The sequence below is a fragment of the Astatotilapia calliptera genome, chromosome 7 (assembly GCF_900246225.1).
Source record: "Astatotilapia calliptera chromosome 7, fAstCal1.2, whole genome shotgun sequence".
Taxonomy (NCBI): domain Eukaryota; kingdom Metazoa; phylum Chordata; class Actinopteri; order Cichliformes; family Cichlidae; genus Astatotilapia; species Astatotilapia calliptera.
In genome coordinates, this window is record NC_039308.1 from 48,285,131 (window position 1) to 48,355,029 (window position 69,899).

The 69,899-nt window shown below is 39.0% G+C and overlaps 7 protein-coding genes, 1 long non-coding RNA gene and 1 other non-coding gene across 11 annotated transcripts; 7 read left to right on the plus strand and 2 right to left on the minus strand.

The window, feature by feature from the left end:
* The first annotated feature begins 8,986 nt into the window (after nt 1-8,986).
* Nucleotides 8,987-15,620, plus strand: LOC113026443 (collectin-11-like). The gene is made up of 5 exons (XM_026175250.1): nt 8,987-9,028; nt 9,186-9,366; nt 10,985-11,089; nt 13,970-14,035; nt 14,958-15,620. Exons 2-5 carry the CDS (start codon nt 9,201-9,203, stop codon nt 15,338-15,340), a joined length of 720 nt encoding a protein of 239 aa, XP_026031035.1. The 5' UTR covers nt 8,987-9,028; nt 9,186-9,200; the 3' UTR covers nt 15,341-15,620.
* A 5,855-nt stretch (nt 15,621-21,475) lies between these two features.
* LOC113026445 (mannose-binding protein C-like) lies at nt 21,476-23,751 on the plus strand. Its single transcript, XM_026175252.1, has 5 exons — nt 21,476-21,598; nt 21,848-22,046; nt 22,183-22,239; nt 22,431-22,496; nt 22,947-23,751. Exons 2-5 carry the CDS (start codon nt 21,863-21,865, stop codon nt 23,327-23,329), a joined length of 690 nt encoding a protein of 229 aa, XP_026031037.1. The 5' UTR covers nt 21,476-21,598; nt 21,848-21,862; the 3' UTR covers nt 23,330-23,751.
* A 1,553-nt stretch (nt 23,752-25,304) lies between these two features.
* LOC113026448 (mannose-binding protein C-like) lies at nt 25,305-27,943 on the plus strand. The gene is made up of 5 exons (XM_026175256.1): nt 25,305-25,390; nt 25,642-25,831; nt 25,995-26,048; nt 26,821-26,886; nt 27,139-27,943. The coding sequence occupies exons 2-5, from the start codon at nt 25,657-25,659 to the stop codon at nt 27,519-27,521; spliced, it is 678 nt and encodes a 225-aa protein (XP_026031041.1). The 5' UTR covers nt 25,305-25,390; nt 25,642-25,656; the 3' UTR covers nt 27,522-27,943.
* A 1,568-nt stretch (nt 27,944-29,511) lies between these two features.
* LOC113026446 (mannose-binding protein C-like) lies at nt 29,512-32,150 on the plus strand. Its single transcript, XM_026175253.1, has 5 exons — nt 29,512-29,597; nt 29,849-30,038; nt 30,202-30,255; nt 31,028-31,093; nt 31,346-32,150. The coding sequence occupies exons 2-5, from the start codon at nt 29,864-29,866 to the stop codon at nt 31,726-31,728; spliced, it is 678 nt and encodes a 225-aa protein (XP_026031038.1). The 5' UTR covers nt 29,512-29,597; nt 29,849-29,863; the 3' UTR covers nt 31,729-32,150.
* A 1,555-nt stretch (nt 32,151-33,705) lies between these two features.
* On the plus strand, nt 33,706-36,241 carry LOC113026447 (mannose-binding protein C-like). The gene is made up of 5 exons (XM_026175255.1): nt 33,706-33,791; nt 34,043-34,232; nt 34,396-34,449; nt 35,222-35,287; nt 35,540-36,241. Exons 2-5 carry the CDS (start codon nt 34,058-34,060, stop codon nt 35,920-35,922), a joined length of 678 nt encoding a protein of 225 aa, XP_026031040.1. The 5' UTR covers nt 33,706-33,791; nt 34,043-34,057; the 3' UTR covers nt 35,923-36,241.
* A 399-nt stretch (nt 36,242-36,640) lies between these two features.
* trnam-cau (transfer RNA methionine (anticodon CAU)) lies at nt 36,641-36,712 on the minus strand. Its single transcript has one exon. It is a non-coding gene; the product is annotated as a tRNA-Met (tRNA).
* A 4,443-nt stretch (nt 36,713-41,155) lies between these two features.
* On the plus strand, nt 41,156-44,526 carry LOC113026451 (interferon-induced transmembrane protein 5). The gene is made up of 2 exons (XM_026175259.1): nt 41,156-41,854; nt 43,522-44,526. Exons 1-2 carry the CDS (start codon nt 41,648-41,650, stop codon nt 43,741-43,743), a joined length of 429 nt encoding a protein of 142 aa, XP_026031044.1. The 5' UTR covers nt 41,156-41,647; the 3' UTR covers nt 43,744-44,526.
* A 4,776-nt stretch (nt 44,527-49,302) lies between these two features.
* Nucleotides 49,303-57,123, plus strand: LOC113026440 (uncharacterized oxidoreductase YjmC-like). Its single transcript, XM_026175245.1, has 11 exons — nt 49,303-49,513; nt 52,077-52,225; nt 52,411-52,599; nt 53,361-53,422; nt 53,662-53,715; nt 53,837-53,935; nt 54,088-54,223; nt 54,499-54,617; nt 55,107-55,202; nt 55,394-55,504; nt 56,624-57,123. Exons 1-11 carry the CDS (start codon nt 49,506-49,508, stop codon nt 56,687-56,689), a joined length of 1,089 nt encoding a protein of 362 aa, XP_026031030.1. The 5' UTR covers nt 49,303-49,505; the 3' UTR covers nt 56,690-57,123.
* A 5,951-nt stretch (nt 57,124-63,074) lies between these two features.
* LOC113026453 (uncharacterized) lies at nt 63,075-69,175 on the minus strand. Of its 3 annotated transcripts, none has more exons than XR_003272916.1 (5): nt 69,044-69,175; nt 67,990-68,138; nt 67,124-67,288; nt 66,922-67,046; nt 63,075-63,808 (listed from the first exon to the last, which is right to left on the minus strand). It is a non-coding gene; the product is annotated as an uncharacterized LOC113026453 (long non-coding RNA). The 3 variants fall into 3 exon arrangements; XR_003272917.1 differs by lacking the exon at nt 69,044-69,175 and adding an exon at nt 68,261-68,553; XR_003272915.1 differs by lacking the exon at nt 69,044-69,175 and having other exon boundaries at nt 67,990-68,553.
* Between the last annotated feature and the right edge of the window lie 724 nt (nt 69,176-69,899).

A 69,899-nucleotide genomic window follows, 5' to 3' on the forward strand; every position in this document is an offset into this window, starting at 1 on the left:
TCAATCAATCGATTTTATTTATATAGCACTTTTAAAAACAACAACTGTTGACCAAAGTACTTTACAATAAAATAATCAGATACAATTTAAAAGGAAAGTAAAATGAAAGATAAGAAAATAATAAGAATAAAATAATGACAGACTCATACAGAATTAAAAGCCAAAGAGTAAAAATGGGTCTTTAAACAAATTTTAAAAGTATCCAGTGTTGGAGAGGTCCTGATATGTAAAGGCAGTTTATTCCACAGTTTCAGAGCAGTCACAGCAAAAGCCCGATCTCCTCTGTGTTTTAATCTAGACCTAGGGACAACTGAAAGCATTTGGTCTGCAGACCTCAACGATCTCGCCGGAGTACACCAATTTAAAAGATCAGAAAGATATATAGGAGTTAGTCCATGCAATGCTTTAAAAACAAGTGTCAAGATCTTAAAATCAATTCGAAAATTTACTGGCAGCCAGTGTAGCGAGGCAAGTATAGGGGATATGTGCTCTCGCTTCCGCTTGCCAGTCAGAAGCCTTGCCGCAGCATTTTGAACCAGCTGTAGTTGGCCAATAGATGACGAAGTAAAACCAGAGTAGAGGCTGTTGCAGAAGTCGAGGTGAGATGAAATAAAGACATGCTTTCTTAAAGTCTCTGAAGGCTTCACCTTTGCAAGTAAGCGGAGGTGAAAGAAGCTGGTCTTGATCACATTATTTATCTGTTTATCGAATGTCAAATTACTATCAAAAATCACACCTAAATTTCTTGCAAACAGTTTTTTTTATAATTTTCTAAGGGGCGAAGGTTGTAATGGTCACTAGGGCTGAAGACAATGATCTCAGTTTTCTGTTCATTTAGATTGAGAAAATTTAAAGCTATCCATGCCTTAACGTCTTCCAGACAATCGATCAGTGTCTTCAGAGGGTTAGCAGATTTGCGTTTCAGTGGGAGGTAGATCTGTAAATCATCTGCATAACAGTGAAAGGAGATACCATATTTTTCAGAAATAGCGCCCAAAGGAAGCATGCAAATTGAGAAGAGAACCGGGCCAAGAATAGATCTCTGAGGGACCCCACAAAAGTGCGAGGTCCTTGGGGATAATGTGTCAGAGAAGGATCAATTAGATAGGTAAGATTTAAACCATTGCAATGTAGTCCCTTTAATACCAGCATATTGTTCCAGTCGAGAGATAAGAATCCTATGATCCACTGTATCAAAAGCAGCACTGAGATCTAGTAATATTAAAATGGCAGAATCCCCCAAGTCTGTAAAAGTTCAAAGGTCATTAGAAACTTTTAAAAGAGCAGTTTCAGTGCTATGATGCGTTTTAAAACCAGACTGGAATACTTCACCAATGCCGTGATAATCTAAAAAGGTCTGGAGCTGGAGGAGGACAACTTTCTCCAGAACTTTTGACGGAAAAGGCAATTTGGAGATTGGTCTATAATTTGATAGAACAGTTGGGTCCAGGTTCTGCTTTTTAAGGATAGGTTCCACCACTGCATGTTTAAAGTCAGGGGGAACAGACCCAGACTGAAGACTGCTGTTTACAATGGAATGCAAACACATACCAACCGTGTCAAACACATCTTTTAGCAATCTAGGTGGAATGATATCCAAGGAACATTTTGAGGGTTTCAAGTTATTAACTATTTCATTAAGTAATGAAAAGGACACTGGCTGAAAATAATCAAAAGAGGCAAAAGTTGGAGAGTGAATATATGGGTCAAAAGTAGGAAGAATAATGTGAGACCTGATATCTACAATTTTGTTAACGAAGAATTTCAGAAGATTTTCGCTGCCAAATAAAATATGAGGTTGATGATAATTATTGGACACAATCTTAGAAAAATACATTGTTTTTGCTGCTTTAACGGCTTTCTGGTAATTTGACAAGGATTCTCTGAGTCTCAAATGATACCTGTAATCAGTGTTTTTTCCACGTTCGTTCTGTTTTCCTGCAGACTTGTCTATGTTTTCTTGTATCATTATTCAACTATGGTTGAGTTTTGGGTTTTAGATACCTAGTGGTGAAAGGAGCAATAGAATCAAGTACTTCCAAACAAGTTGGGTTAAAAAGCGAGAGTAGGCTGTCAATAGTTAAATGGGTGGGCCTATTTGCAAGTAATGCAAGTAATGAAAATATTATATAATTCCCCAACAGCTTGTGTCAGAACAAATGACCAGACATCCTCCAGCTTCTGTCTCTTGAGGGGCACCAGGCAGGGATGCCCACTCTCCCCTTCGCTGTTTGCAATTTTTATTGAACCACTAGCAGCAGCAATTAGACAGAATTCAGTAATTAAGGGCATAAAATGCAAGAACGTGGAACATAAAATCAGCCTTTATGCGGATGATGTGTTAATCTTTCTCGAAAATTCACAAACCAATATCTCTGGGGTGATTGAATTGATAGACTCTTTTGCAAGACTATCAGATTACTCAATTAACTGGTCCAAATCTACAGTCCTACCGATTAATTGCTCCTTCCATAATTCCTCTTCTACACCACTGCAATCGGGAAATATAAAATATTTAGGTATTAATGTTTCTCCCAAGCTTGCAGCTCTAACTAAATTAAACCATATCCCACTTTTAAAGAAGGTAGAAGATGATCTGGCTAGGTGGAAATGTCTACCCATATCACTCATGGGAAGGGTTGCCGCTATAAAAATGATGGTCTTACCAAAAATAAATTATTTATTCTCAATGATCCCAACTAAACCGCCACAAGATTGGTTCAGATCTCTAGATTCATGTATGTCCAAATTCCTTTGGAAAAATAAACCCCCACGTATAAGCTTAAAAACACTACAAAAGACCAAAGATAGAGGAGGATTAGAACTACCTAACTTTCAGCACTACTTCTTAGCCAACAGGCTTCAGTTTATCTCAGGATGGCTAAAACATACCCTCTTAGATGAACCTTGGCTAGATGTAGAACAAGCACTTTGCAATAATCTAGAGATCTCAGACCTACCATTTATCAGCTCAAACATCCAACGACATGAATGCTTTATTACATAGAGTGCACTATACAGGTCATCAGATGTTCAAGATGGGCTTTACGTCTACCAACAACTGCTCACACTGCCAAACCAATTCACCAGACAATTATATCCACGCTCTTTGGTTCTGTCCACCAGTTCAGAAGTTTTGGCGCGAGATGTGTGAAGACTTATCAAAGTGTCTGAAATGTAACATTCCAACTTCCCCCTTAGTGTGTTTGTTGGGCAGCTTAGATAATGTCACTTCAGAAAAGAATATAGTCCATATGGTTTTCACTGCCCTATGCATAGCCAAGAAAACAGTCCTCATGAACTGGAAAAATAAAAATAATCTTAATTCTAACCAATATAGAAATTATCTATTAGATTACATTAGTCTTGATACAGCCTCTGCCACCACACCAGATCAATTGCTCTGGGCTCCTTTGATCAGCTCCATCACCTAGTGGGGGTGGGGGGTCATAGTTTGGTCCCGCCTTCACTGTTGTGATTGGTGTGGGGGTAGGGACAGGCCTAGGGCGTCGGGGGGTTCCCCAGAGGCATCTTCCTTGGGGGGCTCAATCCGGGGTAGCAGTCATGTCCGGTTAGGGGCTCTGTTGGCTCTCAGGTGACTGTTTCCTCGTGGCTGCGTGCAGCGGGGCTAGGGGAGGGTCTGTGCTGACGGACGTGGGTTACTGACCTGGTAGCCTGGCTGCCCCTGGGTGGGTCCGGGATGGGCGTGAGGTTCTGGGGGCGCTCCGTCTCTGGGCTGGGGCCCTGGCCGGGCCTCAGGGGCTTGGGTCCTGGTTGGTGTGTTGCCGGGGTTGTGGGCGGGTGGGTGCATGGGGGCCCAGCCCTGGCGCAGGGCGCCGGTGCGTCGAGCCACCTGGGGGGCTCTTCAACTGGTGGGGGAGATTGTCACATCTTGCAGGAGCTTTCCGCTCTTCAGGAACTCTCTCTGCAGGAGGGGGAGATACAGGAGAGGTGGAGGAAGATCTCAGCCTGGGCATCTATTGTCTTATGTAGTCTGGAAGATGAGTGGATGGTGGGGTGGGTGCAGTTTTCTCTGTGGTGGGGTTGGGTGGACTGTCCCGGGCTCTGTGGGGCCCGGAGGTGCTGCTGCACTGGGCCCCGGTCTGGATGGGCCTGGGCCCCCTTTCCCTGGCGGGTCGCGGAGTATGGGGGTGCCTACTGGGGTCAGCGGGGGAGCTGGCCCCAGGGAGGGGTCACTTGCCCCTCCCTTCTTTCCCTCCCCATCTCCAGCTGCCTCCCTCTTCCCGCTCCACCACAACCACCCACACATGCAGGGCCTTGGAGTAGGGGTATGTCACCAGGGTGCAGAGGAGGCTACCCCCCCCCCCCCCCCCCCCCCTCTGTCCCCTTCTGGCTGCCTCTGCCTCAATTTTATCCCACAACTTAGACATTCACATTGCTCACACTCTCATTACACATACATATAGGATCTTGGGGGTGGGCACGACACACGGAATCCAAATTACCATCAGGGTGTACACCTCACCCCTGGCGTCGTTGCCCACCTCTCAATTTTAAATACACGTAGACATGGAGGGCTAGCAGGAGGGACTATGCGCTTACCTGCTGCTCTCTGGCAGGTAGCTCCATGCCCTCCTGGGTTTTAAATGCACCTTAGAACACACATGCATCAACACTACAATGAGCGGGTGGAGGGAGGTTTGGAGTCTTCTCTCACCCCCGTTCTCTGCGGCCCGCTGGAGCAGGGGGGCTAGGAGGAGGAGATGGCCGTCCGGCTGCGGTCTGGGGTGTGGGGCCTCCCTGCTGCTGCGGAGTCGGGGCGGTCTGGCTCTCCCCACCGCAGGGAAAAGGGTAACACCACCTGGGTCTGGGTGCAGTTCCCCCCTCCAGGGGCAAGGGTACCTAGACCTGGTTCGTAGAGTACGCTTGGGGAGTGTGATCGTGTGTACAGCGTCTCTTTATGTCTGTCTCCACGTTGGTTGAGTGTGGAGCAAGTGCATATGAGAGCATGAGGGTGGGAATGGATGTTTTTATCTGTGTGTGCCTGTATGTCTGTGTCTATATGTCAGGTTGGGTATCAGACGCCACCTCTCTGGGGACATCTCAGGCCCTCCAAGGTTTAGAGGCCTATCTCCACCTACCACCACTTCCCCTGCCAGTGGCGGACTCCCTCAGACATCGGTGCGTTGGTGGTTCTTTGTGTCTGGGGGTGGGCGTCCAGGTACACACCGGCTCACTCCTTGGCGGCCGCTTGTCGGGGCCTGGAGCCTGGGGCTCGCTCAGGCCACTTCGGAGGTGGGGTGCTCGGTCACTCAGGCACAGCTGGCTGCCAGCGGAGCTCACGGGCGCGTCACTGCAACTCCCCCTGGCTTCTGCTCCGCGGCTGCTGAGTGAGCCCTCATCCGGGACTCTCCTCAGCTCTTTCTGGGACAGTGGCGCAGCTGCCCCTCTGTTGGTCTTCCTTGGTTTCTTGTGTTCTGAGGGCCTCTGGATGTCTGGAGTTTTGATCTCCTCCATACCTGCTTCATGCCCTGGGGGACGGGGCTGTGGCCCCCCCACACCCTCTAGCAGATCATTACATGAAGGAACCTTTTAAAAAAACAAGCGCGTCCATGCTCACAGGTGTACACACGGGTGCTCACACACACAAACTACACCCTTTATGGCTCCTACCTCAAAGCACACTGTGTTCTGTTGATCTTATGTGCTGCACAATAATGTTTAATATTTAGTATTTACTGTTATATTCCCATATATCATTGTGATGTTGTTTATTCTATTACTCTTGTTCTCTTCTGCTTGTTTTCCTTTTTCTTTCTCAACAGGTGATCCAGGTGATCGATATATGCATTTTCTTTTTCTTTTTTCTGCCCGTTCTGTTGGTTTTTGTTTTTTGCTCTTCTCCCCCGTCCCTCTTCTCAGCTGTTTCTCTTTCCCTCTTTCTTTCTCCCCTTCTTTCCCCCAGTCAAGTCTGTCCCGTATTCAGCAAGTGAAAATAAAATAAACAATAAAAGGTGAATCAAATAGACCATTATGGCAAGGCTGGGATGGTCAATTTGGTAAAGTAAATCCGTTGGGCATCTTTCTTTGCCTTTAGACAATAATTCTGATGGAAAAAGAGCCAAACGGGACAGGCAAAAAAAAAAAAAAAAAAAAAAAAAAAAGTAATGCAAGATTTAAATTTTTATACAAACAAGCCAAGCGATCTGAAGTATTTGAGTTAATCATATGAGATCTGTATTTAGGCACATCTGATTTGATGGGCTGACCTAAGAGAGGAAACTCAAATACTACAGGTATGTGGTCAGAAAAAATTATGTGACAGATTTCAATGTCAAGACGTGACAGGCCACAAGATAGGACCAAATCCAAAGTATGACCACGTTCACATGTTGGGCCGTTAACTGACTGAACAAGATTAAAAGAATCTATCTGATTAAAAAAGTCATTGGCCAGTGGAGTGTTTGGGCAGCAAACGTGAATGTTAAAATCCCCCACAATTAAAATACTGTCATAACTTGGAAAAATTCTTGTCAAGAATTCAGAATAGTCTTGTATGAAGTCCTTATTATATTTCGGAGGTCGATACACTAGCGCCCATGGCACAAGAATAGACAAACAAATTTCAAATAACTGCAGTTTAAAGCTGCTGTAGGCGTCTGCTGGTAACTGACAACAGTTGAAACAGTTTTTATAAACAGTGGCTAATATGCCGCCCCGGCCCGTGGTTCGGGGTGAATTGAGGTAGTAGCAGAAAGTTCAGAAAACGAGCTAAAGTCACCCAAGGTGAGCCACGTTTCAGTCACCAGGAGAAAGTCCAAATTGCGAGCGGTGAAAAAGTCATTCAGGATGACTTTTTAGCCAACGACCTGGCGTTAACCAGGGCCAGTTTAGCTAATGTAGTATTCACCGTGGGCTCGAATGATCGATCCAGAGGGTGAAGATTCTGGTAATCCACTTCACCCCTGCGAAGACGTGGGGAAGGATACCGTGGAAGCTGGATATTTTCCCTGGAATGCTGGATATCTTCTCTGGAATGCTCCCTGGAATCGGGAACGGGTGCCGATTCCAGGAGATGAACAACTTGATGTCCGAGGCTGCCGTGTAAGTAGCGACGCAGTTTCTGAGTTTTACCAGTATTCCACCCCGTTTCCCTCGCCTTCTGTAGGATTTCTTCCTGAGGGGAAGGCTAGGTGGATAACGGCAGAGAAACAGTGGTACGGTTTCTACCACAGGTGGGACTCGGTAATCCTCACCTCCTGGGGCCATATGATACTGCCCATCAACAGTGGCTCGGATGGTTAATAGCGATTGGAAATCATACACCAAAAGAGTAAAGACATTGTTGAGAAAAACAGATATAAGCAGGGTTAGTAGAATCAAAACAGGTAACAGCTGATGGCAAGCCACACACACAGACACCATCTTGAATCCCCACTGGGATCTACTTAATCACCCAGTGGTATCTCGCTCTCCAGTCTTTTCATTTCAAGGTGGTCATGGCTGATTTCCTCTCCCTCTCGTGGGTGGTAGGGTATGTGGCAGGGGTGTGGTCTGCAGCTCTGCTGCAAAGGACTGGTAGGGCAGTGTGTCCGGTGAGCAGTGCCAGAAGGGTGGCAGACCAGCTAGGACTGGTTGGTGTGATCAGTCGTGCTATTTCAGTTACCAGCTGCGACAGGAGAGAAAAAGGCTGCACCATGAACATGTCAGCTGAAAGCTGATCAGAATTATTTAAAAAGTTGCAAATAAAATGTAACCAGCCTGTTAACAGTGTGTACTTCCGGGTCCTTTGTGTCACAGGCACCAACTGTCTATCATCTATAATCCAGTTTTGAGATCCCTTCTCAGGTGCCTTAATGCCCACTCACATCTTGTGTCAGTTGATCTCAGTAAGTCACATGATAGGGTGAGGCAAGGTTTCACAGTGGTTTCAACTGAAAACTCTGGTAATAATGACCCACACTCTTTTTCAAACCTTGGCACACGTGATGAGGAACATGATCAATAATGGCTCAACAACCTTCTTGAAGGAAAACTCCCACTAGCGCTTAAAATCCTGGGAGTCTCCACCATTTGGTCTCAGACTTAATGAAGCTTCTTGGATGAGAGACAAAATGTCTTCAAGAAATTTAAAACAGTCGTATGGTTTTTCTTTCCAAGCTCCTCAGATTACCATGACCTGAACCTATACAGTTATGTAAAATACATGTTTCATCAAAGATAAGTCTGTGTTCTTTGTGGTTTAATATAATAAAATAGTAAAGTTTGAACTACAATTTGTTTTATGATACACATATTTGTCTTTCTCAGAGTGTTTTAGCTAAAAAGAGGCAGGCTTTGGGCCTCATGCTCCCCCTCTTTTCTGTGTCCAACACAGAATACACACAAAATACTCACCTGGTTTTTATTTCCTCTCCAAAGAGTGTCAGATATTTTTGACTTTGGGTTCTGAAATTGTTTTAAAGCTGTACATGAAGCAGCACAACTAGACGATAACTACTTACGTATAATGGTGAGTTTCTATTTTATTTTCATTTTAATACAATTTGACACTAACATAACTGAATAACTTTGCAATTTACATTTATAAAAATTCAGTTTAAAAAAATTACATCATCTGCATCTGGCTATCCTTTCTAATAACTGTGAAATTACTGCTTGATCATATTTACTAAATGTCAATTGGAATTATGATCAGAACACTAACATAAACTGTAAATAAGAAAATCTTTCACCAATACCGAACCAACATTACTGATCAGATTCTATTTATCTTTAATCTAAACCCTGCTATATTTCAGATCTAGGAATGCAGGCCTTTTGATTATTCATGTTTGACTGATCACAGTGGTTTGCCTTTTGTGAGTGGAAGGAAAAGCTTTTAAAAGGCATCGGTTGTAAGTGAACTCTCGATTATGACACCAGAGGCAGACTCTGTTTTTTTTCACCTGTCTCTCATTATAGCTGGGCTGGATGTCTTATATATCTGACTTTGACTTTTTTCTTTGCCACTTCTGTTTGGAAGCTGCAAAGAAGGATCACATCCATATCATTCGTCATTTAAACTGTGAGTATTTGTCTCTAAAAAGTACAGTTTTTTCTATTCAGCTGACAACCTGCAACCAAACAAACTGTTATTTTTCTTTGATTTCATTTATTTAAATTATCATAAAAATTGAAGAAGATTTTCATTAGAAAATAATTTCCAATATGTCACATTTCAGAGTTGCATAAAGAAGATGAAGCCATTTGTTTTTGTCATAACCTTCTGCCTCATGGTTCCTGTGGGCTACAGTCAGCTTTTTGGTCCTCCTGGTCCTAAAGGCCCACCTGGGTCACCTGGAGAACCCGGGGCATATGGAGAACCTGGAAAACAAGGACAGAAAGGCTTGAAAGGAGAACCTGGTGAGTGTGATAAACATCCCCCCAAATACACTCTCAGGGAGGGTTATTTTTAACCCCATAATGCCAAGTGTATTGTACAGGACTTTTTATAGGTTTTTAAAAATTTTACATTATCAGTATGATTCTTTTCCACCAAAAAACCTAAATAAACTGCACAATACATTTTCAAGCAATGATCTGTTTTTTTTTTTTGGTTTTTTTTTTAATTCCAAATGCAGTAAGTTGCGGTAAGCAGTAGTTCAACAAATACTTCAATTAAAAAACAAACAGATTTTCCTGGAAATTACTTCATGGTCTAACATATTTGTGCCTCACATGGTTCTGGGTATTTGACCCAGTGCTTTTTTGATTTTGGACTGTTGAATGTTGTTTTGAGGTTTATGTGATTTCTTTATAGTTCTACATTGTTTAGTCTTTTGTGTCTAGTATTTCCCAGTGCTTCCTATTTTAATTATTTATGCGTTTAGTTCTTAGTTCTTTGTTCGCTTTTGAGCCCAGGTTTTCTTAGTCTAGCATCTGTGTGTCTTCCCTAGTGTCCCGTGTATGTTGTCGGTCTTGCTTCCATGTTTATTCACCTTCTTTCTCCACAGTTGAGTGCCCGTGTCTCTTTGGTCCCTCTGTGCCCTGTCTCTGTAGTTTGCCTTGTTTACCCTGTCAGTCATGTCTCCATGTAATTTTCCCTTGTCTACGTCAAGTTTGTGTGTCTCAGTCTCCATGTCAGTGTTAGTTTCCTAGTTTATTGCTATAGTCACTTGTGTTGTGTATGTTATGTATGTAGGTTTCTTTCAGTTAGATTCTGTTGTCATGTGTGCCCCAGGTGTGTTCGAACTGGAGATAAGATAATGTGGACTCAAACGCAGACACAGATGCAAGAGAACTTTTAAACTGAAAGCCAGCCTTTATTAGAGGCTCTACAAAAGACTGCAAAACAACTAATGAAGGGAAGAACTAAAAATGCTATAAAAACCTAAACTGGGTGAAGCTAAATATAATAACATGGGAAGCCTCAAAAACATTACAAAAAACAGACTTCTAATAATAAACAACACAAAACACTGGGTCACCGAGCCAGGACCGTGACAGTAAGTGGTGATGTGTTCGGATTTGAATTTGGCCCACGTTCTGGATCAATATATCTACAATATATTTGGGAAAAAGTAAGCCCTCATAACTTCCTTAGCGTAAGAGCTACACTGGTTTGAAAAAGTGTTTGCCGCGTTCCTGATTTCATATTTTTTTTGTATGTTTGTCACACTTAAATGTTCCTGATCATCAAACAAATTTGAATATTAGACAAAGATAAAACAAGTAAATACAAAATGCAGTTTCTTAATAAAGGGGTTTATTATTAAGGGGGAAAAAATCCTTGTAACGTTTGATCACATAGTTTGAATCAAGACTTACAAATTTAAGTACAATATTGGCAACATTTAACAATTTGACTCCAACATGGATTTTTTCACATTGTTGTGTTGTGTACATGATCATTTTCCCCACCTTATATGGACGACATTTATAAACAACAACAGGGTAAAGTTTTTTTCTCTGGAAAACCAGAAACTGGAAACATTGGTATGAACTTCACATCTTATTTGATGTGTTTATATCTTCACTTTAGGGGCTAGAGGGCCTCTAGGACCACGTGGATTTCCAGGACCTAATGGACCAATGGGAAAACCTGGACTGCCTGGCCTACCTGGAACTATTATAATGTGTGGACGAGGTTAGAACATAAGAATAACTTTATTGATCCCAGAGGGAACTTCACAGACACACACTTTAATAGTGGCTCTATGGTGTTGTGGTTTATACATTTACCTAACAAGTCATATCTGAATTCAATCCTGTGAAACTTAAAACCCTTTGGGGTTGTGTCAGGGAGGGCATCTAAGGCAAAAACATGCAGGGCTACCTACTGTGTTGACAACTTGTGAATAAGGGAACAACTAATAGCAGTTTAACCATAAATATACAACACACGAAAACTACATTCCCATAAAATATGCTCTTTTAAGTTTCTAGTGAAAACCAAAAATCTTAAAAACAAAGAAGGTTGGTGGTGTTTGTCTTGACTCCATTTTGAGACCATTTTTTCTCCTTATATTTGATCTTTCTTTTGTTTTAGTTTTAATTTTACTTTCTCAGTTTTTCTCTAGGTTTGGTCTCTAAACTTAATTGGTTAGGTTTCTGAAAGGATAATGGTTTTGGGAGTTGAATCACAATTCACTATGGTTTAGCTTATTAGGGAAGTCAAGGTCCCATCTAATTAGGGATGGGTATCGAAAACCGGTTCTTGTTGAGAACCGGTTCCCACTGTTTCAATTCCTTGGAATCGTTTGCCATTTTTGCAAACGATTCCCTTATCGATTCCAGTCGCCCCGAATGACGTCACCACGTTGCGGAGCGTCATTTACCTGGCAGGAAACATGGCGCCTAAGCGGCTCAAACGCTCAAAAGTTTGATTATACTTTATGAGAACCGATGACAACAGGGCAACTTGCAAAGTAGATATTTCATTTAAGGGAGGAAACACTACGAATATGCAAAAGCATTTGCTCACAAAACACGCGATGACACGCGTTTTTAATTCCGCTCCGGACTCGTGACTCTCAACCCAGCAGCAGCGCTAACGTTTGCACGTCCTCTCCCGTTAATGCGGCAGGTAAATAATCAACTAACAGTGCATATTATGTTAGCGCAATCTGCCTTATTACAAGACCTGCCATTACTGTACATGTAGGTGACCATGATGAGAGAGACAGAGTCTGGCTGGCGCTCGCTGGCAGTTCTCGCTGCAGTCTACCGGTAGCGTCTCCTTTCAGGCCAGGATAGACTAATGTCACCGAGCAGTGTCTAAGTTTGTGGTCAAAGGCTTGCACCCATTTGCCACAGCAGATGCCCCCGATTTTTGGTAAGTGAATGTGTTTAATTGTAGGCAGGGACATTACTGGATATTCTTGTGTAATTGCCACAGAACAATTTATGTTATACTTTGTTATTGCTACAGAAGAATGTTGCAGCTTTAAGGCAGGGATGACTCCTGGAGTTGCTTTCTCACTGCATATGCTTTATTTCACAATCAGATCGATTTGATAACAAAAACATACAGCAGCTCCTCTCCTACTCCTAGCCCTTCGCTGCGGTGGAAAAAAGAACGACTTCAATCCCCTTCAAGGAACATACGTACAAAATAGTTTTCCTGATACACCAATGGGGCGTTCAATGCCATCTTGTAAATATGAGTACTCTGGCAGAGTAACAGTTCAAATGAAAAATACACCAGAACAAACAAGCAAACAAAAAAAGAAGTGTGGGGTACCTTTGAACCAATGAACAAAGTATAACAATTTATACTTTTTAACATAACCCGACCCCGTCAATATGTGATATGTCTCACAAGAATATTTATTTTATTATTTTACATTTACAATTTTTTTTTCCTGGGGACCCTGTGACACCCTATTGAAGAGCCGTAGGCTGGATCTCTCAAGATCTCACTGTTGGGTTTGTAAGGCCATGTTACTCCTAAATTTCTATCTTGTTCAAAGAGAAGATATAAAACAAAGCTCTGAGCTAATTGACCTTAGTGTTCTCCTTTTTTTTAAAAAAAAAAAGAATCGATAAGAGAATCGATAAAGAATCGAATCGTTAAACAGAATCGAAAATGGAATCGGAATCGTTAAAATCTTATCAATACCCATCCCTACATCTAATACAAAGTATGTCTGGTAAACCTGTCAGGGCTGCAGCTCCCACACATCCCACAAAGAGGACTCAAAATGCAGGCACTTACTGAGTTGTGAGGGAGGTTTATTGCAAAAGGCAAACACAAAGACGGCATTACAAAAACAGAACTAAGGGTAATCTAAGTGTGAAGTGCCAGTGTGTGAATGTGTGTGTGAATGGATGAATGACTGAATGTAGTGTGAAGCGCTTTGGGGTCCTTAGGGACTAGAAAAGCGCTATACAAATGCAGGCCATTTACCATAAACTGGGAGAAACGTAATTTAACAGCAATCCTGAACACGAAGGGGGACAGCAGGGAGAGGACACAGTGGATTCACAGACAGTTTTCCAGGAGACGAACACAGACGGACCAGTCATGAGTACATGAGTTTACACAACATAAAAACACACAGAGGGACACTGGGAAATCACACATACACAGGTGGGAGACACAGCTGGACCTGATTAACCTGACGAGACAGAGGAAAGACTAACACCAGGGACCAACAGAGGGAGCACCAACCCAGAATCCCAGCACCAGAACACAAATAATCCCAAAGCTAGAAGATCACAAATGATAATAATAATAATAATAATAATAATAATAATAATAATAATAATAATAATAATAATAATAATAATAATAATACACCAAACCCAAAATCACTGAGTCCCGGGACTCCATGACAAAACCTTTATGCAGACAAAACTTTTAGTATATACTGAACCAGGTTTAGCACCAGATGCATTGTATTGTGAGATGTCCCTTATGTTTTCATAATTATTTTACAGTTTTGAGAGACGTGGAAAAAGACAGATAACTAAATATGCAAATGAATAAATACACACTTTGTTAACTCTAATGTGTTTTGTCCAGATCCTATTGGCTCTTTTCAAAGCGACACTGAAAAGCTAATGAAGAGAATTGCCAAGTTTAAACTTGGTAAGTATCTTATCCATATTCATTTGTTTCAAATACATAACTGCTATTTTATAGCATAACAGACAGCTGTTATTTCTTTCTGCTGTATTTTAAATTTGATGGTATATCTCTGTTCTGGGGAGTTTGGCATCACTATTACATACACAAGACTCTTCAATGGAGAAAACTGTATTAAGACCACCCCCACCTACAATTTAAAGCAAACCAGACATAAGTAACAATAGTCAAGATGTTGTTGTCAGCCACAGAAGGGACTGGTGTGGTAGTGGGTTGCAAAGTAGCTTGCAGATGACCAGCAGCTGTAGTCAGGACTCAAATTGATGCCTATTTGTATTATTTTGTTCAGATTAACGCAAAGATTTGCTGTCACTGAATGAAGCTAAGAGGTCACATCACTATTGTAATCAATAATAGTATAATAAACAGCATTCTTTAAATTGATAAAGAAAAGACTACATAGTCAGTTTTTAATTTTATTTTATTAAAATACCACCAGTTTGCAACAATAATAACCTGAAGTCAACACTGTAAAAACTATATTGATAAACAGTAACAAAATAATTTTCCAATGCCAATGCAGTAGCTGTAAAGAACATATTATTGATTAACATTAATAAAATTCTCATATTTAGAGGTTTTACTTCAAAATCCAAGTTTCTTTTTTGAGACAATTCATGGTATATTAGTAAAATAAAATTTAACTGAATAAGAATCTTTAGATAAGCTTTAGAAAAGGCAACAATTATTTTGCCAGAAAACATATCCTTAAGATTGCCTACAAGTAATTGGTTTAAATGGTTTAAAATGGAGCACTGTAACAAAAAATAATTTCCCCCAGGGATCAATAAAGTATTCTGATTCTGATTCTGATTCTGAAGTAAATGTCTTTTTTCTAATTTTACTTTTCTGTGCTTTTTTTCAGCTGTAAACTATGATTTTGTCCAAATAGTTGATCAAAAATACTTTGTCTCCAACAAGCACAGAGGCAGTTTCTCAGAGGCTGTAGTGTTTTGCAGCCAACGTGGTTTAGAGCTGGCGTTGCCACAGAACGCGGAGGAGAACAACGCACTGACTCAAGTTCATGGCAAATTCAGAGCCAAAGCCTGGATCAATGTGAACAATAAAAAAGCTGAGGGGGAGTTTAAAACTGACATGAAAAATCAACCTTTGACCTTTAAAAATTGGGGAGAAGGGCAGCCAGACAAATCCATTGAGGATACAGGCTGCACAATGCTGTCAGAAAACGGTTCCTGGCAAGTGACACATGAATGTTCTCTCAATGTCCACATCATTTGTCAGTTATAGAAATGTCTCATGAGAAGAACTGCAAAAAACTCCCAAAACAAACAAACATAAATCCCACATTTATGTGTATATGTGTATTTTCAGCTTTGCATGCTTAATCTAACTCTGTTTCAGCCTTCTTGTGTGTGATGGCAACTAAAGATTATGTAATGCCAAAAGTGAGAAAGCAATGAAAAAAGATCAAAATGATCCTTATGTTCCTTATTCAGACATGATACCTTTTATGTTTAATTTACATCAGTTCATCTAAATCATCTGTTAATTACGGAAGAGGATTAGGGCCACTGGAAAAAAAAAAAACAATTCTGACTTTAATCTCAGAATTCTGAGATTAAAGTCAGAATTCTGACTTTTTTCTCAGAATTCTGACTTTAATCTCAGAATTCTGACTTTTTTCTCAGAATTCTGAAAAAAGTCAGAATTCTGACTTTTTTCTCAGAATTCTGACTTTAATCTCAGAATTCTGACTTTTTTTTCAGAATTCTGACTTCAAAGTCAGAATTCTTTCCTTTTTTTTTTCCAGTGGCCCTAATCCTCTTCCGTAGTTAATGCAGGGTGTCTTTACATTAGAAAAACTACTTCATGGGCTAAATTTTTCAGCTTTTGTTTTACAAAATATTTCCTTTTGCCTAAGCATATTCATAAATGCACTACATTGCTAAAAGTATTCCGTCACCCATCCAAATCACTGGATCAATCACTTCCATGGCAACAAGTGTATAAAGTCAGACAGCTAGGCTGTAGACTGCTTATACAAACAATTATGAAAGAATGGGTTGCTCTCAGGAGCTCAGTGACTTCCGGTGAGGTATCATGATAGAATATTACCTAACTAAATATTCCACAGTCAACTGTTAATGGTATTGTAACAAAGAAGAAGTATTTGCAATGACAGCAACTCAGAGTCAATTGCTACAGACCTCCAAACTTCATGTGGCCTTCAGATTAGCTCAAGATCAGTATGTAGAGAGCTTCATGGAATGGGTTTCCATGGCTGAGCAGCGCATCCTTACATCACCAAGCACAATGCAAAGTGTCGGATGCTGTTGTGTAAAGCCTGCTGCTACTGGACTGTAGAGCAGTGGAGACATTTTCTCTAGAGTGACAAATCATGCTTCTCCATCTGATGGGTGGGAGAGTCTGGGTTTGGCAGATGCCAAGACAATGGCATTTGTCTGACTGCATTGTGCAAAGTGGAAATTTGGTGGAGGAGGGATTACAGTGCAAGGTCGTTTTTTAGGAGATGTACTCGGACCCATGGGTATGCCCAATGACAGAATGCAACTTTTACAGGGAGTGCAGAATTATTAGGCAAGTTGTATTTTTGAGGAATGATTTTATTATTGAACAACAACCATGTTCTCAATGAACCCAAAAAACTCATTAATATCAAAGCTGAATGTTTTTGGAAGTAGTTTTTAGTTTGTTTTTAGTTTTAGCTATTTTAGGGGGATATCTGTGTGTGCAGGTGACTATTACTGTGCATAATTCTTAGGCAACTTAACAAAAAACAAATATATACCCATTTCAATTATTTATTTTTACCAGTGAAACCAATATAACATCTCCACATTCACAAATATACATTTCTGACATTCAAAAACAAAACAAAAACAAATCAGCGACCAATATAGCCACCTTTCTTTGCAAGGACACTCAAAAGCCTGCCATCCATGGATTCTGTCAGTGTTTTGATCTGTTCACCATCAACATTGCGTGCAGCAGCAACCACAGCCTCCCAGACACTGTTCAGAGAGGTGTACTGTTTTCCCTCCTTGTAAATCTCACATTTGATGATGGACCACAGGTTCTCAATGGGGTTCAGATCAGGTGAACAAGGAGGCCATGTCATTAGTTTTTCTTCTTTTATACCCTTTCTTGCCAGCCACGCTGTGGAGTACTTGGACGCGTGTGATGGAGCATTGTCCTGCATGAAAATCATGTTTTTCTTGAAGGATGCAGACTTCTTCCTGTACCACTGCTTGAAGAAGGTGTCTTCCAGAAACTGGCAGTAGGACTGGGAGTTGAGCTTGACTCCATCCTCAACCCAAAAAGGCCCCACAAGCTCATCTTTGATAATACCAGCCCAAACCAGTACTCCACCTCCACCTTGCTGGCGTCTGAGTCGGACTGGAGCTCTCTGCCCTTTACCAATCCAGCCACGGGCCCATCCATCTGGCCCATCAAGACTCACTCTCATTTCATCAGTCCATAAAACCTTAGAAAAACCAGTCTTGAGATATTTCTTGGCCCAGTCTTGACGTTTCAGCTTGTGTGTCTTGTTCAGTGGTGGTCGTCTTTCAGCCTTTCTTACCTTGGCCATGTCTCTGAGTATTGCACACCTTGTGCTTTTGGGCACTCCAGTGATGTTGCAGCTCTGAAATATGGCCAAACTGGTGGCAAGTGGCATCTTGGCAGCTGCACGCTTGACTTTTCTCAGTTCATGGGCAGTTATTTTGCGCCTTGGTTTTTCCACACGCTTCTTGCGACCCTGTTGACTATTTTGAATGAAACGCTTGATTGTTCGATGATCACGCTTCAGAAGCTTTGCAATTTTGAGACTGCTGCATCCCTCTGCAAGATATCTCACTATTTTTGACCTTTCTGAGCCTGTCAAGTCCTTCTTTTGACCCATTTTGCCAAAGGAAAAGAAGTTGCTTAATAATTATGCACACCTGATATAGGGTGTTGATGTCATTAGACCACACCCCTTCTCATTACAGAGATGCACATCACCTAATATGCTTAATTTGTAGTAGGCTTTCGAGCCTATACAGCTTGGAGTAAGACAACATGCATGAAGAGGATGATGTGGACAAAATACTCATTTGCCTAATAATTCTGCACTCCCTGTATATATTTTTGTGTCATGCTGTTTTTTTCCTTCGACTTTACTATGTTTATGCCACCACTTTGAAATGGTCCATATTATTTTCACTTTTGACTCAAGAAACTTTACACAGAACTCAGAGGAACATATACAGTTTGTTTTTTGGTATATGGGAGCAAGTCACCAAGACCACTATTTAAGCTATGAAGTAGCCACATTCACATAAGTGAATGGGGCTGCTCCCTTGGTCACATAAAAGGGTAATTTCAGGCGCCATGTGACTTTTCTTCCGCACAATATGTTTTGTCCACTGTTAGGGATGAAAAAGATTAAATAAAGCAGTTTTTACAAACACGTCACAGAGCTGACTTTGCACAAGAATGAGGAAGAGAACACCATACTAAATCAAGTTTTTGGATATATTTACAAAAAGGCCTGGATCAACTTGAGAAACAAAAAAGTGTCTGTTCGTGTGTGTGAGTCTAAAAAATGACAAATGCACAGAAATGATAAATTTGCTTAATAAATTGTTCTTAAATTTGGTTCATTGTTTGATTTCTTTTTTCTTCAGCTACAAGCTACAAGTTTGTCCAAAGAGTTGGTCAGAAATACTCTTGCAAGGATAGAGTTTCCTTCGCCTTGTAGTCCAGAAATAAGAACTCTGCATGCATCAACACTTGAGCTGGCTGTGTCCCAGAGTGAGCAGGAGAACAGCGCATTGACCAAAGGGTGTGGGGGATGTTTGCACAGCAGCTTAAATCAATGTCAGAAATAACATTACAGAAGGGAATTTTGAGGTTAACATGAAAAACCAACCTCTGACCTTTGCCAAATGGGGAGATACAGGCTGCACCATGCTGTCAGAAAATAGCACCTGGCAAGTTACACTGAAATGCCTCCTTGAGTGCATTTGTCAGTTATAGCAGAGATATTATTATTATTGTTATTGCAGGGAAGCTAACTGTGAGACACCAATTAATTTCCTCTTTCATAAAGTGGAAAACACTTCTGCATCATATCTGCACCTTGCTCTTTAAAACACAAGCTGCAGAAAACTAATTAGTAGATGTTTATAGTTTTACAAATACTGACATCCCATTAGTTCGTTATTTTTTGTTTTTAACACAAACACTTAATCATTCAGTCATCAATATATAAAGATGGAGACAGTGATTACAATGGAGATTTATAATCCACTCAGAATAAAATCTATAGCCTCCATTTTTCTAACTGGAAATTAAGTTGTCAGACTGTCAGTCAGTCAGACTTTTCAGCACACTAATCAATAATCACCCATTTGTCCTGTTGTAATTTGTCACACTGATAGAAAAAATGTCTCCTAAAGTTGGATCTTGGAGATGATGTTAATAGTTGTTCACAGATTGATATTTAGTCACATAATAATGTCAAAGATTCTGTGAGGTACAATGTCTGAAGTTGAAATTCTAAACCCTAACATATTTGGAACCAAATACTCTTGTGAATAGCCGTGTGAAGCAGGCAGGAATAGACCCAAATGGAGACTCATTTGGGTGAAAAGGAAGTCAAAAAAGGCAGCTGAACTAAACTAAACAATACAAAAACCAAACTGAGAAATGTGTGACCTAAGCAAGTGTGTGGAACACATGGTGGGGAATGAGGGCGATCACAAGAACGGACGGAGGTAAACAGAGGATTTAAATACACATTTATTATTAAAATAGACATAACATAAAAAAAAAATAAAATTCATGTCCGAAGCACCATATCATCCCGTTATCAGACAGAACTATCACATGATCAAACAGAAGCTGTCAGTTCAGCTGTAAAGTGGTCAATCATAATAAAGCTGTTCATTACAAATTGTAGATTCAAGCTGCTCTTTTGGCCACCAGATGTCACCAGAGATAACTGTGTTGAAAAGCTTTGAGTAATGAACCGTTTTGCAGTACTTCAATGCTTCAGAAAGCTTAATTTGCCCATCCCTAGGAAGTGATACTCTACCGCAGAGAGCACGGACACACATAGGAGTGCTTGTGTAAATCACCCTTTTGCCATTTTTATCCTGACTCAACAGGTCTGTTTAGCAAGTAGTCAGATCAGATTGATTTTAGCGAGCAGAATTCAGCTTTGAGATCAGAACTAACTGTGACAGCATGAATCAGCTGGAGCGCTGTTGGACACTTTCAAAGAATTTAATTGTGCAAGTGGGAATGAATGCCTGTGCCAGTGAAATTAAATTTTAGTGATGTTTTCTCTCATATGCCACTTTTAACCAATATATAATTCCGTACTCAAGTCATTATTAAAAGATTCCAATGGAATCGGAAGCAACCCTGCTTCCCAAGAGAATAGCCAGCTGTGACCATAAGTTAGCAGTAATTTAAAAGGTGTTGCAAACATGCAATGAGACAAAAGTGTAATTTTAAAGAATGTCAAAGAATAGTCTGGACACACAAAAAAAGGCTATAAGTAGAAGACTTTTGGACTCCAGAAGCAACAAAATTTTGACTCTAACGGGGTCTCAAAAACAGTTACTTAACCAAAGATATTTTCAAAACTTCAATAAAGCAATAATTATTACTAACAGTTAAATGGATGCATTAAGAGCTGCTTTTTTCTGCCTCTTGTGCCTGTCACAAATTTTGACACAAGTAAAGATTTTACTGTTTATCTGGATTCATAATGTCTCCCTGTGCATAATTACTATACATGGATTTGGATTTGCTGTCTGTGCAACAATTCTCAGGGACCACCTTGGAGATGCAATTCACTTTAGAAACATATTATCGTAGACATTTTTCATGCACTGATAAAGAAATTATGAAACAAATGAGCAATTAAAACACAACAATCCTATTTGTCTTAACAACGAGTTAAGTTAATTGTTCGCAACAAGTTGACGACTGTTGCATTGTTTCCAAAACTGGAAATCTGAAGCTCATTTAGTAATCTTTATCATCAACTTGGCCCCATATGTCTCTGTCAATGTCTTTGCTACACTAAGTTCAACATGTTTGAAGTTTTAAATGTTCAAAACAGACCCAAGCCAAGTATTTATACTTTTCAGAAACATACATTTTGTGAGTGTGGTATTTCTATTGCATGAAAACTATGCTCTGTGTCACCATACTTTGTTTCACACTGAAGTTCGTCTGTGCACAAATACCTGAAGAAAGACTGTTTTTTGTCTTAAACCATGCTTTATTTGTGGTGGGGAAATAAAGAGTGCTGAAAAAATATCAATCTGGAAAGTAGGTTGTGCTTCAGCACAAGAGGGAGGATTCTACATTCTGACATTTTTTTCTATCCCAAATGGGATTTTGTAGCTGTTGTTTACTTTGGAGAGAACGATCCATCTTACATTAGTTCTACCTAATATCTCAGTTATTTTGTTGGGACATTAGCAGTGAGGCAGTACACCCAACAGACTGCTCTTCATTTATATTGTAAGTACTTTCCTGCTTACTGCTTTATTCTACTAAATTTAATGTTATCATGCGAGTTACATATTGTTTGAAGTATTGCTTGACATTCTAAACATATACCTAGAAAATCCCTCGGAGCTACAATCACAATATTTAATACAATCTCTGTTTTGAAAGATCAGATTTCATTTTTGTTACACATTGAATCAGTTAAACCAAGGTAAATCTGGGAAAAACGTACATTACATATATTTTTAATTATCATTTCAGTTCTTCACTGAGAAGATGAGCCCACTTCTTTTTTTGTGCATCTTGTGCCTGTCGGCCCGCATCACCTACACTCAGTTTCCAGGTCCTCCTGGTCTTAAAGGTGAGAAAGGAGATCCAGGGGTTTCTGGGACACAAGGAGTGCCTGGACTACGTGGGCGAACTGGAATTCCTGGACTGCCTGGACTGCGTGGACATCCTGGTGAAAAAAGTCTAAAATATTATGAGTTCACCACAAGAATGTTGTAAAGAATATAACTTCTTATCATCGTTTGATTTTGACACATATTTATGTACTTTGACTTTAGAAGGCTTTATGTCTGTTTCTTTGCTTTCAGGGGATGTAGGAATATATGGGCTTCCTGGGCACCCTGGAGAAACAGTGTGCACTGAAGGTAAAGATAAGATACAATAAGATGAGAAGATCCCATGTAGCATACTGATATTAGTCCAATCTGTGTCAGACAGCACAAGATCAGTTTGATGACAGATTGCACAGTGAATTAGTTGATGCTCTGTAATTTAAAAGAAAAATAGACCACACAGCTCCTTTCATTCCTGTTGTACGCTCACAATTTAATTTCAGCTACAGTTGAATCCAGTTGCCCAGATGTTGAAACCTTAAAAAGCAGACTTGCTGAGTTAGAACTGGGTAAGTATCATCATCAAGGCATTATTAATTATGTTTATTTAAAACTCTTTCAAAGACCATCCGTTAATAATTTGTTGTTGCAATTTACAATAAATCCAGTGTTTTTGCCTGATGTTACAACTTGATCAACATTGAAAAAGTTAGTTGATTGACAGTTAGCAGCAATAAAAAACAGCTGATCAGAACATCAAAGCTAAAAACATTTGAAGATGACTGATGAATTGGCATATTCATTTAGAAGCCTCCAGAGATTTTGGGTATGGTGTGTGATCTTGTTCCTACAAGCTCTGTGTTTTTAAAATTTGATTTTACTTGCCTTTCTTGTATCTAACTATGACAAATGCACCATGGAGATGAAGCTTTTTTCATTGTTTCCTAATTGCTTATTTACCTTTGTTGATAATGATTTATGAGTCACAGTTTGTTCCCTGACATTTTTCTGTTCTCTAGCCATTAACTATCATTTTGTCCGGAGAGTTGGTCAGAAATACTTTGTGTCCAACAAGGAGAGAGGCTCTTTCTCCAGGGCTGTCGAATTCTGCTCCCAACAACACATAGAGTTGGCTTTGCCCCAGAACGAGGAGGAGAACAACGCACTGACTCAAGTGTTTGGCGATGTTTACAAGGCAGCTTGGATCAGTGTCAACAACAAAAAGGCAGAGGGAAATTTTGAGGTGGATATGAAAAACCAACGTCTGACATTTACCAAGTGGGGAGAAGGTCAGCCAGACAAATCCATCCAAGATACAGGCTGCACCATGCTGTCAGAAAACGGCATCTGGCAAGTTACACCAGAATGTTCCATGAACGCTTACATCATTTGTCAGTTATAGAAAAATCCCGGTTCCTTGCGAATCTTGCTTTTGGCAATTTCCCCCCACTATCATGTTTATCTCAACATTTTTATTGCATTTTTATTTCTTATATTACATGTAGAGAAATGTTCTCATTTACCCCAATGGAAGAAAAAAATCTAAGCTTGCAGTTGTTTATGAATTATGGGTAAAGCATCGGGGCTGCATTTTGTAGAAGAAAGAAAACTTTGTAGTATTAAAAATGAGACCAACGATTCTCAGTTGACCAACTGAAGTGAAACTCCCAATGGCAATGAATTCATGAATGCATTGTAATAGGAATAACTATTATCTCACAGACCTAAGTTTAAGTCAGTTATTCTGATGCTTGACTGATGTATTGTCAATAAATCATTTAAGCTAACTCTTCATGGTTTCAAATAAATGCTTTTGCATCACTATTGTGCTTTCTGCTATATGTCAGTGTCTTTATGTTAGACAAAAGCCTTTTTCTGTCTCCATCTTCATAATTCTATAAATATAATAATAAATGTATAAAGAATTAAACATTGAACTGCAATAGAAACAAATTTTGTAAGTGTGGCATTCTAATCATGAACTAGTGAAAGTAGGTATTAAAGTATTATTCACATGGTTATAATGCAGTCCCAGACAATGCCATTTGAAGATATTGTTTAATTTTTTCCAAAGGGTGCTTTGAACACTTATGTAGTGTTTTCCTATAAAAACATCACATATTGTGCATTTCTACATAAAAGCCTTTTCAGCTGATTGGTGTTTGCTTTTTGCGAACGCAATACTGTACTTGTGGCTGAAAAACTGGAAAGAAATATTAACATACTTAGGAATAAAATTGAGGTGTCATCATAACTTCATAATATCAGAGATCAAAAAAGAGGTTGTGAAATCTTTATATAAATAAAGGTATGTGCTGTTATATTTGTTGTTAAAAATCCCCCCCCCCCCCCCCCCCCCACACACACACACACACACACACTAATCCAACTCCCAGTTCCCATATGAGAGTATGCAGCTGTTGTTTATATGGAGGTCTGTCTAATATCTCAGCGATTTTTCTGTGGAATGAGCAAAAAGGAGGTCCACCCAACATAGCAATGCTTATTTGTATTTTGACTTCTTCCCTAGAGTCTTTTAAGCACATCCCTAATGCTTCCATGGGAGTTGAGAGGACAAATAGCAGCCATATGCTGCTAATCAAATGTACCAAAATTCCTCTACAATTATGAGAGAGCCTGATGAAATCATACAGAGGATGCTTTGTTCAAATTATTGCTGCTAAAGGTGATTCTGCAAAAGTCTGATTCACAGTGTTTGTAGTTTTTCAGCCCTGCAACAGACTGGCGACCTGTCCAGGGTGTACCCTGCCTCTCGCCCTATGACAGCTGGGATGGGCTCCAGCGCCCCCCGCGACCCTGAAAAGGATAAGCGGAAGCGAATGGATGGATGGATGTAGTTTTTCACTAAGAAGTGAACGTAATGAAATATTTACATTGCACACAACCTCTGCAACATCTCAGTGTACTATTTTAAACATTAAACTACTGTTAAATTTCCTTTAAATATGTGTTTCAAACAATTCAGCGTCAACTGATTTATTAATCTTAAATGTTGAACTTCGTCTTTTTAAGTCTGTCAATTTTAAGAGAGCTTTAAAACAATAATGCACTCATGTTTTAATCTTATAGTGATGATTGTGTGGTCAAAATGTGCACAATTCTTTTTGAAATTGAGTTTTGTACAGGGAGTTGCCTTTTATGTTAAGTGGCAGAAACTGTCTGTGCCTCATAAAGTCAAACGTTATCATTTCTGCATTCACCCATAACTACGTCAAATCCGTATTCTCATGTTTAGATTCATAGAGTCTTTAAGGTATCACAACACAGTGGCCTTTTTTTGGTTTGAAAGGAGGGAGGTTAATGGACAATCCCTAATGAGATGTTCCAGCTGCTTACTGTGGACTGAATCCCTCCCACATTACTTCTAGCAAATATCTCAGTTCTTTTTCTGTGGAAGCAGCAAAGAAGCAGTATGCCCAGCACATCACTTCTCGTTGGTGGGGTGAGTTCTCTCCTGTTTATCTCTGTATTGTACTAAATTTTGTGCTACCAAATGGTTTTAACTCTTGAAAACACTTTAAAACAACAAAGATAAAGAAGTACAACACACTAGCTAGAAAAAATTAATTAAATTTAGCAATTTCTGCATAAAGAATGTCTATAATTGGAAAATTTATCATTCTTCCATTTGAGGGTTAGGGCTACATGGCTTTTATATGGAAAACTTAATACTATATTTAACCAAAATTTCAGTTCTGAACTACGAAGATGAGACTGCTTCTTTTATTCTCCGTCATCTGCTTGATGGCCACTGTCAGCTTCAGTCAGCCTCCTGGTCCTCCAGGTCAAAAAGGTGAAAAAGGAGATCCCGGATATCCTGGGTTTGCTGGGATGATAGGACCACCTGGACGAGATGGTGTTCCTGGATTACCGGGGATTAAAGGTCAAAATAACCGATGCTATTACTTCATTCCAGCAGTATTTTAAAGGATGTAATTTCGAACTAAATTTAGATCATTTATTTTTTATTTGGACAGACAAATATATTTGATTTTGAAGCCACAAGCACCTTTAGCTGGCTCACTACCTGTTTATCTATTCTGCAGGGGACCGAGGATTTCCTGGGATACCTGGATATCCTGGCGTTCGTGGAACATGCTGTAAAGTTTACACTTAAACACCTTTTTTTTGCAATGATTGCTTTAGATCATGTACACCTCAGTTATCTGGCATGTTTTCTAAAGATAAAGGCTATGTGTCCCCTGATGTGCCTTGAAATCTATGCATATGGTGACACAATTAGGCAGGCGCAGGATTAGAAATAAGTCTACTGTATTTATAGTCTGTAAAGTCTAAAGGGAAGCTTGACTGTAGACTGTCGTTCTCTCTGTAACATTTGTAGTCACACAAATTTCTCACAAGGCCTCAGTTGTTTTGGTTGGTTACATTTACTCAAAGCTGGAGTATATAAAACAATTTATGCCTGCACGCATTTTGTATTTTCTCATGTTATCTTCTGATTTGTTGATCATAAGTGCCCACAACATAATTCACATGGGGGTAATTTGATCACTGTCTAAATTTACATGCTGGTTAGCAGCATGTCAACGATGATGGATGAGCTAGAAAAACAGTTTACAAATGGTAACCACTTGTTTTTTCCATATTTCTCTCATGACTGAACAAAACATCCTGAAACAGTTTAAAGAGCCCGTAAGCTTAACAGAGTGATTATCTAATCATTTCAGAAATCAGAAAAACAACAACAATTCCTCCCATGTCATAAATAAATAAAAGTTTGGAAAAGAAAATCTGTCAGTGGTTAAAAGTGAGGCATAAAACGAAGAAACTTTAAATGGCCATTTGTAGGTACAGCAGAGCTGTAAGTGTGGCCTCTGTGTAAAGTTCACTAACTTGATCTGTTTGATCCAGCTGCTACTGAGACGAGCTGCCCAGACCTCAGAGCTTTGAAGGACAGACTTGCCAAGCTAGAGCTCGGTGAGTGTCACAATCATGTGTTTTTAATTCAAATTCAAACACAACTCAGTTACAAAGAACTGTTTTTGTCAAATACACAGGACATCTAAAAAATGCAACTTTAAGTCTAATTTTCAGACATGATTGATAAGTCATCATATTCATCATCATATTTCTGTGTGACAGTTTTCCATGTCTCTACAACATTAGATTGATTTTAAATAAAAAGCCTAAGAGTAACAGTTTGCTTTATTACATTTTTCTGTTCTCTAGCCATTAACTATCATTTTGTCCGGAGAGTTGGTCAGAAATACTTTGTGTCCAACAAGGAGAGAGGCTCTTTCTCCAGGGCTGTCGAATTCTGCTCCCAACAACACATAGAGTTGGCTTTGCCCCAGAACGAGGAGGAGAACAACGCACTGACTCAAGTGTTTGGCGATGTTTACAAGGCAGCTTGGATCAGTGTCAACAACAAAAAGGCAGAGGGAAATTTTGAGGTGGATATGAAAAACCAACGTCTGACATTTACCAAGTGGGGAGAAGGTCAGCCAGACAAATCCATCCAAGATACAGGCTGCACCATGCTGTCAGAAAACGGCATCTGGCAAGTTACACCAGAATGTTCCATGAACGCTTACATCATTTGTCAGTTATAGAAAAATCCCGGTTCCTTGCGAATCTTGCTTTTGGCAATTTCCCCCCACTATCATGTTTATCTCAACATTTTTATTGCATTTTTATTTCTTATATTACATGTAGAGAAATGTTCTCATTTACCCCAATGGAAGAAAAAAATCTAAGCTTGCAGTTGTTTATGAATTATGGGTAAAGCATCGGGGCTGCATTTTGTAGAAGAAAGAAAACTTTGTAGTATTAAAAATGAGACCAACGATTCTCAGTTGACCAACTGAAGTGAAACTCCCAATGGCAATGAATTCATGAATGCATTGTAATAGGAATAACTATTATCTCACAGACCTAAGTTTAAGTCAGTTATTCTGATGCTTGACTGATGTATTGTCAATAAATCATTTAAGCTAACTCTTCATGGTTTCAAATAAATGCTTTTGCATCACTATTGTGCTTTCTGCTATATGTCAGTGTCTTTATGTTAGACAAAAGCCTTTTTCTGTCTCCATCTTCATAATTCTATAAATATAATAATAAATGTATAAAGAATTAAACATTGAACTGCAATAGAAACAAATTTTGTAAGTGTGGCATTCTAATCATGAACTAGTGAAAGTAGGTATTAAAGTATTATTCACATGGTTATAATGCAGTCCCAGACAATGCCATTTGAAGATATTGTTTAATTTTTTCCAAAGGGTGCTTTGAACACTTATGTAGTGTTTTCCTATAAAAACATCACATATTGTGCATTTCTACATAAAAGCCTTTTCAGCTGATTGGTGTTTGCTTTTTGCGAACGCAATACTGTACTTGTGGCTGAAAAACTGGAAAGAAATATTAACATACTTAGGAATAGAATTGAGGTGTCATCATAACTTCATAATATCAGAGATCAAAAAAGAGGTTGTGAAATCTTTATATAAATAAAGGTATGTGCTGTTATATTTGTTGTTAAAAATCCCCCCCCCCACACACACACACACACACACACACACACACACACACACACACACACACTAATCCAACTCCCAGTTCCCATATGAGAGTATGCAGCTGTTGTTTATATGGAGGTCTGTCTAATATCTCAGCGATTTTTCTGTGGAATGAGCAAAAAGGAGGTCCACCCAACATAGCAATGCTTATTTGTATTTTGACTTCTTCCCTAGAGTCTTTTAAGCACATCCCTAATGCTTCCATGGGAGTTGAGAGGACAAGTAGCAGCCATATGCTGCTAATCAAATGTACCAAAATTCCTCTACAATTATGAGAGAGCCTGATGAAATCATACAGAGGATGCTTTGTTCAAATTATTGCTGCTAAAGGTGATTCTGCAAAAGTCTGATTCACAGTGTTTGTAGTTTTTCAGCCCTGCAACAGACTGGCGACCTGTCCAGGGTGTACCCTGCCTCTCGCCCTATGACAGCTGGGATGGGCTCCAGCGCCCCCCGCGACCCTGAAAAGGATAAGCGGAAGCGAATGGATGGATGGATGTAGTTTTTCACTAAGAAGTGAACGTAATGAAATATTTACATTGCACACAACCTCTGCAACATCTCAGTGTACTATTTTAAACATTAAACTACTGTTAAATTTCCTTTAAATATGTGTTTCAAACAATTCAGCGTCAACTGATTTATTAATCTTAAATGTTGAACTTCGTCTTTTTAAGTCTGTCAATTTTAAGAGAGCTTTAAAACAATAATGCACTCATGTTTTAATCTTATAGTGATGATTGTGTGGTCAAAATGTGCACAATTCTTTTTGAAATTGAGTTTTGTACAGGGAGTTGCCTTTTATGTTAAGTGGCAGAAACTGTTTGTGCCTCATAAAGTCAAACGTTATCATTTCTGCATTCACCCATAACTACGTCAAATCCGTATTCTCATGTTTAGATTCACAGAGTCTTTAAGGTCTCACAACACAGTGGCCTTTTTTTGGTTTGAAAGGAGGGAGGTTAATGGACAATCCCTAATGAGATGTTCCAGCTGCTTACTGTGGACTGAATCCCTCCCACATTACTTCTAGCAAATATCTCAGTTCTTTTTCTGTGGAAGCAGCAAAGAAGCAGTATGCCCAGCACATCACTTCTCGTTGGTGGGGTGAGTTCTCTCCTGTTTATCTCTGTATTGTACTAAATTTTGTGCTTCCAAATGGTTTTAACTCTTGAAAACACTTTAAAACAACAAAGATAAAGAATTACAACACACTAGCTAGAAAAAATTAATTAAATTTAGCAATTTCTGCATAAAGAATGTCTATAATTGGAAAATTTATCATTCTTCCATTTGAGGGTTAGGGCTACATGGCTTTTATATGGAAAACTTAATACTATATTTAACCAAAATTTCAGTTCTGAACTACGAAGATGAGACTGCTTCTTTTATTCTCCGTCATCTGCTTGATGGCCACTGTCAGCTTCAGTCAGCCTCCTGGTCCTCCAGGTCAAAAAGGTGAAAAAGGAGATCCCGGATATCCTGGGTTTCCTGGGATGATAGGACGACCTGGACGAGATGGTGTTCCTGGATCACCGGGGATTAAAGGTCAAAATAACCGATGTTATTACTTCATTCCAGCAGTATTTTAAAGGATGTAATTTCGAACTAAATTTAGGTCATTTATTTTTTATTTGGACAGACAAATATATTTGATTTTGAAGCCACAAGCACCTTTAGCTGGCTCACTACCTGTTTATCTATTCTGCAGGGGACCGAGGATTTCCTGGGATACCTGGATATCCTGGCGTTCGTGGAACATGCTGTAAAGTTTACACTTAAACACCTTTTTTTTGCAATGATTGCTTTAGATCATGTACACCTCAGTTATCTGGCATGTTTTCTAAAGATAAAGGCTATGTGTCCCCTGATGTGCCTTGAAATCTATGCATATGGTGACACAATTAGGCAGGCGCAGGATTAGAAATAAGTCTACTGTATTTATAGTCTGTAAAGTCTAAAGGGAAGCTTGACTGTAGACTGTCGTTCTCTCTGTAACATTTGTAGTCACACAAATTTCTCACAAGGCCTCAGTTGTTTTGGTTGGTTACATTTACTCAAAGCTGGAGTATATAAAACAATTTATGCCTGCACGCATTTTGTATTTTCTCATGTTATCTTCTGATTTGTTGATCATAAGTGCCCACAACATAATTCACATGGGGGTAATTTGATCACTGTCTAAATTTACATGCTGGTTAGCAGCATGTCAACGATGATGGATGAGCTAGAAAAACAGTTTACAAATGGTAACCACTTGTTTTTTCCATATTTCTCTCATGACTGAACAAAACATCCTGAAACAGTTTAAAGAGCCCGTAAGCTTAACAGAGTGATTATCTAATCATTTCAGAAATCAGAAAAACAACAACAATTCCTCCCATGTCATAAATAAATAAAAGTTTGGAAAAGAAAATCTGTCAGTGGTTAAAAGTGAGGCATAAAACGAAGAAACTTTAAATGGCCATTTGTAGGTACAGCAGAGCTGTAAGTGTGGCCTCTGTGTAAAGTTCACTAACTTGATCTGTTTGATCCAGCTGCTACTGAGACGAGCTGCCCAGACCTCAGAGCTTTGAAGGACAGACTTGCCAAGCTAGAGCTCGGTGAGTGTCACAATCATGTGTTTTTAATTCAAATTCAAACACAACTCAGTTACAAAGAACTGTTTTTGTCAAATACACAGGACATCTAAAAAATGCAACTTTAAGTCTAATTTTCAGACATGATTGATAAGTCATCATATTCATCATCATATTTCTGTGTGACAGTTTTCCATGTCTCTACAACATTAGATTGATTTTAAATAAAAAGCCTAAGAGTAACAGTTTGCTTTATTACATTTTTCTGTTCTCTAGCCATTAACTATCATTTTGTCCGGAGAGTTGGTCAGAAATACTTTGTGTCCAACAAGGAGAGAGGCTCTTTCTCCAGGGCTGTCGAATTCTGCTCCCAACAACACATAGAGTTGGCTTTGCCCCAGAACGAGGAGGAGAACAACGCACTGACTCAAGTGTTTGGCGATGTTTACAAGGCAGCTTGGATCAGTGTCAACAACAAAAAGGCAGAGGGAAATTTTGAGGTGGATATGAAAAACCAACGTCTGACATTTACCAAGTGGGGAGAAGGTCAGCCAGACAAATCCATCCAAGATACAGGCTGCACCATGCTGTCAGAAAACGGCATCTGGCAAGTTACACCAGAATGTTCCATGAACGCTTACATCATTTGTCAGTTATAGAAAAATCCCGGTTCCTTGCGAATCTTGCTTTTGGCAATTTCCCCCCACTATCATGTTTATCTCAACATTTTTATTGCATTTTTATTTCTTATATTACATGTAGAGAAATGTTCTCATTTACCCCAATGGAAGAAAAAAATCTAAGCTTGCAGTTGTTTATGAATTATGGGTAAAGCATCGGGGCTGCATTTTGTAGAAGAAAGAAAACTTTGTAGTATTAAAAATGAGACCAACGATTCTCAGTTGACCAACTGAAGTGAAACTCCCAATGGCAATGAATTCATGAATGCATTGTAATAGGAATAACTATTATCTCACAGACCTAAGTTTAAGTCAGTTATTCTGATGCTTGACTGATGTATTGTCAATAAATCATTTAAGCTAACTCTTCATGGTTTCAAATAAATGCTTTTGCATCACTATTGTGCTTTCTGCTATATGTCAGTGTCTTTATGTTAGACAAAAGCCTTTTTCTGTCTCCATCTTCATAATTCTATAAATATAATAATAAATGTATAAAGAATTAAACATTGAACTGCAATAGAAACAAATTTTGTAAGTGTGGCATTCTAATCATGAACTAGTGAAAGTAGGTATTAAAGTATTATTCACATGGTTATAATGCAGTCCCAGACAATGCCATTTGAAGATATTGTTTAATTTTTTCCAAAGGGTGCTTTGAACACTTATGTAGTGTTTTCCTATAAAAACATCACATATTGTGCATTTCTACATAAAAGCCTTTTCAGCTGATTGGTGTTTGCTTTTTGCGAACGCAATACTGTACTTGTGGCTGAAAAACTGGAAAGAAATATTAACATACTTAGGAATAAAATTGAGGTGTCATCATAACTTCATAATATCAGAGATCAAAAAAGAGGTTGTGAAATCTTTATATAAATAAAGGTATGTGCTGTTATATTTGTTGTTAAAAATCCCCCCCCCCCCCCCACACACACACACACACACACACACACACACTAATCCAACTCCCAGTTCCCATATGAGAGTATGCAGCTGTTGTTTATATGGAGGTCTGTCTAATATCTCAGCGATTTTTCTGTGGAATGAGCAAAAAGGAGGTCCACCCAACATAGCAATGCTTATTTGTATTTTGACTTCTTCCCTAGAGTCTTTTAAGCACATCCCTAATGCTTCCATGGGAGTTGAGAGGACAAGTAGCAGCCATATGCTGCTAATCAAATGTACCAAAATTCCTCTACAATTATGAGAGAGCCTGATGAAATCATACAGAGGATGCTTTGTTCAAATTATTGCTGCTAAAGGTGATTCTGCAAAAGTCTGATTCACAGTGTTTGTAGTTTTTCAGCCCTGCAACAGACTGGCGACCTGTCCAGGGTGTACCCTGCCTCTCGCCCTATGACAGCTGGGATGGGCTCCAGCGCCCCCCGCGACCCTGAAAAGGATAAGCGGAAGCGAATGGATGGATGGATGTAGTTTTTCACTAAGAAGTGAACGTAATGAAATATTTACATTGCACACAACCTCTGCAACATCTCAGTGTACTATTTTAAACATTAAACTACTGTTAAATTTCCTTTAAATATGTGTTTCAAACAATTCAGCGTCAACTGATTTATTAATCTTAAATGTTGAACTTCGTCTTTTTAAGTCTGTCAATTTTAAGAGAGCTTTAAAACAATAATGCACTCATGTTTTAATCTTATAGTGATGATTGTGTGGTCAAAATGTGCACAATTCTTTTTGAAATTGAGTTTTGTACAGGGAGTTGCCTTTTATGTTAAGTGGCAGAAACTGTCTGTGCCTCATAAAGTCAAACGTTATCATTTCTGCATTCACCCATAACTACGTCAAATCCGTATTCTCATGTTTAGATTCACAGAGTCTTTAAGGTCTCACAACACAGTGGCCTTTTTTTGGTTTGAAAGGAGGGAGGTTAATGGACAATCCCTAATGAGATGTTCCAGCTGCTTACTGTGGACTGAATCCCTCCCACATTACTTCTAGCAAATATCTCAGTTCTTTTTCTGTGGAAGCAGCAAAGAAGCAGTATGCCCAGCACATCACTTCTCGTTGGTGGGGTGAGTTCTCTCCTGTTTATCTCTGTATTGTACTAAATTTTGTGCTTCCAAATGGTTTTAACTCTTGAAAACACTTTAAAACAACAAAGATAAAGAATTACAACACACTAGCTAGAAAAAATTAATTAAATTTAGCAATTTCTGCATAAAGAATGTCTATAATTGGAAAATTTATCATTCTTCCATTTGAGGGTTAGGGCTACATGGCTTTTATATGGAAAACTTAATACTATATTTAACCAAAATTTCAGTTCTGAACTACGAAGATGAGACTGCTTCTTTTATTCTCCGTCATCTGCTTGATGGCCACTGTCAGCTTCAGTCAGCCTCCTGGTCCTCCAGGTCAAAAAGGTGAAAAAGGAGATCCCGGATATCCTGGGTTTCCTGGGATGATAGGACGACCTGGACGAGATGGTGTTCCTGGATCACCGGGGATTAAAGGTCAAAATAACCGATGTTATTACTTCATTCCAGCAGTATTTTAAAGGATGTAATTTCGAACTAAATTTAGGTCATTTATTTTTTATTTGGACAGACAAATATATTTGATTTTGAAGCCACAAGCACCTTTAGCTGGCTCACTACCTGTTTATCTATTCTGCAGGGGACCGAGGATTTCCTGGGATACCTGGATATCCTGGCGTTCGTGGAACATGCTGTAAAGTTTACACTTAAACACCTTTTTTTTGCAATGATTGCTTTAGATCATGTACACCTCAGTTATCTGGCATGTTTTCTAAAGATAAAGGCTATGTGTCCCCTGATGTGCCTTGAAATCTATGCATATGGTGACACAATTAGGCAGGCGCAGGATTAGAAATAAGTCTACTGTATTTATAGTCTGTAAAGTCTAAAGGGAAGCTTGACTGTAGACTGTCGTTCTCTCTGTAACATTTGTAGTCACACAAATTTCTCACAAGGCCTCAGTTGTTTTGGTTGGTTACATTTACTCAAAGCTGGAGTATATAAAACAATTTATGCCTGCACGCATTTTGTATTTTCTCATGTTATCTTCTGATTTGTTGATCATAAGTGCCCACAACATAATTCACATGGGGGTAATTTGATCACTGTCTAAATTTACATGCTGGTTAGCAGCATGTCAACGATGATGGATGAGCTAGAAAAACAGTTTACAAATGGTAACCACTTGTTTTTTCCATATTTCTCTCATGACTGAACAAAACATCCTGAAACAGTTTAAAGAGCCCGTAAGCTTAACAGAGTGATTATCTAATCATTTCAGAAATCAGAAAAACAACAACAATTCCTCCCATGTCATAAATAAATAAAAGTTTGGAAAAGAAAATCTGTCAGTGGTTAAAAGTGAGGCATAAAACGAAGAAACTTTAAATGGCCATTTGTAGGTACAGCAGAGCTGTAAGTGTGGCCTCTGTGTAAAGTTCACTAACTTGATCTGTTTGATCCAGCTGCTACTGAGACGAGCTGCCCAGACCTCAGAGCTTTGAAGGACAGACTTGCCAAGCTAGAGCTCGGTAAGTGTCACAATCATGTGTTTTTAATTCAAATTCAAACACAACTCAGTTACAAAGAACTGTTTTTGTCAAATACACAGGACATCTAAAAAATGCAACTTTAAGTCTAATTTTCAGACATGATTGATAAGTCATCATATTCATCATCATATTTCTGTGTGACAGTTTTCCATGTGTCTACAACATTAGATTGATTTTAAATAAAAAGCCTAAGAGTAACAGTTTGCTTTATTACATTTTTCTGTTCTCTAGCCATTAACTATCATTTTGTCCGGAGAGTTGGTCAGAAATACTTTGTGTCCAACAAGGAGAGAGGCTCTTTCTCCAGGGCTGTCGAATTCTGCTCCCAACAACACATAGAGTTGGCTTTGCCCCAGAACGAGGAGGAGAACAACGCACTGACTCAAGTGTTTGGCGATGTTTACAAGGCAGCTTGGATCAGTGTCAACAACAAAAAGGCAGAGGGAAATTTTGAGGTGGATATGAAAAACCAACGTCTGACATTTACCAAGTGGGGAGAAGGTCAGCCAGACAAATCCATCCAAGATACAGGCTGCACCATGCTGTCAGAAAACGGCATCTGGCAAGTTACACCAGAATGCTTCCTGAACGCTTACATCATTTGTCAGTTATAGAAAGTTCACAGTTCCTTGCAAATCTCACTTTGAGGGATTTTCTTTCCCCATGTCATGTTTATCTCAACTTTTCATGAAGGGAATTAACACATAACTTTCTTAAACAATGATAAATTACATTCTACCCCGTGTGGGGTTTTTTAACAGTTTATTATTTTTCTTTTACCTGTATTATAATATCTGATTTTAAAAAAATTACTACTGCAAACGAAACATATTTAGAGTATTCATCTCTCTTTTATATAAATGCCAGATGGTATTCTTAATGTGTACATGCTTTAAATATAAAAATTATACAATAAAAACAACACTGCAGAAGTGTGGGATTTTACTTTTACTTTTTAATTTTTACCTTTTACTAAAGTGAAAAAACGCAACTTTAATTGCTGTTTTCATTAATTGGTTTGACTTTGTAAACTGATATTAATGAGGCACCATATAGTTTTCTGCTCTTTTTATTAAACGCAGACAGTAATTTTGTTTGTCTCTAAACATTTTAGAAAGTAATTACATAACAAAGAGAGTGAGAATTTCCGAACAAAGATAGTGTTGTAGATATAAACTGTATATAGGCATAAAGTTACTGTGGTTTGATTAGATGTTAATACTAAAATAAACATTTATTCCAAATGAATGTAATTACACGATTTAATGTAACATTATGTTACATATCTTGTAAGATTAGTTAATTTAAAAAAAAGAAAAGAAAAAACATACATAGCAGAGGATGGTTTCGATCCATCGACCTCTGGGTTATGGGCCCAGCACGCTTCCGCTGCGCCACTCTGCTGCGCTGAGTTAGCGGCACGGGACACTATTAATTGGAGCTCTGCATACGCCCCTCCCACTGTTGTCTTTCGCAGAAGCGACGACGATAACGCATTTTACACCACATTTTACACCACATTTTGAGACGAAATACTTCGTAGATAATACGCAGCTTAAACCTACCTATCACACTACTGCAACAGTCTATGAGAACAACAGCTACCTGCTCCACGGTCACATAAAACATCACGAGGGACTTTTTTTTGGTTGTTCCGCCTTTGTTGTAAAGCACAGTTATAGGCGGCAGAGGGCGTTGTTGCTCATTTTGTTTCAACATTTGAAACAACAGCGTTCAAAAGCAAAGAGACACGTTTAAAAATCTAGATGATTCAATTCATTAAGTTATATTTGTTTTTTTATTCAGCCATACTTTGAACTCACAGCTCACTATAGTGGTCATAAGATTTCACAGTACTCATTTCTCTACTTAGCGCATTATCATGCCCGAGTTTATCATCAAAGTCGGTTTTCATTGTGTCATTGGCTCAAAGTTGACTCATTTTTATCACGTTTAAATAGCATCAGAATCATTTTACTGGTGTTCGGAAATCAAACGAAGAAATTGTGCCTCTAACAATGTTTTTCATAAGCTCTACAATACAATGACAGTTATTGTTTTGCTGAAATAAATCTTTTGAAAAATTGGAAATAATTTATAAATTAAATAACCTGTGTGTACTGTAATATTTTGATTATGCATATTTAATGGAACCATTTGATTTGAATTAATGCCACATGTCATTGACACAAAATTGACACAAAATATCACAATATTGTCATCTCTGATCACCCCCCTGTCACATTAACCTTAAACATCCAAATGCAACTAGACTGCAGCAACCCTCTACTGTTAGGTGCGAAGGATTTTCATGAATATTTGGAAACACTGATCTCGCTGTGTTTTGTGGTAAATGAAAACTCAGAAACTAAGCCTGCTACACTTTGGGAGTATTTAAGGTGTACTATTATCTCTTTTAAATCAGCCAGAAGGAAGAGAAACCGGGCTAAGCTCCTTGACTTGGACAAACAAATTAAAGATCTGGATAAAGAGAATGCCCAAACGCCATCCACAATGCTACCTAAGAAAATACTGTCTTTAAAATATGAATATAATAATCTACTCTCAGCAAAAATCAGTAAAGCCTTTTTGTGCACCAAGCAGAAATACTCTGAGCTTGGTGACAAATCGCATAAAATACTAGCAAGAAAACTTAGGAAACAAGAACAAGACAGTACAATTCATAAAATTAAAAATAATGCAGTTAAGGCTTTAATGGACCCCGGAGACATTAACAATCACTATTTCCAATTTTATCAAAGTTTATATGCTAAACAAAATATAGATTGTGACTCTACGAAAAAGTTCTTGGATAGCTGCACTTTTCCAAACCTAGGGGAGGATGAACTCACATGCTTAAACTCAGAAATAACAGTAGAGGGGATCAAGAAGGCAATTAGTAAAACCAATAAGGCTCTTGGACCAGATGGCATCCCCAGCAAATTTTATAAGAAATTTAGTGAGATTTTGTGCCCATACCTGCATAAAACATTCACTCAAGCTCTAGCAGATAAAGTCCTCCCTCCCACCCTTACAGAGGCAATTATAACTGTTATTTATAAAAAAAAAAAAAGGTAGGAATGCTGAGAATGCAGGTTCTTATCGTCCCATCACCTTGCTAAATCTGGATGGGAAACTATTGTCTAAAGTATTTGCCAGTAGATTAAGCCCCTTTTAACACAGTTAGTACACCCTGATAAAACTGGATTTATACCCCAGAGAAATTCTTTTTTTTAATCTCAGGTGACTATTCGACATTATTTACTCCACTGCCAGACCTAAAGAAGAGTTGGCAGTTTTGGCACTCGACGCTGAGAAGGCATTTGACCAGATTGAATGGCCCTATTTGTTCGAAATATTGGAAAGATTTAAATTGGGCAAGAAATTTATTTCAGTGGTAAGTTTTCTTTATGGCAATCCTCATGCTCGCATTCTTACTAACCAGAATCTATCACTATCCTTTGGCTTATATAGAGCGACAAAACAGGGATCTATTTTTAAAAAAAATACTGATACAACTACTAATAAAATCTCACTCTATGCGAATGATGTGTTATTATATATCACCCAGCCAGGAAAGACTATTCCTGCCATATTAGACAAAATTAAGTTATTTGGGTCTTTCTCTGGATACAGGATAAATCTGAATAAAAGTGAACTAATACATGTGAGTAACCCATCATGGCTGCAAAACCTCCCATTCAGTATAGCTTATGAGAAGCTCACTTATCTGGGTATTCAGGTTACAAAATGCTATTCCTCTCTATTAAAATCTAACTTCTCTCCCTTAATATCTGAGCTTCAGTCAAGTGTACAATTCACTTCCTATATCACTCATTGGTAGAGTTAATCCTATAAAAATTATAATTTTGATTGTGGTTGTACTTATTTCAACATCTCTCTGTATTCCTTCCTAAAACATTTTTTAAAAACCTGAATTCACTCCTCTTACCTTTTTTATGGGGCAACAAAACACATAGAATTGCTAGGAAACAGCTTTGCAAGTCTAAAACGGAGGGAGGGTTAGCGCTTCTGAATTTCTTGTTCTATTACTGGGCTTTGCATATAAAATTTATGACATACTGGTTAGCAGACAACGGCAATCCCCTCACATGGTCGCAACTGGAGCAGGAAGCTTGTCAGCTTTACTATATAGCTATACTGCCCATTCAAAAGTCTACATATGATGGCAATGTGGTAATACATAGCACCATACGTATTCTTAAGCAGATTAAACTACACTTTAATTTGAAGTCTCTATCCCCCATTGCACCCATTGTAGGGAATCCATGTTTTAAACCATCTATTCTAGACAATGCATTAAAACAGGTAGGACTTTGCACAATCAGTAATCTATACTGGGAGGGTGTCTTTGCCTCTTTCAAGCAGCTACAAGAGATATACAAGCTATCAGGGAGAGACTTTTTAAGATACCTGCCAGACTCTGTCAGGAAATATACAGGGCTTCGAGAGTCTCAACATTTCCGGTCTCGAAAAGTGTCTCCAACTTTCACCTTGTAGTGAGAAATTTATCTCTGGCACCTATCAGAATCTAATGTCAATAAGCCCTGTGACCTCATCCTTTATCAAATCTAAATGGGAAGAAGAATAAGGGATCACAATCACAGACATTCAATGGGAAGAAGGTTTACAAAATATCCATAAATGCTCCTATAATGCAAGACACTGCTTGATTCAGTTTAAAACTTTACATCGTCTACACTTTTCAAGAGAAAGGTTAAATAAAATATACCCTGAGGTCTCTCCTATCTGTAAGAAATGCTCCCTAGCTGAAGATACGTTAAGCCACAGTTTTGTTTTTTGTCCCAAGGTAAAAAAAATATTGGGCCGACATCTTTGATTTAATCTCTCAAATTCTTCATGTGCAGTTGAACCCTGATCCACTAATAACTATTCTGGGCGTATTTGATGATACTGTGGGAATAGTCCTTGCAAAGTGGTGTTTTATATCCTATTGTATTGTTATTGCAAAGAAACGTTTATTATTATCATAACAATAAATCAGATGCGCGGATGTCGAGCCAGAGCAAACGCACAGTCACCATGGGGACTTCAGCCGAGATCTAGGTTGCATCAGAAGTAGTTGAGTGGCAGATCTAAGTGTTCTAGCAGGAGTATGTGGTTTGAGAAGTTCACTAAGATAACTCGGCGCTAATTTACTAATAGTTTTGAATGTAAGGAGTAATATTTTAAATTGAATACGGTACTTTATGGGCAGCCAATGCAAGCTAGCTAAAACAGGAGTAATAGGGCAAAATTTCCTCGTACCAGTCAAGTGGCGGGCTGCTGCATTTTGGACTGTTTGCAGTCTAAGAAGAAGAGAAGAGGGAAGACCGTAGTACAAGGAGTTACAATAATCCAACCTGGAGGTCACAAAAGCGTGAATAAGCTTCTCCAGGTCCTCATGCGGAACATAATGCCTAGCCTTAGAGATAAGGCGCAGTTGGTGGAAGCTAGATCTCACTACTTGGCTCATTGGTCTTTTAAAACATAGTCTGTTGAGTCTGTTTAATTCCCTTTCAAATGTATATAATCCTTGTGTTTATATCAAAATGATTTTCAAAAAAAAAGAAAACAATGAAAAGGACAAGCACTTGATTATAAAGCGTATCCTCTTACCCTGGTTAACCCTATTGTGCAGCATAAATTGGTCAGTGGCCATCTACTGTGGGATCTTCAATGTATGCAACTGTTACAATTTGTTTGGCTTCAGCTTAAAAAATAATGTTCAGGTTGGGTAATTTACTTTATTTTATGTAAGAAACTGTGACCGTTCACATGAAAACCAAATGAAATGAACTGAACTAATGGTTCTTATATGTTTTAGAAATGTGTCCTGTTGGTTGTGTTAACCCACTCTGTTCCCACCAAGATACAGATGCCTGCCTCAAGACCTCTGGCAGACTCTTCATCAGACATATCAAGGCTTTTCAACATCATTCAAATGGCCTTCACCTTCACCCAAATCACCACGCACCACCTTCAAATCTCTAGGAAAATTATTGTTTGGATACTTTTCTCAGCTACAGTTTATATATTTGGTCTTTCTCTCAGAGAACTGTTTCCCTGTCTTCTTCTCTCTATCTCTATTTCAGTCTCACAGGCTTGACCACATAATGACAGACCTGCAGTGCATTAAAGGACCCTGCCCATGGATGCTCTCCCTGCCACCTCCCTCTTTATGGGCCTTTTTAAGCCTCTCGCATAGAGGAGTGGGGGGAGTACTCTCAAGACGAGGACCAAGCATCTGGAAGGATAACAAGCTCACAAAGTTGTCTATCCACTTACAGCTAGGATTCCCCTCTCTGAACGCTAACAATGGACAACCATTCCTACAACTTCCCTTCCGACTGCACCCCTCTTACCAACTGCAAATCTGCTCGCAAGCCTGTTGGATCCACTGTAGTGAACATGGGGAACACTGGCAAGAATCCTCCCCGAGACTATCTAGTCTGGTCGCTGTGCAACACCTTGTATGTTAACTTCTGCTGTCTGGGTTTCATGGCGCTTATCTACTCCATCAAGGTGAGGCCTTGTGCTCTTTTTCTTTCTTTGCTTTTGAAAATGTTTTATAATCAATTTACAGACATCTAACAAAGAAGGGTCTACATTGTTAACTCAGTCCCAATTAAAACAAATCTTTCTATTAATGTATTTATTTTTAAATAAAGTAGCCTTCATTGTTGTCTCCAGTTATTTAAACTCTTTATTAAAACATTTTGAAAACAACAAAGGCAGAAACACTTGGATACACTTGATGAAAAAAAATGGAAGAATTTCTATGCAGTGTAATACTAGACTTTTGTCAGTCTTGAACAGCTTAATGCTAACAAGAACATTGTGTTACTATAATTGCCTCAGCCTTCTGCAATGAAACTTGGCAGCAAAAGCAAAAGTTGTGCAAAGTTGGCAAGGATACTTATGAAACAATGGGCAAAAGTCAAGCACCAATGAGTGGCTGCACCTACAATAACATTTCTAAAAGAAGCAGCGGGAACCAGCAATTACATTTTTGACAAAAAGAAGAAAATTGTTTTCTTTTAACCATGTGTAAGTGAGGGTATAAACTGTAAAAAGAGGGGAAAAAACCCTGCATACCCTATGATTTTTAAGGTGTTAAAAAAAATTCTTATAAAATGAATATGGAAGCATTCTTCATTTAAAAATTGTACATTTTACTTTATTTTTTTTACAGATTTTTTATGTGTAAAAAGCAGAACAACTTCTAGCTTTTCCTCTGTGTAAAAGTTCTGTTGCAAAATCTTTGAGTTTGATTAAACACAGTAAGATTCTGAAGCATGTAAAGACTTATTATTGTCTCTGGTCGAATGTCTCACACAGTAGAAAGCAGGAGCGCCCTTTACCACAGGAATGGAGCTGCAGAGAAACATAAAACAAAACAAAAAACTTAACACATTTTAAAAAGTTAAGAAGTCCTGGAAAATTGCATTTTCAAATCTTGTTTGGAAACACCGCATGACTACCTGGAAATAAAAGTTCCCGAAAATCTCACCACAAAAGGGTGTGTATACCCTTTATTTAATTTTTTTTCTGCATGCACGCGGTGCAGCTCAGAATCACAGGGCCACTGGCTCAGCACTCAGATTAAAGACAGTCACTGGTTCCTTGTCTGGGGAGTTAAAAATGGCATAATTGGTATCTTTCTAATGGGCAAGTACTCATGGGAAATTAGAGAGTTGTATGGAAGGCCCTGGCTGGGTTCTTTCCACAATAAATGGATACACTTAGAAGCTATTCAGTCTGCCCTGGGTCAGCACTGAACCAGATCTGTGGGACAAGCTGTCTATAAACAAAAAGATGATCTGTGTTTTACCTTCTTTATTTACAGTGAATTCATATTATCTTTTTTATGTAGTGCAGATGAAGCTTTAATGTCTCTAGATGTCCCACAAGACTTATGAGACTGAGGAGCAGGGGCGTAATTTCCAGGGGGGGTTATGACCCCCCCCCCCAATAATCAGACCCAACCAATATATAAATAGGCTGTTCATTTTCTTTACTCATTTCAGTTATTACCAGCAAAATAGTTGCATGTTTAATCATCTGGAAATTTACCCAGACTTTCAGCACAAAGTTACGTTGATGCTGAGGAGTCTTCATATTTAAATTACCAGTTAAAACTGACTACACCAGATGTCTTAATATGAATTTGTCTTCCTGCATCTTTGCAGGCCAGGGACCAAAAGACTCAGGGCAACCTGCAGCTGGCTCAGGAGTGTTCGGACAAGGCCAAATGGTACAACATCCTGGCAGCCGGCTGGAACCTTCTCATTCCACTCCTGGCCATCGTCCTGCTTGTCCTCCTGCTCGTCCACTTGGGCTCGTCTCAGGGCTCTTTCGACTTCCTTGGAGAAGATGGACTCCAAAACTTCCTGAAACTTTTCAGCTGGTAGATGAAGGCAAGAGATAAGAGTGATATATGAAGAAGGCATTTGATTTAAATCAAGAATATGAAGGCTGACATGAGAATTTATTACACTCCTAACCTAAATGGGAGTCTGGACTTGGGCTGGCCTCTCTACCCCCTAATCAGCGCCAAAATACCATTTTAACTCAAAGGAAATCATGTCAGTGCATTATGAGATGGTCTCAAAAATGCGGAAAAGTAAACTTAAACTTACAAAAAATAAAAATTAAGAACAAACACATTAAGAAAAAGCATAACAGAAATTTCACACATGGGATCTGAAACACTAATATTAAAATTTCCCCATTTTAATGTCAGCCTTACTAGGATTGGTCAGTAGAGATGTGAAGCTGACCAAAGACTGAATAAGTATTAGTATTGTATTGAGACTGGGAGCTGAATCAAGTTGAGAGACTGAGCAAGCAGCTACTCTGCATCGTTTTTGTTATTTATTGTATTTATGAGTGAATTTGAATGATCTTTTGTCAGGTTAGAGAAAAAGAGAGAGAGGGAGAGAGAGGAATAGCAGAGAGAACAGGGGGCTGTGGAGCTGATGTCTGAATACCACGAGGATGAGAAACCACTTCACAAAAGGACAATCAACATTCATCTTGCATTGACAGTCAAATATATTTTATCTCTCAGCAGGCTTTAAATGTTATTAGTCACGACACACATTTATTTTTTATCACTATTCCTGTGATTTTATAAGTATTTTGAATTTCTCTTGCTGTCTTATAAATGAGTTAAATAAACCAGTTACTGTTAACACTTTTAGCACAAAACTTTTATTCTTTTGTTTAAAAAAACTTTTGCTCAATTCATCAAAGATCTACAAATGCTTTTCAGGTCTTTCAGGAACATAGAGGCAAAGAGGCGCTCCATTATATTGCGGTTTTGCACCTACACCCAACTTTAAAGGTATCATTTTGGGCCTCATATGTAAGCCTGTAGGGTGGTTCTAAGGCAACGGGAAAAGCATGGTTGTTTTCATAGCAGCTGTGAGCCTGCTGTTTTGCCAATTATATACAGCACATCCTATTTCTGGAAGCTGCACAAATGTGCCCTGCAGTTTTGAGGCAGTGCCGACCACTACAGAGGAGTCAGCACCAATGTGGAGGCCTGCAGTGAAGGGGCAACATGGCTCATTTCCACTCAATCTGCTCTTTGCTCAGGCATTATTACAGACTGAATGGGTGTTGCTCCCTGTTTAGCACTCTGAGACTTCAGAGTCAACATGTTTTTGTTAGTTTACTCGTCTACTGCAGATGGACTCATTAGAACAGCCTTAAAACACCAGTTTTAAACAAATTATTACTTGTTCTAATAATTGGTAATATATCTGACAACATTCTTCAATTTGTTCTAGCGTTGCTTATATTTTAAGGAGTGAAGATTGTAGATACAGATAGAGCAGTATACCATATGGTTCAATTACATTTTATTTACATAGCATCAAATCACAACATTGGTCACCTTAGGATGCCTTATATTATTAGGTAAAGACCATAGAAAAACAAAGATAACGCCCCAAGAATCAAATGACCTATGACCAAGCACTTGACGACAGTGGGAAAGAAAAATACCTTTTAATAGGAAGAAACCTCCAGCAGACGCTGGCTCAGGGAGGGGCAGCCATCTGCACTGACCAGCTGGGGGTTATAGGGGAAGGAGACAGGATAAAAGACACACTGTGGCAGAGAACCAGAGATTAATAACAACTAATGATTAAATGATTGTGGTGTATAAGCACATTAAACACACCCCTCAGCAGCCCTGATCAAGCCCTGACTATAATGACATGCGTTTGCAACAGCTGTCCCAAAATGACTTACCCTTCCAAGTGTTTTCATGTTCAGCTAAGCCCTGGTTACCATGTGCAACCCATAAAAAGAGAAATCATTTAGAAATGTACGCTCCATGTATGTTTTGTTTTTAGCCACACATGCAATGAATCAAACTTGTACTTACATATGTAAAATATACACCCACGAATACCTCATGAGCAAATCAGAAACTAACCTTTCATATAATTCTTCAGAGGCTCTGTTTGCCCTCCTGCAACTCATTTCCACTCTTTGATGATTTGGGTGTCCTGCTCCTACTAACCTCCCACCTTCTGGACTCCCATCACATTAGCAGCTTTTCCTTTGCTAGCAACTTTATTTATACACACCCAAATCACAGCCTGTAGCTTCCAACTTTCTATTTTCCTCTTGTGGTCTGAGAGAAATGCTTACAGATGTCTGACCCATGGAGAATTACAGGATAGGAGGCGGCACTGCATAGGGAGGTGGTGCTAACTTCTCCATACTCTTTCTCGAGTCGCAGCTGAGGCCTGTGGGAGTAAAGACGTGCAGGAGGACTGCTTAAACTCGTGCTATCAAGTCAGTCAGGAGACGGAAAAACTTCTTAGCAATGAACTTCAGTTGTTTTTTTTTTATAGTTGTGTGAAGGTAACTCACACAGTACGAATTTCATTGCTCAGTGTAACCAATGTATTTTGTGGTGTATATGACAATAAACTTCTTGAATCTTGAATCTCTAACATTTACACTAACCTAAACTCAATCATTAGTTTTCCAATATTGGTTTGTTAGTGTTTTATGTCAAAACCAAACCATAAAGCTACCGGTTTATGGCACTGTAACAAAAGTACTTTTACTCAAATTACAACAAGATAAACAACTAAACACTTTTTCAAGACATTTTCTATGAATTAATAAAAACCGTATCATTACTGGACAGTCTTGGCCAATGAACTATCAAATAGTTGAGAGTTGATATCTGCTATCAACTTTTTGCTGTAATTTTACACATTTATATTTTTATTTAGGACACAGACATATTTCTTTGCAACAGCAGCTTTTTCTGTCACGGAGAAAAACTGATACATAGTCTTAAAATTATTATTCTTTTTCATACATAAAGATACATTATTACATTGCCACCTGAAGCAAACATTTTCTGGTTCAACATCTGGGCTACAAGGGTACTAACCAGGTGTAGAAATTGTGAAGATGCTGTGCTTTTGTGTTGTATTTAGTCTCACTCTGGCTTATCACTTATTTGAGTCTAACCAAAATTGGTGTTCTACAATGTGCTCCAAGATGTATATGATTATGAATATGATTTCTACACATGACACTGTGGAGAAAAATGTGCTTCAAGTCATTCATAAAGGGTCACATAGTTTCAATGATGTCAGCATTGTCTGTAGGACATGTATCAACGTCACAGCAATCAGGAGTGGTTTATGGAATCCATCGCTGGAGTACAATGACTCAAAATTTTCCTACAATATAGTACGGTTGCTACGGTACAATCCTCAAAAGTCCAGTACTGGTCATTACAATTCATCATTTACACAGAAGTCAAACTGATTCCCAGATCATTTCTTCTTGTAGCACGGTCCAGGTTTTAAGAGCAAGTAAAGACTAAATTTTGTTTCGTAACACTCGATAAGCTTTCTTGCCACACCACAGCTACATGTTTTCCCTTTTATGGATAGCCTAGATAGCTGGGCTGTTGTTGTATTGAAGCAGGACAATGGTCATGTTGTTTTGAACAGTGTTTACATTAAACTGCAGCGCTACAGGAGGGTTAAATATCTCATTGTCTCCTTATTAGCACCAGAATGACCTAACTGAAGTGTAGCACTACGAACATTTACACATAGGGCCAGAATGTAGGTTTGCAAGAGCGGTTTATGCCTAGGAACAGCTCCTTTTGGTGAGTTGATCCAGCAGAAACAGAAGCGTAATGTGAAAAGCTAATTTCTCTTGTGGGTTGGCTCAAATATAATTCATGTTAGGTTAATGTGCTAAAAACAAGCAAAAATTATAGCAACTTTTGGTAAGTTACTTGTACAGGATCACTATGGTCTAAGATACATCATGTTTTCTTTGCTTATTTTCTTTGTAAATATCCATCCATCTCTCTCTCTCTCTCTCTCTCTCTCTCTCTCTCTCTCTATATATATATATATATATATATATATATATATATATATATATATATATATATATATAAAGTTGTATGTATGTATGTATATAGATTTAAAGTTGTTTGCTGCAGCATATTCTATGTTTCTGCATCCCAGCATTCAGTGATTGCCTGACCCCTTGTGGACAGAAAGCTTTCAAAGAAAGAGACTGGCATCTAATTCACTGATGCAAGACATTCCTTGGCCTTTTCAAAATAAAAATTTAAAATATAAGAAAAACCTTGGTTTACATCACATCACTGTGAGAGGAAAAAGACTAAAGGTTTATTCATTAACTATGAAGAGATATAATCTATTATCCATATGAAATGTTTCCAAGCAGCTTTCATACATCTATCAAAAAAGTCTCATTAGCTCAAAGAAGTATTCAAGATTATGTCTCTGTTTTGTAATTCTGTTTCAACTTCAGCTGGTTCACTCATTCTCAGTCTAGACCTTGATATGTTTGGAGGAAGTCAGGGGAGAGGTACAGCAGTGAGTGTCTACAGCCATCTGTAAGACAGGGTGGAGGCTCTGTCATAGTTTGGGGCTCCATTTGTTGTTGTTGTTGTTTGTTGTTGGGGGAAACCTCTCAAAACTTGCTTATTAGTCAAAGTGATTCCGACATCATCTGTTCTTGCGAAGTAAAGACAATATTTTGCAATATCTGGCACTCAATAAGGGCTCTTCCTGGACCTGATCACACCTTGGCCTAAAGCGGATCACATTTTTCTAAGAAACTGTGGCTGAATAAAAAGGACATGACTATAAATAAAGCTTTATTCACGGGTTTTAAGTAAACATTTTCATTCCATGCTTTTTTTCCTGCATGTACCATCAGCATTAAGATGCATTTATTTAAAAGGTAATGATTTTTTTTTTTTGCACTTTTGCTCTTGAAAAGCACCCTGTGTATGAAAGCATTGCGAAAAATAACGAACTGACTCGCAATATTTCCTGTTAAATAGCAATATATGTTGTTTTATTATTTAAATAAGTTGTATAAAGATTACATTTTTCTTTAAGACCGTGATTGGGGAGTTGCTGGTGCAGGACAGCAGTTTTCAGCGGTACCGGGTGGGTGCAGTGTAGTCAAAGTTGTGATCCTCCGCTCTCGATTAAGATTATGAAAAATGCATCAGAGAGAAATTTCTCAGTCTTCCCGCAAATGTAAAAGGAGTTGCTGAGGTATAATGATGCAGCTCTTAAGGGCTTTTCTTGTCCATTCTTAACCTGTGTATTACCAGCAATTGTGTTTTTAAGCAGAAAAATTATGTGTATACCTACATGTCTGTATAAGCTCTGTATTAGGGACGCAAGGTGCGACGTTTACGAGGTGGTCTTTGAGACAGAAATCAGAAAGTAGAGCGCGATTAAAACAGCAGGAAAACGGAAAGCGCCAGGTGTGCCAAAAAGTGATTCCACTCTGCTGCCCTCTTTGGCCAGATCTCTCTTGAAAAATACATTTTATTGCCAATGACACTTATTTGCCAAACTCATTGACTTGTACTTGTGATCAGAATGTGCTTTCTGGGTTAAATTGACACGATATAATGGAAATCCCGAAAGCAGCAGGTTCACGACCTTGCCAAATCACAAAGCTTCTCCACGGGCAGAGACACCTGACAGATAGTTTTGACACACGGGGCGTTTCCTAACATTGAGGCACTTGAAGAGGAAAGTTGCCAGGTCATCGGATTTACCCCCAACACATCTGATCCAGGATCGACAGACCATCATAGTGAAAGGACAGCAAAGTCAGCATGAACAGGTAGGAGCGTGGTTAGAAGTGTGGTCAAAGGACACCTGTAGATTCAGTCAATGAATTAAAAACCTGTGCGCCAAGACGAGTTAGCAACTCATCCAAGAGTTTTTTCATTGTGATTAACATAATCGCAAGACTTGCGACAAAAAGTGCTTTTGTGATGCAGTAGCTTATTATTTATTATGTGTAAAGACGTTTACCTCTACCGTGTTTTAGTATTTCTATCGTCTCCATCTTTATTAATATTCTACCATCTCACTACATTTCGTAATTGCTAGATTTTAGAGAAAAAACCGTAAACGTCAGCTTACAGCGGTGCTGTGCCATCCTACATTTTTTGGTGTCGAGCCACCAAATCATTAGCATTTGTCCATTACTGGTAATACCGATACTTTTAACCTATAAAGCTAATGTAGGGAAGAGCAGTGTGCTACGACTTCATTTGATGAATCATAAATAATGTGCGAATTCTGAACACATTTTAATGACCCCTAAATTACTGTGAGTTTTACTTTCCACAATAATTAGTTAATACAACAAAACACACCTTTCAACATTTCATGTTTTTTGAAACTGAAAAGCTGAAAGGCATTTTTCATTTCCAATACTACTACTACTACTAATGATAATAATGATAATAATGATAATATCATAATTATTTAACTGGCTGGCAACCTGGAAACGCAGTATTGATACTATTGTGCTAGAACCTAAGCAATACCAATACCAGCATTGGTATCAATGCTATCAATATTTGAATTGTCCATGCACCTCTAGTTTTGAGTGCAATGCCCAAAATCTGGCCAAAAATAAAGAATGGTAAATTGCTCCTTACATCAAAGTAATAATAATGCATTAAATAACAATAATGACATTATACACAATTATGTTAAACTTTCATTAACTTGTCTTACTTTTATTGTTTTTTTTCTTTTGGGTAATTCTTGGAATGTGAAAATATCTTGCTGGAAATTAATTTTACAAAAGAAAAGGAAATGTTTTTTTGTTTTGTTTTTTATCACAAATAGTCTCAGGGTAAATTATTTCTATGTCTATTTTTATTGATTCTGAAAGAAGCAAAAAGGAGGATGAGAATGACGACAGGATGAAAAGCATTACATTTTCACCATTAAACACTCAGAACGTATCATTAGTTGTTCAAACTTGTTTTATTACAGGAAGGAAAGAAAGGTTTGATAACCAACTGATAACCACTAATCATGATACACATCATGACTGACTGGGCTTTTAGGTTTTGTCAAGCCAGTTAATGTAAGAAAGCCAGGCCATGTTGAAGTTCACAATATACTCCTCAGGTGTTCTCTTGAAGGCAGTCCTACCACAAGTATATCATCAGTGTGGTTACAGGTTTTGCAATCACTTCAAAAATGGAAATTTGAATTAGCACAGGGCAGGAAACAAATCCCCATGGTGGAACTGTTGTGTAGAGTATGGGGGAGCTTTGCAGTTTACTTTATTTATGTCCTGTTCTTGATTCCAGTCTTTGAATGAGAGCTAGACCATCAGGCAGAAAACTCCTGTGGTAGTTTAACTGACTGCCATGGTCATGTGCACTGATTTTTAATTAGATGCAGTGAGCCAAAACAATTATTTACGCAGGGCTCAAAGGTGAACACAAAATATGTATGATGTAATCAGCTCAGCTCACACAGATGCAGATGTGTTACACAGAAACATTTAATTAAGCTCATCAAGGAGACAATTGTAATACAACTAGACAGGCTGACAGCCTAGTCATGTGTGTTACACATTCATATCCACGTGTCAAAAGTGAAAGAACAAAGAAGGTATGCTAGCTATGCTTTCCAAATAAACAACTTCTGGTGCTAATAAAATGAAAATGAATGAACCTGTAGTAAAAAATACATACAATAATAGATGTTAGGTGTGTTTTATTTTGTCCTATTTGGCATTTAGTTGTAATTACACAGGCAGCAGGGCAAGCCCAACCACTTTCAGATGCTCCAGTGTGGTGATGAGCCACTGGATGTAGTGCATGGACAAACCAGGTAAAGAAAATATGATACACCCAAGCCTTGTGAAAATAAATAATAAATAAATGTTTTTATGGTTAAGTATTGATAAGATTTGCAGAGTGTGGTGTGTGAACTTTTTGTGGCTTTCTAAATGTCTGTCTTTCACTGCACAAAAGTGACACAGCATTTAATACACTTATATAAATGAAGTACCACTGCACCATTCTAATAAAATTAGCTAGCCACCCCTTTCATCCAAATATACTCAGGTCAAGAAGCCAAGATGGTGATGGTTATTTAACCTTACAAAATAAAAGCAATACATTTCATATAATTATATGATATAATTCAAATTTTTAGGTAAGATAAACTGCAATTTAAGGAAAATCAGCAGTTCATGTTAGAGTAAATAACTGGACTGTCGACCGTTGAATTTGATATGACTGATAAAAAAGTAATATGTGTAATGTGTTTTTAGTACATGCAATATCTAAACAAGCAGTATGATCACATCATCATCTTTACTCTACTGTTTCAAATGTTTCTTATTAAATATCACGTTCCCCATGCAGATGTTTGATCAGCGAGGTGGAGGTCAAAGGCTTCATTGAGAGGTGCATGACAGCAGTGGGTACCAAGCAGCATCATGCTCGCAGTCTAGCTGAAGTGTTGGTGGAAGGAGACCACAGGGGCCACTACAGCCATGGACTCAACAGGATGGGTCAGCCTCCTTCAAAACTGTGTTTTCATCATTGTTGCTTCATTGTTTGATCCTCACTGTACATATCATTGTGTCTTATTTGCACAAAAACTAAGCATCTTTCCTCACTGATGCTGGAGACATCAGCAGTAATTTTAAATTTAAGTCTGTGTGTCGTTTATGTGTACTCACTATATTTTTAACAGACATGTATGTGAAGGACATTCAAACTGGCATCTGTGCCAAGGATGGTGAGCCAGTGGTAGAAAAGGAGAGTGAAGCGACAGCACTGGTGGATGGGAAGAATCTCTTAGGCCCGGTGGTGGGAAACTTTTGTATGAATCTGGCCATAAAAAAGGCCAACGACGTTGGCATTGGCTGGGTGGTGGCACACAGTGAGTCCCATTTCAAGGAAATGTTATAGTGGCGACACAGTTAAACAGGTTTCCAGATCATTTATTATTGAACTGTTTGCATTTTACTTCCAGTAAGAACCAAAATATAGTGCACTATGTTAGACATAACTGGTCTTATACTAAACAAGCAATATATGTCTGTCATTTGTTGCCCTGTTTAAAAACCTGTTCATTTTACATAGATATTTACTAAAGTATTTGATTATACAAAATCTTGCCTTTATAAGTGCATGATTCCTGTTCAGCAACTAGTTGACTGTTTGGTTTGTTTAACACTCAGTGAGGTATATAAGACTCAGTTAGACTTTATTAACCCTCTGAAGTCATAAGTCACTATTGGTAATAATAACCCTACCCTTAACTTCTATTTTGGAGAAATAAATCTTTAAGTAGTTTTTAAGAGTGTAAATTAGAATTATTGCTTTCCTTGTTGCCTGACTGCCAAAACTTAAGATAACAATTAAAAACAACAAAGAAACCTACATAATTAGATTGCACAGGGTTTGATTAGGATTGGGGCCCATGATGATTTAGCTCTTAGAGGTTTAAGAAACTTTCATTTAAGGGGAACAAGTGCTCTGATCTCATCAATAAAATCTTGAGTTTTTAAATATAATTATTATATTTCAACACTTATTTATAGTGGAGAGATAGTTCTCAAATCTGACGACTAAAACAATGACAGTGCATTACCACTGCTGTTCAGCTATTAAATTTATATGTGACCTTTTTCTTTTTAGACTCCAACCATTATGGCATTGCTGGATACTATGCAATGCAGGCGCTGAAAGAAAACATGATTGTGAGTGAAATGTTTGTCTGTTGATCTTTTTTCCCCCTTTTCAGTTGCTTTTTTCCCCCAGAAAGAATACATTTTTCAATTATAGGCCCAGATTTAGTATGTTTTAGTATAGCTTTGTATTTCCTTCCAGGATGATAGATGTCAATGACTTTGTTTCTCAGCTGCTTCTTTAGATCATAGCATGATCAGTTGCTTTTGCTTTTTGTTTAACTTTCTAAGAAAAAATCTAAACTCCACAGGGGATGTCATTTACCAACACATCACCACTGGTGGTTCCCACACGTGCTAAAGAGGTATATGTATTAACTATTTTAGAAAAGAATCCATAGTTAATGCAATATACGACATTTTAATTAAGATATTTATGAATTTGATCATAAAATCTTCATTATTCAAACTCTGTGAACTCTGCAGTGTACTTTGGGCACCAACCCCATCAGTGTTGCGGCTCCTGCTAAAGATGGAGACAGCTTTGTTTTAGACATGGCCACTTCAGCAGTAGCCATTGGAAAGGTAAGATCAACATCTCTACTGCTGCATATTTGTTTATTGCACATGTAAGCTGCTAACAAATTAAATGCAAGCGAGCAGTGATTGACCACTGAAACAACAACATTTTTAATGTGGAAACATTCTTCTCTTGTACTGTATATAAATGTGCATAGGTGGAGCTTCATGAGCGGCGTGGAGACCCCATTCCTGAGGGCTGGGGCTGTGACCCTCTGGGAAAAATTACAACAGACCCCAAGAGAGTGCTGACTGGAGGAGGACTGGTGCCTGTTGGTGGCAGTGAAGCCACAGGTCAGAAGCAACAGATCTTGTCAAGAATGTTTTCATTCTTCATGTGTGAAATATGTGTTTGTTTGCTTGCTTTTTTAAGTCTATATAATTGAACCACAATCCTAACTGGCTGATTTGTGCTTCATCTATACCAAGATACACAGATCTGAGAAACTCATATAGGAGATTAATTGGAAACCAGTTATCAGAACTGGTGGAATTACATGCCATTGATGGCTAGGATCAGTATAATACATTTATTCCATGCATATGTTTTTCTGTGTTTTTATCTTCAGGAGGGTACAAAGGCTATGGTCTGGGAATGATGGTGGAGGTGTTCTGTGGCATCTTGGCTGGTGCCCAGTACAGCAAATACATCCGCACTTGGAAAGTAACAGACCGTGTTGCAAACCTGGTACATCTTGTTTTGCCTAGTTGTGAAATACAAAGGACACACTGGTTCTATTTTAACATGTCCCTGATGTAACTTGTGACAAAACTGATAACAAAGTGTTCTAAAAGTCATGTTGTTGTTTTATCTGTGAAATGAAACAGACTGAGAAACAAGTTGAAACTGTTGTATCACCTTTTTATTAAGAATAATTCAAACACCCCCCCTTGCTCCCACAGCAATGATAAAATACAGTTTTTGAGTAGCTAGAATAGATAATACACTGCAGATAATGTGGTGCTGATTATTAGATCTGGGGCAAAGTTCATAAAGTAATCAGCCATCATGTACCAGCAGAAGAGAAATCAGCATGACACAAGTCTGAAGTGTTTGACTGCTGTTATCTAAAACAGAGGCCCAGCTAGTGACTCTGATATAGGTCATCTGACGTCAAGGCTCTGTTTGATGTTCATGTTTGATGAGCTCACAGTGTCACCTGTTTCGTATTTTCAGGGTCAGTGTTTTGTGGCAATCAATCCAGAGAACTTTGCTCCCGGGTTCAGTGACAGGATGTCAGATCTGCTGTCCATCCATAGAAACCTGAATCCTGTGAGTTGCTCCCAGTGATGGAATATTAAATGCTAAAAAAGATTAATCAAAAATGCAGTTGATATCCAGTAGTTACAGTTTCTTTGTTTTATGAAATCAAGTAGGGACAAACATTTGCAGATTAAAAGTGAATTTCTTGCTCTATACTTTCTTTTTTTCTTTGTTCCTTTTTTGTGGCTTATCTGCTTCAGGCTGACCTAGACACTCCTGTTTTGGCTGCCGGAGATCCAGAGAGGATGAACATGAAGAAATGTGAGGATATGGGTGGGATCCCTTACCACATCAACGTCGTCAAATACATGGTAAAAGCTAAGAAGTGGGGATGTTCTCATGCTAGTCTAAACTGCAGTGGCTAAAGGTTGTCCTTTTTCACATAGAGCTCCCAACATGAAATGCTTTTCTTCAGACCTGTTGCTTTTACTGGAAATACTCCATTTGATTTGAGTGAGAGTGCTTCTTTGGTGGAGCCAGGAAAAAAAAAGTGTTAATTAAATAGCTCCTGCTCTGTTTTCAGTTACACTCACACATTTTGCTCTAGAGAAAAGCTGATAGAGTCCCAGATATTTAACCTCTAGTGTTGCATGAGCTATGTTAAATGGTATTGGTAAATGGACTGGTTCTTATATAGCATTTTTCTACCCAGTCAAAGCAATTTATACAACATGCCTTATTCCCTCATTCAGACTCATTTATACAAGCACTTTTTCCCACACCCAAGTGCTTTCTATCTAACATTCGTATTCAGATGAATGCATCAGAGAGTAACATGGCGTTCAGTATGTTGCCCAAGGTATTTTAGGTATGCTGAACGGAGCAGCCAAGGATCCACCGCCAACCTTCAAATTAGTTGATGACCTGGCATCACATATGAGTAAAGCTGTGACTTATTTGTGAGAAACTGCCCCTCCCTGGGCCATCAAGGTCACACAGCCAAAGTGTGAGTGAGGGATGAAATGCCTGGGAAGGGATTTCAAGCCTGTGTTGCAGGTAACTGATAGCTATTGTCATAGGCTACTGTATTCATTGATTCAAGGTAGATATAGAAATCTAGCCTCTTTTACTCCTCTCAACCAGTCTATCTTCCATGTCCAAAATGAGAACATTTCTAACCAACGTAGAGGTTAAATACTGGGAACTCCCCATCAGCTGTTAGAACTCAAGAAGCCTTTCAGATGAAAGGTGAAATATTTTCAAATCCAGTTCAACTCACATGCTTGAAGACTACCATAACCTGGATGACTGAGAACCTACACAGACTACAGGAAGATTTAGAGGTCCTGTTTTAGCTTGGCATTAACACAAGTTTATGTTTTTAACTAGAAAGTAAATGAGAGTATTTTTACCTAAATACAATCTGACTTTATTTAAAACCTCTTTAAGCATGATGCTAACTTCATTAGCATTTTGTATTTTTCCTGCAGAATGAATGCGCCAAGAAAATCGGTGTCAACCCACTGTTGCCATGTGACAAGATCGTCTCGGGTTAAGTTTATCCAAACAGGATTCTCAGCTGTGGAAATCAGCCACTAATGCTCAACTTGAAGTGCAATTCTGTTAATACACCTTATACATTTTAACAGTAATATTTTATTCATGATTATACATGTGACATGTACTGTTATTTTTTTTTTTACTTTACTAAAAAAAAAAAAATGATGTTGTTGCAGATGCTTTTGAAGTTTCATCATACGTAAAGACACAGTGCTTTATCATCTACAATTAAATATATCATTCCTTGTTGCTGATGAAAGACAGTACTGTTGCTGCACAGCAATCACAAAAGTATTATACTCACTTCTAATTGAAAATAAGAATTTTCTGCTTCTTTGCTACTGATGTGAAAATTGTATTTTTACTGTGAGATCATCTTAAAAACATAATTCTTTTATTCCCAGATCAATAAATGCCATACTATTTGGAATGTAATGTGTGTTTTTTTATGCATTAATGCAATCCTGTTTTTAATAGACATACTTTAGCGACCTCTTGATCTACCAATAGATGAGGATGTAAGCTTCTCTCACTCAATCTCATCTGTCAGGGTTCATAGCCTAAACAAGTAGTTCAAATAATTCTCCATAACTTTAGTTTATAAATGCATGAAATGCACGAGAACTAGCACAGAAATATATCTGATCTTCCAAAAGCCTAAAATTTCATTTTTACTAAATGTCATCAATATTTTTTGTTGCAGTTAAACTCTACTACATTCTAAAACCATGCAAAATTCAGCCATGTCCTTCTTTCAGTTTGAGCTTGTGAAACTGTCAAACGCTTTGGGTTTACATTCTCCTCCAGTTTTTTGCTCATGTAAAAACCTTAAACACTAACACAAAGAATGAGTTGTGTAAAATAATCTCTCAACTTTCGAATCAAATTCAACTCTACTGACTTGAAAATCTGATATCACAACACTAGATGGAGACATAGACTCATTAAGTCCTGGGTCACTATTTGCTAATGCTATAACCTGACAGTTGTATGATATAGTCCAGGGGTCCCCAATCCTAGTCCACGAGGGCCGGTGTCCCTGCAGGTTTTAGATCTCACATTGGGTCAGCACACCTGAATCACATGATTAGTTCATTACCAGGCCTCTGGGGAACTTCAAGACATGTTGAGAAGTTAATTTATCCATTTAAATCAGCTGTGATGGATCAAGGACACATCTAAAACCTGCAGGGACACCGGCCCTCGAGGCCTGGGTTCAGACCCCTGATATAGTCAGTTCAATTCAATGCAGTTATATTTATGTAAATCGGAAATTTATTTAAACTGCACATCACAACAACAGATGTCTCAAGGTGCTTTATAATGTGAGGTAAAGACCCAACAATGATACAGAAAAAACAGACAAAACCCCAACAATCAGATGACCCCCTATGAGCAGGCATATAGGTGTAGGTGGCATATAGTTTTCTAATGTTTTTCTTTTGTTTTGTTTTGGGTTTTTTTTACCATACATTAGATAATTTTAATGTAATATCACATAATTTGGTGGTAATTTCCTTGTTACACAATTTTTCCATCACTTATAAAGGACATAACCTAAGGACTGATTTGCAAACTACACTGCCACAGTTTAGACAACCTTAGCTATACACACAGATGTGTGTTTGTACTACATCGTGGTATAAGTACAATGAACTGCCCACACAGGATTACAGATGTATTTGTTAACACAGTGCACCACCAGCATTAGAAATCAATCAACTTCATTTATTGCCCAACTGCTTTCAGACATGTGGCTTTATTTGTAAACTGCCTCTATGCTCTATTTGAATCGGGGAGTTTTCTTTTTTCTCAGGGGGTCTTCAGCTTGAACAGCTAATTAACACTGAAAATAACTCAAGAAAAGGCCCCTCTCCAAACGGCAAAGAAAAAGCAGTACTGGACATTGACAGATGCCCAGATTAGGACCTTAATCTCCCATGCCAAAAGTCCTGTCACTGCGCTCTGGACTCTGGATGTCCCGTTAACACTCGGCCGACTGCAGACAAAAGGGGAGAAATCAACAAATCAATGGGCTTTCAGTCCCACCAGGGGAGGGAAAGGAGGTGGCGGCAGAGTGGGAAAGGAGGTGGGGGCAGAGTGGGGTAGTGGTTGGGTGGGGTCAGAGTGGTGAGTGCTGGGCTGGGCCAGATTTGTGAGTGGGTATGGAAAAGATGCATAAATATTAAGTCTGGGCAGAGGGGGAAGGTGGCTGTGTGCTCGGGTGGAAGGCTCCACTGAGTCCAAGGATTAAGAGGCCAATTCAAACACTTGCTATAGGGGCCAGACTCAGAGGTGTGTGTTCATGGATGGATAAATTGATGGTGGGGGTCTAATCTGCCCTGGCCTTGGCCCGGAGCCCTTGTGTGGATTAGACCAGGCCCCAGAAAGCACAGAGAGAGCAGGGCCGCTGGCTAGGATTAAGCAGATTCTAACAGGTGTGTTCTTTTGTAGGGGGAGGGAGTCGTCACTTACTGAACGAGCAAATCATGAAGTAACTGTTTATTACTCATTGACGCCAATGATGCCAAAAGATGTGGATTTGTGCCTGCTAAAAAACATGCTTGGTGATGAGTGTGTGGTGGTGCAAGGTGACATGCAGGAAACTAGTCAAATGAGGCAAAATGGAAAAAGATAAATAAAGAGGTAATAAACTCTCAGATTACTCCCACAAACACTTCGTCATCCCAGCAGATCGGTTGTTGTCATAGCTGGACTGGCCATCGGGCATACCGGGCGTTTGCCCAGTGGGCCACTGGCGATTTTTTGTTTTTATGGGCCGATGGATTTTTTTAAATTTTTTTTTTTTTTTTTTTTTGTTAGGAAGGGTATATATAATGAAAGGTGTTGGATTGGCCAATTGGTCATGATCGACTCTGGGCTGGACCAATTACAGCCGAGGAGGCCGAATGCACCCGCCCCCTTGTTTAGCAATCACGTGATTTTCGCGCATTGCATGCCGTGAACTCGTGGCAAAACAATCCAAGTACCGCATCAAATGCAAGCATTTGCAGCACCGCAAAACGTTCATTCTCCGGTTCCAATACCTTCTTGTTTTTTCTTTGCCGCACAAAAAAGGAATGTACAAAACAAAAGGAGAACAATGCTGGTCCGTACAAAGACAGACTTGATGAAAAGTCAAAGAAAAGATACGAGGAAAAAATCAAAGGTGTGAAAGTGTCAGACCCTTACGAGCACACAGAGGGACAAAAGACGTTAGCGTGCTGCCCAACTTTCACCACGCTCATATTTATAATTACACGGTTCTTGGAGTGAGTGCATACACTCATGAAGTTTAGTAACTTCAGGTCACTGCAACAAGCCCAGGTACAGTTTACCGACGGATGGGTGCAGGACCTTGAAATGCACCGTGTAGAACGAAAGACCATCGTACGAACAAAGGTAAGTTTACCAGTCTCACAAATCGTCTTCATAAATACACATTCGTTAACCGTTTATTAATATAACCTTTGAGCTCAGCGGTAATTAATTAGTAGTGGAAATAATTTCTGGTTCTTTACAGAAATGTAGCAGTGACAATAATATTGTATGCTGTAATCGCACTGGACAATTAGTGATACAAAACAACTGTTTTATCCTGTGAATAAAAGTACCGTAAATGTCGGGCTATAAGCCGCTACTTTTTGCACAAGCTTTGAACCCTGCGGCTTTTAGTCAGGTGCGGCTTTTCTATGGATTGTCCGTGATTTTTGTCATATCGTAAGACGATTTGTTTTGTGTGTTCCGCTGTTGTACGGCACTACGTTGCCTGGCGGAAGGATCGGGGTTCAAGAGTGGTATGTTAGTCACATGTCCGTCCGCCAGGCAACGTAGTGCCGTACGAAGTAGCGCGAAAAACAAACTTCAAAGTAGCGGTACGCGTTCAGCGGGAGTCGTGGATGATGAGCGGCGATAAACTTGCAAGTTATGCCCAAAAAGCAAGTTATGCCCAACTCCACCGGTGGATTCTGACAGCGTGGAAAAGTGTGAAAACATCCACGATCACCAACGGATTTTGAAGGGCTGGACTGCTGCATGATGGAGAGGAGGACACCGCCACGGCCCTTCTGAGGGTGTTCGACTCTGACACTGACAATGAGGATTTCTTTGGTTTTGAAAGTGACAACGAAGGAGAGAAGCGGAGAGTGGATGACGAAGCCATCCTGAGCCTGTTTGTATCCGACACTGGAGAAGAGGACTTTGGTGGTTTTAGTGTGTAGGAAGAAGAGAAAGATGGTGGTGAATGACTGACTTTTCTTCTTGTTAAAGCTGTGTCACTGCACCTGAGCCTAAAAGGTAGTCCGAATCTATTGTTCTGGTGTGCTGTAGGCTACTGTTATGTACTACATGTGCAAATATGTACCCATAACTTGTTTTTCAAAATATTAATAAAAGTGATGTCTCCAAACAGCCATCTCTTTCCTGACAATTCCCTTTGTGCATATTCTCTTACATATGATAAGTCAACATTGAAACACCTGCGGCTTTTGGTCAGGTGCGGCTAATGTATGTACAAAACAGGATTTTCCCCTGATTTTAGCTTGTGCGGCTAATATTTAGGTGCGCTTTGTAGTCCGGGAAATACGGTATATGTTTTTGTCAATGTACCATAATAACAGAAGCGAAACGCAATATTGTGTCAGGACAATTTACTATTTATGCACAATAAATAAAGGAGCATAGCGCGACAATTTCTGTTCAGCGCCAGACTTGCTTGTAACCTATATCACCAATTATGTTAAGAAAAATGACGTATTAACGACTAAAAAACTCTGACCTTTGTGGGAATGCTTGGAGCAGACTAACATGTGAGCTGGAGTGTTCTGAGACGTTATATTTGGTAGGGGAGACCGGGGATAGTTGTAACGTGGGTCAGTTGTAACACTTCCAATTTCTCCAATCAGGGCTAAGTTTCAAATGATGTGACTCATCCTGTGCATGCCCAATTCAGTTCTGCTATCACATGTGAAAAATCAGCACATTTTGTCAAAAACAGACAATTTAACACCAAAAAAAGTAATTTGTATGCCAAAAAGTAAGTTTTTCTACTTTATTTCAATTTATAATAACATTATCTGCTTTGCAGTTAAAGTCATCAAACTTAAATTATGTTATTTGTATGTCTATGGGGATATATTCTGTGTAGGTCTTTAGTGCTAATGTTTTAGCCGTTGGCTGTAATGTTAGCTAGTTCATGGCTATAGGAGTCTGGGTCAGTTGTAACAATAATGCAGATGTTACAACTTACCACACTATTACTTTAACTTATATTAAACAAGTTGGGGCAACGGCATCAGCAGAGAGAGGTTCACTGGTCACTTTTGTATATGCGGTTAATGCCATTGGCAACACAATTCCTCCACTGTTTGTGTTCCCACACATACACTATGCACACCACTGTGTCAGAGATGGACCAGTAGGAAGTACTGGTAGTGGAAATAAATCAGGATGGGTGCAAGAAACAGATTTCCTCATCTTTCTGAAGCACTTTGCAAACCACACCAAGGTAAGCCATGATAAAAAGTAATGGAATTGCGATGCTGGTGAACAACTACCTTTTTTCAGCTTCATTGTTATGTTCAAAATTGGTGCAAGAGTTGTAGGTTATAATGCCCACTGAACCAATGAGGCCAAACTCAAGGAAGACCAACCAAAATTAATGAAATATTCAGTTGCAGAAAATTCCATAATTTGTCTTTTTGGGGGGTTGGAATATGTTCAAAAGCTAGATTTCTGCATTCTGTCACACACACACACACAGAGCTACATAAATGGCTCTAAGTGCATTCATGTGTTGAATAAACAAAGATTACATGTTAATGTTTTGTTAGTACCCTTATTGAAATAAGGGTACTATGTTACAACTAACCCACACTATGGGGTCAATTGTAACATTTCACTATTTGTGTTTGAGGCCATACCATGCAATGGGTAATTGTGCTGCAGAGAAAATAGCTGCACTATTTAATAGCCGAGACATGTAAATACTTTGCATTACATTTTGAATCCACTACCTTAAAAGAGCTCCAATTTACAGACAGAAATGTCAAAAATGTTACAACTATCCCCGGTCTCCCCTATATCCAGACCATCCGTCGGCTCTTACTTCGGAAACATGGCTTAAAACATTTCTCTTCAACGACGTAATCCGATTAAAAAAAAAACGATCGGCTTCCCATGGCTGTCATGCGACCGGCTGTTGCAGTTAATATTACAACAGCTTCTTGCCATTTTTTGTGTTTCTTTTTATCCTGTGTGACTGAGTTCAATTGAAAGCCTGCGTGCACTAGTACCTCTTGCCACAAGTTCCCAGAATCCTTTGCGGTTTTACCCCTGAATGACGTCACATTTTCAATCTTTATCCTGGTGGGCCGGTCTCTAGTCAAAATGCCCGGGCCGATTTTTTGTCCCAGTCCAGCCTTGGTTGTTGTACCTGTGAAACAGCAGCTCCGCTATGGAGGAGAGGGAGAGAGCACTTTCACACTTGTAAGAGGATCAGCTGTGAGGAGCTTAGAAGCTCAATGACCACGTTAGAAATAGAAACAGACTTGGGGGATAGTTTATTGCACTGATGGGAAAGGTTTAGGAATAGGTGCCATGTTTAATTGGACTTATAACCATCAGTGGTGGGGAAAGGCATATGCACAAGTGTGTATTGGCCAGTAGGCGGGAGGAGGAGTAGAGTGATCATGAGAACGGGGTGAGCTAGGAAAGCTCTGCTGCTCTCATGCTGAGTCTTTAATGAAGTGAAACGACTTCCTGGTCTGTTCCTCCCAGCTGTTGTCCCTGCAGAGCCAAGATATTTGGCCTTGGCTCTTTGTCCTTCTCTGCCTACCATACCTCCAAATGTCCGAGCGAACACAGGAAAAAATAAAAGCAAAGCATCTGTTGTGTTGTTCACTCCAACTGCTCGGGAATGCAAATACGTCTCCATCTGTTGTCTCTCTTATTCGGATTTGAGCTCGGTGTTGATTGGTGCCACGGACTTTCTTAAGTGCCAAGAAGATGCTGGATACTGAACTCGAGGCTGGAATATTGGAATGATTTGCATAAAACATCATCCAGCACCTTCCCTCCCTCTGCTGGGACGATCTTCTTAATACTAAACACACCATCTAGAACAGTAGTGTCAAACACAAAGCAAATACTTCAATCTGGCCCATCCGACGGGTTTGGAAAATATGAACAGCAGCATAGATTTTAAGCTAGATTAGATAGATTGTTAACCCCCCCCCCCAATCTCCAACTGCCATTCAATGGATAAACAATGAAATCACAGAAAAGTTCCTGTTTTTTCACTGTCTGCTGTAGAAAGGACTGTTTTCTTTACAGCCAGTCCAAAATGTGTTTGTTATAATTTACAATTTCATAACTACAAAACAGTCTGGAAGATGAACTACCAGAACGTTTTCTGTAATTTCACAAAATGATCATGTAGTTTCTCTGGGCTATATGTGGCCCATGATGTCAAATGAGTTTGACGCCCCTGATCTAGAGCATTTTGACATTAATAAATATGTCTTAATATATTTTTTAATGCTTTATTTCTTGAGTTGAAGTCATGTCACATATAAAAACAGATACCAAAAACACAAAAAGCAAGCCCCAGCATTCTCACTTCAACAATGAAACTATGCACGCACACACACACACACACACACACACTAAGTGAGATTAGATAATGTTCATGAGAAACTACAGAGTTTGAAGTAAATCTAAATAAAAGTCAACATTTCCTTCCCCAAAAAACTCTTATTGCACTGGTAACTGAATAGTGCAACAAGAGTTTGCTGGTATCTCAGACATGTGAGTATGAGAAAGTTGCCACTCTGTGCAAAAGGTGTACAAGATTTCTACATTTTACCACCAAGCAAAACCAATCACAGGATGCCCTGAGGTCTGCTCCACTGATAAATTTGTTGACGGTCGCTTTAAGCTCAATTTATTCCAGTTTTAGAATCTTAATGATTTTAGCACACTCATCTTCACTCATATATTTACATTATCTCCAACATCAATATGAGTCACTGCAATATAATAACTGACTAATGATTTACCAGAGTTTCACATGTTTGAACACTCACACAGGTTACTTTTACCTAAATAGTGATTTCTACAACAAATATTTCACAAAATGCTGACAGCTGCTTTACAGACCACAAAGTCACAACATGAGAAAGATGCATACATTTTGTTCTGAGCTGATAATAAAGCCACAGTGTCTACTGATGGCAGACTGATTGTAAAAGCTTCTTCAGTGTTTGTAAAGACATTCATTTTAACAAGTTAGTATGCTCTGATATGAGATTTGCCAGTCACTAAATGAATGAGGAGTTTAAATGGAGCACCACAAACCTGCTTTCACAGTCTTTCTGAAACACACCCTTGGCGTGGTGCAAATAAAGTGTAAATAAACTGCTGGCAGATGTTCTTGTTTAGCATGAGAAAGTTGCACAAACCACAGGAAATTCATATAAAATAACAAAACAACCAGCCTCGTGCCTGTTCAACCTTAGCCACATCACCAAAATGCAGAACACCAACGACAAACGCAAAGTACATAAATAAGCATAAATAGCTGTAGTTACCCTTGTTTTTTTCTATAGTACACATACTACATACCGTACATTGTGAAAACACATACAGGGAGTGCAGAATTATTAGGCAAATGAGTATTTTGTCCACATCATCCTCTTCATGCATGTTGTCTTACTCCAAGCTGTATAGGCTCGAAAGCCTACTACCAATTAAGCATATTAGGTGATGTGCATCTCTGTAATGAGAAGGGGTGTGGTCTAATGACATCAACACCCTATATCAGGTGTGCATAATTATTAGGCAACTTCTTTTCCTTTGGCAAAATGGGTCAAAATAAGGACTTGACAGGCTCAGAAAAGTCAAAAATAGTGAGATATCTTGCAGAGGGATGCAGCAGTCTCAAAATTGCAAAGTTTCTGAAGCGTGATCATCGAACAATCAAGCGTTTCATTCAAAATAGTCAACAGGGTCGCAAGAAGCGTGTGGAAAAACCAAGGAGCAAAAGAACTGCCCATGAACTGAGAAAAGTCAAGCGTGCAGCTGCCAAGATGCCACTTGCCACCAGTTTGGCCATATTTCAGAGCTGCAACATCACTGGAGAGCCCAAAAGCACAAGGTGTGCAATACTCAGAGACATGGCCAAGGTAAGAAAGGCTGAAAGACGACCACCACTGAACAAGACACACAAGCTGAAACGTCAAGACTGGGCCAAGAAATATCTCAAGACTGATTTTTCTAAGGTTTTATGGACTGATGAAATGAGAGTGAGTCTTGATGGGCCAGATGGATGGGCCCGTGGCTGGATTGGTAAAGGGCAGAGAGCTCCAGTCCGACTCAGACGCCAGCAAGGTGGAGGTGGAGTACAGGTTTGGGCTGGTATCATCAAAGATGAGCTTGTGGGGCCTTTTCGGGTTGAGGATGGAGTCAAGCTCAACCCTCAGTCCTACTGCCAGTTTCTGGAAGACACCTTCTTCAAGCAGTGGAAGAAGTCTGCATCCTTCAAGAAAAACATGATTTTCATGCAGGACAATGCTCCATCACACGCGTCCAAGTACTCCACAGCATTGCTGGCAAGAAAGGGTATAAAAGAAGAAAAACTAATGACATGGCCTCCTTGTTCACCTGATCTGAACCCCATTGAGAACCTGTGGTCCATCATCAAATGTGAGATTTATAAGGAGGGAAAACAGTACACCTCTCTGAACAGTGTCTGGGAGGCTGTGGTTGCTGCTGCATGCAATGTTGATGGTGAACAGATCAAAACACTGACAGAATCCATGGATGGCAGGCTTTTGAGTGTCCTTGCAAAGAAAGGTGGCTATATTGGTCGCTGATTTGTTTTTGTTTTGTTTTTGAATGTCAGAAATGTATATTTGTGAATGTGGAGATGTTATATTGGTTTCACTGGTAAAAATAAATAATTGAAATGGGTATATATTTGTTTTTTGTTAAGTTGCCTAATAATTATGCACAGTAATAGTCACCTGCACACACAGATATCCCCCTAAAATAGCTAAAACTAAAAACAAACTACAAACTACTTCCAAAAACATTCAGCTTTGATATTAATGAGTTTTTTGGGTTCATTGAGAACATGGTTGTTGTTCAATAATAAAATTATTCCTAAAAAATACAACTTGCCTAATAATTCTGCACTCCCTGTATATGTCATATCAAAACAAGCCCACACCTGCAGTTGTTTCAGTTTTTCACTGGTGTTTCCTGTCAGCTGGTCAACCTCACATCCATATCAGCCAACCAAATGACAAGTTCCTCCCTTTGTGCTTCAAATCCCTCCCACTCTGAGACAAGGAGCTGAAAGAGAGAGAAAAGAGTCAATTATAAAGAAGAGAGAAAAGTGAAACCCTCCTCAGAAGGTCTGACTCGCATACGTGCAGTTGTGCAGTGATGGACTCCAGTTTGGCGTTCACGTCATCCCTCGTCGATGCCAACAGCCGAGTCTGCAGGGTGCCCTGGAAGAGCTGAGTTAATGTTAGACTCCTCCTGGTCAGGCTCTCCAGCTGGATGAGCCGAGGTCTCCCCTCTCGCCGCTGCCTCTGAACACAGAAACACAAATTGCATCTGAAGCAGGAGGTGCAGATTTTTTTTGCTATTCTTTTCTAAATGCAGGCTAGATCAAGTGGAGGTATTTGGAAAACTTTTTTGGCCAGCGGACGACTGTTGTCTTGCAGAAAGTCAAATCAAACATATGCGATACACAATCAATTCACAAGAACACATTATAAAAAATAAGTCCAGTTCTTGCCTGATTTCAAGTGAAATCTGCATCAAAACAGGGTGACAGAAGTAAAACGAGTGCACAAAGCCTCACTTTGTACAAGCCTGCTATTACAGTTCTCCTCTATGCAGACGACTTTCCGGTTTTCAAGGCACAACTTGGATCTGCTGTACGAATCTTATGGATACACACTAAATAAAACAATAGTGTGCATGACTCCAGATTCTGATCCCTCATCCTAATATGGTCCCAACATAGCAACAGCAATAAAGCAAATGTTGAGGCTTCAAAATACAAAGTCCATAAACCAATGGCTGACATGGGTTTTATCATAAGGGTGACAAATATACAGATTTCAGTCTGTCTTAGAGATTTGATGTTCATTTACCTGCAGATGCACTATACGTACCTGCTCCATGGTTTTTCACAACATTTTGCACATCACTATTTAATACAGGAAGTACGTGAACTAAAACAAGTCATCGTTCTTTGTGAGAGGACCATATTAATGAAACAAACCTCAATGACATCATAGGGATCCCTAAAGATGCTCCTGCTGCTTCTCTTCCTCCTCATCCTAAGCTTCCTTCTCCTTGTCCTCACCTTCCATCCAATTGTAATTCAACCTAATTGTGTTTCTCCCCCTCCTCTTCCTCATTTTGTTGGAGCTGTGAACACAATTAATGTGAATCTGGATTAATTTGTGCAAACAAGAAAAATCTACAGCTTTTTGGTCAGAGGTGCTCTTGTGATTTAAGCCGGGTAGAGTAGATTTATGTGTTGATGCTACCTGCTTCAGCTCTGGCTGCTGAGTGATATTTACACCCTGGCTGGATTACAAACTTTAACCATGTGCTGAACTTTGGCCCGGCGTTGATACCTCTTGTTAGTATAACGACCTCTTCTTAGCTTGTATGTATGATGTATGATGGTGGATAAATGAAATATACAAAAAAATTAACTATATTACAAAAGAACATCTATCTTGGAAACATCAAATGACCGGAGCATAACTTGTCAACTAGTCCGAAACTAAGTTATGCAGGAACAGTCAAAGACACACCTTCTCATGTCACATTTCTATTCATTTATATATTATTTGATTAGACAATAAAGAGTTATTCATTCAAAACACTTATGCATAGCTGTATTTTATACAGCTCATACAGAATTCAAAGTAGAGGTTCATGTGAGTATTTAATGTACGGCTCAGATCTACAGAATTTCAGAGTTTCTAGAGCAGACACAGAGCTCACGCCACAACAGGCTTCAGGCGCCATTTTAGTGACTTTAACAATATATTAAATTTTAATTTCGGTCTAGCTGACACTAGGTTATGTACGCAGCACGCAATTGAACCACATATTTTAGAAGCCAAAGGTTCAAATTAGCTGGGAGCAGCTTCACTTAATTATAACAGTGGTTTTGTTAGGAAAACAATTGGATACTAAATTGCGCTGACCTCAACGGCTAACGTATCTAGCTAATCGCTACTGTTAGCACAACATTAACAGCAAGCTACGACGAGTAACAAAAACAAAACAGTAATAAGGTTTCAATGAAAATGTTTTACCTTTTCCAACAGTCCCAGAATCCACAGCTTCACAGTTCAGCAGGTACTGAAGACTGTTATCCGTTTCGCTGTCACCGTCCGTGAGTTTTTTCCCCCGAAAGGTCACGGCCCGCCGCTCGCACACTCTGTCTGCGCATGCGCATCCCAACGACTGACCCCCGTCCGCTCCCGGGAGGTTACAGTATGACGTGTTCTGACGTCACTCTCTCGCTCCCTGTCATTTATTTGGCTCGAAACACATATTAACAAATTGCTCAGTGATGAACAACTACTCAGATCATTTACCTAAGCAGTGCGCTTTGTCAAAACGAAGTGTGTGTTCATTACACTGACATTCTGTTCTGCAATTGTTATTTACTTGTATTTTATAATTTGACTTACATACTACTGGGTGGTTTGTAAAGTTTACAATAACTAGTATTATCATTATGCTATATTTTCAAAAATATATAATAATCTCAAAAGTAATGCATTGGAGTAGAAAATAGTAATGCTTTATTAAAATTTAAAACTAAAGTACAGTATTTGAATGTGTGTATTGTGTCTATTGTTAGCAAATATTTCTAACTTTTATTTGAATATTCAGTTTCCTACCATCTTCTCTTAAAGGGTAATTGCCAGGTATCCCGCCCTCCCCCTTCGCACACACATGCACACAAAGAAAACACACAGTATAATTCACAGCCTCATTATAGTGAATAAATATTTATGCCATTTACACCATCAAACTTAGATTGCTAAGGATGAAGAACCTTTTGTTCTTTAAAGAACCATTTGTAATAGCTGAAGAACCATCCACAAAATAAAAAGGTTCTTTGACGTATGATGGTTCTTTAAAGAACCATGAAGACATCTG

Excerpts from the sequence above, each read along its gene's own strand:
- LOC113026445 (XM_026175252.1), top strand. The coding sequence starts at position 21,863 with ATGAGCCCACTTCTTTTTTTGTGCATCTTGTGCCTGTCGGCCCGCATC. Across the intron at positions 22,047-22,182 it reads TGGACTGCGTGGACATCCTG|GGGATGTAGGAATATATGGG; the intron begins GTGAAAAAAGTC and ends CTTTGCTTTCAG. Across the intron at positions 22,497-22,946 it reads ACTTGCTGAGTTAGAACTGG|CCATTAACTATCATTTTGTC; the intron begins GTAAGTATCATC and ends TCTGTTCTCTAG.
- LOC113026443 (XM_026175250.1), top strand. The coding sequence starts at position 9,201 with ATGAAGCCATTTGTTTTTGTCATAACCTTCTGCCTCATGGTTCCTGTG. Across the intron at positions 11,090-13,969 it reads TATTATAATGTGTGGACGAG|ATCCTATTGGCTCTTTTCAA; the intron begins GTTAGAACATAA and ends TGTTTTGTCCAG. Across the intron at positions 14,036-14,957 it reads AATTGCCAAGTTTAAACTTG|CTGTAAACTATGATTTTGTC; the intron begins GTAAGTATCTTA and ends GCTTTTTTTCAG.
- LOC113026448 (XM_026175256.1), top strand. The coding sequence starts at position 25,657 with ATGAGACTGCTTCTTTTATTCTCCGTCATCTGCTTGATGGCCACTGTC. Across the intron at positions 25,832-25,994 it reads TGGATTACCGGGGATTAAAG|GGGACCGAGGATTTCCTGGG; the intron begins GTCAAAATAACC and ends TCTATTCTGCAG. Across the intron at positions 26,887-27,138 it reads ACTTGCCAAGCTAGAGCTCG|CCATTAACTATCATTTTGTC; the intron begins GTGAGTGTCACA and ends TCTGTTCTCTAG.
- LOC113026447 (XM_026175255.1), top strand. The coding sequence starts at position 34,058 with ATGAGACTGCTTCTTTTATTCTCCGTCATCTGCTTGATGGCCACTGTC. Across the intron at positions 34,233-34,395 it reads TGGATCACCGGGGATTAAAG|GGGACCGAGGATTTCCTGGG; the intron begins GTCAAAATAACC and ends TCTATTCTGCAG. Across the intron at positions 35,288-35,539 it reads ACTTGCCAAGCTAGAGCTCG|CCATTAACTATCATTTTGTC; the intron begins GTAAGTGTCACA and ends TCTGTTCTCTAG.
- LOC113026451 (XM_026175259.1), top strand. The coding sequence starts at position 41,648 with ATGGACAACCATTCCTACAACTTCCCTTCCGACTGCACCCCTCTTACC. Across the intron at positions 41,855-43,521 it reads CGCTTATCTACTCCATCAAG|GCCAGGGACCAAAAGACTCA; the intron begins GTGAGGCCTTGT and ends GCATCTTTGCAG.
- LOC113026440 (XM_026175245.1), top strand. Across the intron at positions 52,600-53,360 it reads TGGCTGGGTGGTGGCACACA|ACTCCAACCATTATGGCATT; the intron begins GTGAGTCCCATT and ends TTTTCTTTTTAG. Across the intron at positions 55,505-56,623 it reads TCAACGTCGTCAAATACATG|AATGAATGCGCCAAGAAAAT; the intron begins GTAAAAGCTAAG and ends TTTTTCCTGCAG.
- LOC113026446 (XM_026175253.1), top strand. The coding sequence starts at position 29,864 with ATGAGACTGCTTCTTTTATTCTCCGTCATCTGCTTGATGGCCACTGTC. Across the intron at positions 30,039-30,201 it reads TGGATCACCGGGGATTAAAG|GGGACCGAGGATTTCCTGGG; the intron begins GTCAAAATAACC and ends TCTATTCTGCAG. Across the intron at positions 30,256-31,027 it reads TGGCGTTCGTGGAACATGCT|CTGCTACTGAGACGAGCTGC; the intron begins GTAAAGTTTACA and ends TGTTTGATCCAG.